The sequence below is a fragment of the Lolium rigidum genome, chromosome 4 (genome assembly GCF_022539505.1).
Source record: "Lolium rigidum isolate FL_2022 chromosome 4, APGP_CSIRO_Lrig_0.1, whole genome shotgun sequence".
NCBI classification, from domain to species: domain Eukaryota; kingdom Viridiplantae; phylum Streptophyta; class Magnoliopsida; order Poales; family Poaceae; genus Lolium; species Lolium rigidum.
This window is the reverse complement of record NC_061511.1, coordinates 117,898,363-117,969,005: the sequence shown is the minus strand read 5'-3', so window position 1 is coordinate 117,969,005 and position 70,643 is coordinate 117,898,363. Positions and strand designations below refer to the sequence as shown.

The following is a 70,643-nucleotide window of genomic DNA, read 5'->3' as shown; positions in this document are numbered from 1 at the left end:
ACTATTTGGGAACAAACATCTTTTTTGTGAGAATTTTGAGGCTTCTTCCGAATTATTGTGGTGGTGACACGTATCCATTTTGGATGGTTTGTTTTCTGGAGGGTTTACCTGTGTGCACTTCCATGCTGCGTAGCAATTTGGTCCAAGATGTTTTCTTTCCTGGTATTTTGGTGGCCGGGTGTCCTGGTGCGTCGTTTAGGTGGACATAGCAAAGATGGATGAAGCGGTGGTGGCTTCCTGTCATTAATACCAGACCTATCTTGGTCGGACCGCTTTGACTACATTTTCATGTGGCTTCTTCTCTATCTGTCCATCTCCCGCACCGTCTCGAAACAGATTCCCGTGGTGGCCGGCCTCCTTTTTCCTCCATCCACTGCTCCCGGCGGATACACCCGCGGATTTCTGCCGATTCTCGCGACAGCCATCGTTGTTCAGCCGGCCAGAGCAGCGGCCTCCCCCCTACCCGGCCATGGAGCTCGACGAGGGCGACATCACATGGGGCATGGAGCCCTGGTGGTTTCCTGCTCGGTTGACATGTGCGGATGCGCTCTGTCCGCTTCCAAAGCCTCTAAGCCGCGCGCCGTGGGAGGCCGCCGGTGGCCTCCAATGAATATCCCGGATTGGTCCAAGATCCTTGCGCGAAGTAGGGCGGGGTCAGCGCCGGTGAAGGGCGGCGGCTTTCGGAGGGCCACGAGGATGCGTACGTAGATCACGGCTAGGGTAGGTGGGTGCTCCCGCAGGAGCAGCTCATGTGCCGGGAGCGCCGCGACGTCCTTCTCCGTGCGCGAGGGTGCTGAGTCCTCCTTCTCACACCAGCGCTCCGCGGCGGCGCGGCGTCCTTCTCCGAACGAGCAGCAGAGCTACGGTGCCGTCCCTTATCCTCCCGGTTCCCTATCTTTCGTACCACCGCTTAGTTGACCCAGCGCCGCTTGCCGTTTCCTTGATGTGGAATACGGGGGATCCGGCGGGCGGCCGATGATGATGAACAGATGGAATTTTCTAGGTACGCTCCGTAAGGCTCGAGCCCACCCTCAGATTCTGCACAAAGAAAGACAAATCTATATGCTAGCGTTGTTTCCATGGATTGAAGCTTTTTTTTTATGTATGTTTTTATAACAGGAAGAAGAGGAGTCGACGGCATAGATCATACGCTGAACTCACCTCCTGCTCTGAACCGGTGAACTGCAACTGCAGAAGCATGAAAACGCAGGCCAGCAGCTAGCAGAGGTCGAAGAGTCCAATAAGCCACAAAGTGCAGATTCTGACTACGCATACGGCCAAGTCCCTTTAGCTCCAAAGAGGCCAAGAGTTGTTTGGTCAGTTGAACTGCATAGAAAATTCGTTGTTGTTGTCAACCATCTTGAAATTGACAGTAAGAACTAATCAGTACTTTCCTTGTGTCGTTATTTGCTTAGAGTAACTCATGGTACTCACTATGGTTTTCTGTTTATGCAGAAGCTATGCCAAAAAGAATACTTGAGCTCATGAATGTTGATAAATTCACTAGGGAAAATGTTGCAGGTCACCTACAGGCAAGGCACTTTATTTACTTTCTTGTAGTTATCAGTAGATCAGTACCTTGTCTGTCTCATTCTGCCAAATGTAAATCTCTGTACTGCAGCCAGCAGCTAGGTATTAAAGATGGTATATGATACTACCATATATTATGCTGACCAATTAATATTATTTAAGTTGTGCTGAAAGAAAGCACCGCTCCCACACTGATTAACCTGGAACAAATATACTTTTAATGTTGATATTAAAGCTGGAGTGTGAAAAACAAGGTCGTATTTTTTCACTGGAAAACCTGCAGTTTCTGGAACAAGTCCTGAAACAAGTAAATGAGTATTCAGGTAAGAGCTAGATAAAGGGCCTTTATGTGTAGCCTAGCACTTCTGTAGACCTCTTAACAAGATACAGCAAGCATAAGTATGGTAAATTAGCTCTATAATGTTTCTATATCTCGCTTTGGAACAAGCTAAAGGCTAGATGTGCAAACACAGTTAAGTACTCCTTATAACATGTTTCACAAGTTTGACCGTTTGCTTTGGTGTACAGGCATACATATAGGCTATATTTCCAACTGTTAAGTGTTGTGTCATCACAACAAGCTGCCATTGTTGCTACTTTGGGAGGCAGAGACCCCTTTCTGCGCATGGATGCATTTGAAGGGCTCCAGGGATATCAAGCTTTCACATCTCCTGCAGCTCTATCATCTTTCAGTGCACATGGGCTAAGTAGTCCTAGAAACAATCAGGTAGTGGTTGTGATACAGGGGATGCCTCCTTCCAGATCAATTCATACTGGAAGTGGCAGTTCCATAACAAATAATTCTGTTGGTGATGCAAATAAGTACCATCTTAGCTTACAAGGAAACCAGCATGGTAACCTCGCACAAGGTTTAGCCACATCGCTTGGGCAGGCCCAACTGCAACTGCAACAGAAGTGGATGAATGAAGCAACGGTGATCTGTCCGCCATCCTATGTGGGAATAGCCTGGTCAAAGGCATGCCTCACACGCTCTGAAGTGTCACAAGCAGTACATGCCTCAAGATCAAATGATACATTCTCAGCAAGGTTTGGTCCAACAAATGACCTCACGGTAGCAAGAGGTGGCAAAGTGGGAGCCAACTCTTTTGGTGGCACGATACTTTGTCGCCAGATACCGACCAAAAGTACTGGAGCTTTGGAAGTCGAAACAGCTTTAGACAGAAGGCGGATGAAAGTAGTGTAGACAGCCTACTTGGTCCAAACCTTGCATGGAATTCCTCTCAACTGATAAGCTAGCCATAAAGCTAATACACACATAATCTCTCTTTTAAGTGGCCAACGAGCAATTATGATTCTCGGGGGGGACTATGCCAAGAACTTTGATTCTGCTGACCTATGTAATGCATCCTCGCAAGATTCTATGAGGTAACTTACGATTATCTAGCTAAATCCTGCATTGCACATGAGTTCTCTTCAAGGTTATGAATTTTCGTGTGATTATTTGTAGTATTGGCAAACTAGGTGGGTTTCATGGGAATATATGTTGGTGCTGCAGCAGGTTCTGAATTTTTTAAGGTGAGCTGCAGGAATTGGATAGCTCTTGCAGGTCGTGCATTTCCTAGGTGCGGGTGCCTCCATCTCCATAATCTCACAGATATGATTAATCTTACATGGATTTTGGTGTATGGTCTTGGAAGAGTGAGATACAAAGTACTTCCGTTGCATTTTTCCCTCAGAAATGGTGAATATACTCAAATGATCACAAATTAACTTTATAATTTAGTTGGTAGTTTTTGAAAAAGCAACCTATATATGCACAAGGGCCTTCCAATCATCAATATAGAGTTTCTTCTAATCGCTTGGTTGTTCCGATCATATCGGTGGTGGAACTCCGATAAGATTTTAATTCCATGACTCACGAGGTGTCCTCTTCAGAAGTTATATGCAGAGTGCAACAAGTTTAGGCCCCACAACACCTGTAGTAGGTGTACCTGTAAATGTGGTCATATTTTTGGAAATTCGAGCATAGTTTCCTTAGCTAAGCTGAGATCAGCGTAGAGAACTCCCTAAGCTGAACAGTCTTTGTTTAATTCAACAATGAATACTGCATGCCTCTTATAGCAGCAGATATCACCCCAGCGGCGCGGCATGTAGGATTCCTTCTAGAGTTGAAGTGTGTTATTATGGGTTTCAGTTAATTAATGAGGGGATGGTTGCTAGGACGTAGCTAATTGGGTAGTAATATGTAAGTTGATCTAACCGCATATACAAAAGTTACTAATAGTAGAGATTCATTTAAGATAATTGAGGTAAAAATTGCTAGCATTGTCTATAATTTTCAGGTTTTGTCAAAGTTTGATACTGCCTTTTGTACCAGATAGCCCTGATATTTTGTAGCGACTGGGCTCCGAAATAGATATGCATATTTCCGCAAGATTATGTGCTGCTTGAGCAAGGCACGTCAAGATTTCTTTTTTTCTCGACCTTTGTATATTAGAAGAAGACCGTCAAGATGATGGGAAAGTTATAGCGTTGGTAGCAAGGCTACAGAAGAAGGAAAAAAAAAACAAAGAAACAAGAGAAGAACACAAGAGAGAACAAAACAAAATATGTACAAGGCTAACATTCTGTTAGCCTGCATTGTTCGAGATTTCTGATACTAACCTTTCTTTTTTATTTCTGCACTTCTATGTAATGGGTAATGCTTGCCTTCCTTTTTCTATCTGCAGTTTCATGGAATGTGTGATCTATTTCCTCTAAAGTTGTTTGGTGCTTCTCCCCTGCGTCTCCCTCCTACTATATGCAGATCAGAAAAAAAGAAGAAGCAATGGTACCTTCTTTGATCTTCTTGGTTCACATTTTGAAAGATAGATGGGCATTGGACATTGTGTCGCTCAATCGGGGCAATTTGGTTCTGTAAACATTGCAATGATCATGTTTCTCTTTGCATTCATATTCATTTAGATATATGTAGGTGTGTAGCAATAGCATCCCCTGAAATAGCTGTGCTGATGCACCTTCCTGGTTTATGAAAAATGGGTATTGTGTGATTAAGGTGAGCTGCTTCTACCTGCATACATCCTGCTACGTCGATGCAACCAAGTCATGTGTTCTTCAGAGAAGTGTGATTTTCCCACAAACAGATCAAAGAAGATCTTCTGGACACTGATCATTCAAGTGATTATATTTTTCTTAAGTGCTGCCTTTTTCCTAATTGCAGCTTGGGGTCTTCGTCTTTTCATAGAGGGTGTGTCTCTATTAACTAAAAACGGTAGTGCACCTGGTAATTCTTTCTTGACAAGCCTATCATGTCAATATTGTTTCTGATGCATTACTAACAATGCTTTTGTCTGCACAACAAACAAACCAATGGTTGTGTCTATATGTGACACTTTCAAGTTCAAACCTTTAGGTACCATTATAATTAGCATCGTGTTTATCATCGGAGAAAGTAGCACAAAGCTATGTTATTGGCTACTCTCAATGAGTCAGTGAGAGCCAAGATTATTTTCAAGTCACATTTTTGCACCACTTTTTGGAAAAAATTTCAAACTACATGAATTTCCCTATTCTCGCATTTTAACTTATTGCCATCCACTTAAATAAGTACACACACAAATGTTGTATTAAAAGAGATCAGTCCATGTTTCTATAGGAACTAAGAAGTGAAGATGCATGCAGCTGACTATTCTGTAAACATAAAAGGATCCAGCCCTCACATCCACACACAATGGTTGAGCACAAGTAACAGTGGACCTATTCGACATTTTGAATTATTGCCATGCATCCACTTAAAATAGCTATCCAGAGGTGTGTGTAGTTAGGAACTTAGAAGTGCAGATGCAGCTGACTAAGCTTAGCTCTCACAACCATACATGCATGGTTATTGGTTCTCCTCTTCTAGATATTTGGCAGCTCTTCTCACTAAGTTCATCCTTCAACGTGTCGTTGTATCTACCAAGGTTTTACCATTGCGTTCCTAATTTGTCTGTCGCAAGAACCTGCGTTTTAAATGATAGAGAATGAAAGCAATTACCTAGACTATACAAGAAATCTTATAAGCTAAAGAGCCATAGAGAGTGGGTTTTATAGTTTATTATTACTGCATATTCAGCTATGTGCAGGCATTGCCTTTAGGCACCAATATTTAGATCCTGCCACATCTATTTTCTATACATAAATGGAAATTTTTCCGCTAATGAAGATTTCGGTTTATACAAAGAGTTAGGAAAATAAAATGTAGTATATTATCCTTCAACTTGAATCAGCCTATGCTATGTTTATTAGTGGCATTGCCATACAATTAGCTAAAAAAAACTATTTTTTCTGCAGTATTGGTCGAGCAGAACAAGGGGGAGCAAGGCCGAGAATGCAGTATTGGTCGAGTAGTATCTCCTTAATCAATGACTAGAATTAGTGTCCGCTCCATCTTCCATGGATTGAGAGAGCTTGATGTTTTTGTGAACTATTCAGACTGAGATGAGTTATTTGATTTAAGCGCAAATATATATCTTAACTAAATATGCTCTTAGTTGTGGAGATTCTGCTATTACATTATTCAGCTTCAGTTAGTCTTGTTTCTTAGACTTATTTTGCTTCTTTGTGTAGGCTCGGTTAAGAAAGGCATGGGAATGGGTAGTGCTTTCCAATTTTATCATGTATGCTCGCGTAATTTTATCATGAGCATATGCTATATACCAACAACATTTTAAAGGTGATTTCATTGTGTTGTTGAGCATTTTAAATTTGTCATATCTTCTAGACTCTTTATGCCACACAAAAGAGCTTCGATGTTCTCTGTTTTCTACTATGTTTTTTTATTGACATAGTTCTTTGCTGTTTCTGTTCTGAGAAGGCTGCATCTGCATGACAATTTACATACATTTCTACTCCATCTAATTTTTCTTCATCTAATAATTGAATATAAGTTCTTAGATTATTTATGTTTTCTTGGTACTACATGTATTGTCTCCGCTGAAGGTCACTCTTCTTCAACCATTAGTATCAATACTACTATTCGAATACGTGCATCAATTTTTTTTTGTAGTTGAAAAGTTGGCATATGTTTGTCGCTTTTGAAGGCCATTCGCAACTTCTTCAATCATGGAGAGGACGACAAAGAAAACATACTGGCTTTACACAAGCAACACACAAGTTGTCGATATATCATCTGACGGGGAACACGAGAGTGGCTAAAGTAAGATTTGTGTATGCAGGTAGAACTTGGTATATCATGTATCGGCTAAGTCAGCAAATTTACTGTCCTATATGTTCCCGCTGCCGTCAATGTGTCATGTATCCAATTTCCTTATCGATTGCTTTGTACCCTGTTTAGCCAGCAAAATATTCATCAAGTGAAATCAATAAGACAATTTTCTCAAGAAAAAAAATCCACCAGACACAACATTTGCCACACACTATCTTTACATTTTCCTTCTACTATCCCACCTACACTACCAAAAATTACCACCAGTCGGCCACCATATGGCGCGGCGTGCCACCGTGCTGATTATTGCTAGTTAATTATTATGGGTAGGATGCATGCATGCATGGCCATTTTCTAGGGTTTTAAAGGATACTAGAGCTTTTCTAGGTTAATTTGCAACTATATGTATATTTGTTTTCTAGTTCTGGGCTGATCATTAAACTCAACATTGAGTTGTAGATTATGTGAAATTAGTACATGCCATAAAATATAGTAATTTTTTATGTACCCTACGAGGCAATACGTGTGGTGTACCCTTAATTATTAATTGGTAGACATGTACCGTTGGCATGTTTGAAGAAAATTTGAATTTGGAAGAAGTTTTTTAAGTAAAATTAACGCAAGCACAAAATCATGTGTAATGGTGAAATTTCTAGAACAAATTAATACAAACCTATTAATATGAGTTTGTTTGGCTTTCTGCCCACAAGTGAGTATTGTGCGCATGTACTTTGATGCAAAATCCCGCCATACAAAACTTTTTAGTTATCATATGACCTCAAGTTTGGAAGAGATCGTATTTTAAGCAACTTCACAAACAAGAGATTCTAACAATTATATGCATGCATGAAAGAATGATTTCCCTTTTTTATTACTGTACAAAAATGGCTAGATGTGTGTTATTTGTGAAGGAGGGCTACCAAATTTTAACAATTGCACATTATTGTCATAATTCCACCTTTTGGAAGCAGTAGGGTAGACATGCTTTCCGCTTGGTAGGATGTGTTAGTGCCATCAATTTTGTAGATATAGGTTCAAGGATTTGTTCATCTTAATCTGCAACTATATATGGATTTTTAAGCTTTTGCCTAGTAATTAAACTCATAATTGAAATAATGTAGGTTATTTAACTACATACATGCCATAAATTCGACAGGAAATACTTGGACGTGCCTTGCGAGGGTGGTAACAAACAAGAACACAATGACCAAACTTCAAATGCCAATCCACCCACCAAGCTATACGATTGGCATGTACAATCGATCGACTCCTTCTAATCAAATTTGAATACAATAGAAGAAGTTTAAAAAAAATTCAAAATGAGATCAACTTGTGCATTGAGTCATCCTTTGTTATTTATTTGCTTGTAAAAATAGAAACATAGGCATATGAATGTATTCGAAACACTTCACTTTTCAACGGGGAAGGGACCCGAAGGTCCCAGAAAAACAAAAAAAGTGATGAGGACATCCCTACCTCACTACTACCTCCGTCATTAGCAAATGAAGATGAACCTGCTGTGAAGCTCAAGTCCAATGAAGTTCGGATTGGACCAATTACAAGAGCTCGTGCGAAGCTACTTAAACAACAGGTGAACTTGTTCCTAAACGATACTTTGATTAATGAGAACTTTATACTGCCTAAGTCCTATTACTTATGTATCATCAGGTATCAAGAGGAGACAAGCATCGCACGAGGAGAGGAGCAGCTGGACATGAAGACGGACGTCAAGAGGGCCGTGAAGCTGGACATGGAGCTGGACATGAAGATATCTCATGGACGCGCGAGGGAGGAGCGGGAGGCATGCGCGAGAGGAGAAGAAGAAGTCCAGGCCGGTCCGAACCCGGTCGGACCGGCCTCCGGACCGGGCAGCCCGGTCCTCGGCCCGGTCGACCGGTCGACAACCGGCCGCCAACCGGAGGAAATTTATCGTACGGGGCGAAACCGGAAACTCCGCAGCTTCCCGGTTTCCGACCGGTTGACCGGACCACAGACCGGCCTGTCCGGTCCACGGCCCGGTCGACCGGATCCCGCGACCGGACCCGGTCCGAGTCCGTCTCGACCAGATCTATTCCGGGTCGGTTTTACTTGTATTTTTCGACCGGAACTCGTCCCGGACGCCTATATAAGTGCCTTGGACGACCCCCTAGCTGCTTTAGACCACGTTTAAGATAAACCCTAGTTCATAGTTGTTTGCTAAGCAAAACTATTGTTCCCCAACTCTCCAATTCGTTGCGATCTGGAGTTTTATGCTACTGAAAGTTTGTGTGATCTGCTCTTCCATTGGGGATTAGAAGATTGCAATTTACCGCTTCGTGGTCGGCGGCTACGTGCGCAAGTGTGTGGAGTTGCGAATATCTTGCGGGGTTGAGAGCTGTTGCATTGGCATCAGGAATCAATCGAGAGACTTCGTCGGCGTCATACAAGTTATCCTCCTCATCATCATCGATTTCATCCGCTGCTACCATCACGTGTTCATCACCACCCGTCGCTTACTGAGAAGATCGGGCAACCCCATATCATCTTGGTATCAGATTTCCAGTTTTCCTCGGTAAGCCATCCACAATCCACCCCATAGTTGAGTTGTGAGTGTTTTTCCTATCCAGAAAAAGCCATAAAAAGTTAGGGTTAGGGTTTGCCATAGCCTTAGATTGCACTAATTTCGAGTTTTAGTTGCTTTTCGTAGTTGTTTTTGCGTCTCTTTATCTTTCATCTAGTAGAATTGTTAGGGTTTGTGTTTACTCTATCATCTTGTGTTACTATATCTAGTGGTGTCAGCTTTGTTACTCCGAGTCCACATAGCGTACAGTGTGCTTGTTCCCAACCATAGACACAGCCTATCGATATACGTGACTAGGAACTTCCCCAGAAGAGACTAGTTTTACCGCTCGACAGGCTGCTCGTTAGGTTTTGGTGCTTTGCAATTTCTGTTGGCCGTGTTATCAAGGAGTTGTGTCAGAAAATCAAAAAAAAAAAGAGAAAATTGAAAAGAAGCAAAAAGAGCTACATAGCTGCGTGTGTTCTACAAAAAGAAAAATCCAAAAAGAAAAGTGTTGTGCTAGTTGAATCAAGTGAAGGCCTAAGTTTACTTTACTGCACCCGTAGTTGAGCAATCTTGTGCCTGTCTCGTTGAGCTTTGCTAGCGTCTCTCTAGTGCATTGCAACTTTTCCCACATATAGTTGCATTGCCCCATTATATCGCCTTGTGTGAGTATCATTGGTTGTCTACGGTCGGCGCTAGAGCTTGTTATTGGTGCAAATAGGTAGCCCACCTACAGCCCCACATATATCCCGCTTTGTCGTGTGATTGTTCTTATACCCTTGATATTCGCTTCGCTACATCCGTGCACTAGTCCGTCAATCCAAGTTGGTAAGCAAAACTAATTCACTTTGGAGCGGTAAGATTTACCTTTCTTATCAGTTTTGAGTGAGTTGTGAGAGTACCACCAAAGATTTTTGTTTAGTGCACTAACCTACTAATCATGTCTTCTTCTGAGTTTGACGTGATGCAGAAAAAGCCCGACGACTCACCAGTTACTTGGCGTGAATATGAGGGTCTTCGTGATCATTTGCAACGTGAAATCCGAGTTGCTAGTGATGTGTTGGACAAAGAAATGCAAGGCGTCCACTTGAAGGTTGATGAGGCGACTACAGCGGTTCACACCGTTCACACATCTGTGACGACTATGCAAGCATCTATACAAGCGTTGACAAACGCCGTTGCTGAGATACGTACTATGGTTCAGCAACAACCACAACAACCACTTGATGAAGATGGCAGTGTCAATGGTGACAATGCAGATGCTGCTGCTGCTCAAGGCATGGGACGTGGTGTTGGTCGTGGTCTTCCACGTGGCGTCAATCGCGGTTATGTTGAGCTTGGAGCCCGCCGTGTTCCTCAACAACAAGACGATGGTTTGGGTAAGCCCAAGTTCTCAATTCCCGCATTTGAAGGAGGTACCGATGTTGAAGAATATCTTACATGGGAGCTGAAAATTGAGAGACTATGGCGTTTACATCCCGATTATACCGAAGATAGGAAGATCAAACTTGCTTCCTCTGAATTTGATGGCTACGCATTGCGTTGGTGGGATACTTTTGTTCAAAATCGAGAGGAAGATGGTGAGCTGCCTATTATCACATGGCGTACTATGAAGGCGGCAATGAGAGCTCGTTTTGTGCCTACCAATTACTTGCGTTCCGTCTTTGACAAGTTGACCCAATTGAAACAAGGTGTGTTGACAGTTGATGCTTACTACATGGAGATGGAGATGCTTATGCAGCGTGCCCGTGTCCGAGAATCCCTTGAGATGACACTACAGCGATTTCTGAATGGTCTCAGATTTAACATCAAGGGTATTGTGCGTCATCACACTTATGCTACTATGAATGAGTTGCTACATCATGCAAGAGAAGCTGAGTCACAGCTTGGCTGAAGAACTGCAAATGAAGGGCCGTGCTACAGGCGCTGGGCGTTACACACCCCGCGCGCCGCCCTCCATGGCGCCATCTACGCGCCCTGCGGATGTTCCTTCTTCGTCTAGCAAGCCGGTCTCTAGTGTCACCAACACAAAGAAGCCCGCTCCTGCAACAAGTGGAACTAGTTCTAACATGTCGACAGCGCGCAACCGTGATATGGTTTGTCATACATGTGGTGGCAAGGGTCACTTCAAGAAGGATTGTCCTAATCGCAAAGTTATGATCATTAATGAGGACAATGAGTATGAAACTGGGAGATGATGTTGATCCAAATGCTCCGGATGAGGATGATTATGATAGCGATGGTTATGATGCTTTTCCTTCGAAGCTCAAACTATTGTTGTCTCGCAGCGTGTTCTTAATGTGCAGTCAAGTGCATCTACACAACGCTGTAATTTGTTCCAAACAAAGGCACTAGTTGGTCCTGATAAAGCTTGCAAGGTCATTATTGATGGCGGGAGTTATCGCAATCTAGCAAGCAAAGAGTTATGTGCCAAGCTGAAACTGAAGTATCTACCGCACCCGCATCCATATTATATTCAGTGGTTGAGCAATAATGGTGAGATGAAGGTGAGCCACATGGTGCGAGTTGATTTTGAGATTGGACCGTATAAGGATTCCATTGATTTTGATGTGGTTCCTATGACGGTTTGTCACTCCGTCGTTGGGCCGGCCATGGCTCTATGACCGTTCTGTGCAACACAATGGCCGCGCCAATACATATCACTTGGAGTTCAAGGGCAAGAAAATTAACTTACAGCCTATGTCACCACAGCAAATTGTCAATGAGTCTCGTCAGAAGATTGAAGTAAACTTGGAGGATGCACCCATGGATAGGCGAGAGAATTGTAATGCCGTGAGTGATATAACGAAAAGTGAGAGAGTGAATTCCTTAGTCTCATTAGCCACCAAACAAGACATGAGAGAATTTAGTGAGGATCCTACAGCCATGCCTCTTGTGCTCCTGTACAGGGGTACGGTTTTGGTTTCTAACGACATGACCCCTCTTCCTCTTGGTGTTTCTAATGTTTTGCGAGAATTCAGCGACGTGTTTCCGGAAGAGGTACCCGCAGGACTTCCACCATTGCGAGGTATTGAGCATCAAATTGACTTGATCCCCGGAGCATCGCTGCCCAATAGGGCGCCATATAGAACGAATCCCGAAGAAACGAAGGAGATACAGAAGCAAGTACAAGCGCTACTCGACAAAGGTTATATCCGCATAAGCCTTAGTCCTTGTGCTGTTCCTGTTATTCTTGTTCCTAAGAAAGATGGTACATGGCGTATGTGCGTAGATTGTAGAGCGATAAACAACATTACTATTCGATATCGTCATCCTATTCCTCATTTAGAGGATATGCTAGATGAATTGAGTGGTGCTGCTGTTTTCACTAAAATTGATTTGCGTAGTGGTTATCATCAAATTAGGATGAAAGAAGGGGATGAGTGGAAAACCGCCTTTAAAACAAAATTTGGTTTATATGAGTGGTTAGTAATGCCTTTTGGTTTAACTAATGCACCTAGCACTTTCATGAGACCGATGAACCATGTTTTGCGTGATTTTATTGGCAAGTTTGTGGTTGTGTATTTTGATGACATATTAATCTACAGCCGCAATGAATCTGATCATATTATACATATTCGACATGTTTTGCAAGTGTTGCGTGATAGTAAACTCTATGGTAATCTTGAGAAGTGCACATTTTGCAAAGATAAGGTCATATTTCTGGGTTATGTTGTCTCTAAACATGGAGTAGAAGTAGATGTGTCTAAAATTGAAGCTATTCAAAATTGGCCTACTCCCATGAATGTGAGTCAAGTTAGAAGTTTTCATGGTCTAGCTGGGTTTTATCGCCGTTTTGTGCCCAATTTTTCTACTATTGCTGCACCTTTGAATGAATTGACTAAAAAGGGTGTTGTCTTTGAGTGGGGCGTTGCCCAAGATCATGCTTTTGATGAACCGAAACGATTGTTAACTTCTCGCACCATTGCTTGCACTTCCCGATTTCAATAAGCAATTTGAGATTGAATGTGATGCTAGTGGTATTGGAATTGGTGGTGTGTTGATGCAAGAGGGTCGCCCAATTGCATATTTTTCTCGAGAAATTATCTGGTGCTAAGTTGAACTATCCTATATATGATAAAGAATTGTATGCTTTAATTAGAGTTCTTGAGGTTTGGCAACATTACTTGTGGCCAAAAGAATTTATCATACATTCCGATCATGAAGCTTTGAAATATCTCGAAAGCCCAATCTACTTTGCATAGGCGTCTTGCTAAGTGGGTTGAGTTTATTGAGTCTTTTCCGTACATTATTAAGCATAAGAAGGGAAAAGATAATATTGTTGCTGATGCTCTATCTAGGAAGACTATGCTATTAACCCATCTTGATGTTAAAATTCCTGGATTAGAGGTGTTATGTGATTTATATGCGATCGATCATGATTTTGCTTGAACCGTATCGCTTGTGTGTTATGGGTAAAGCATGGGAAAAATATCACATACACGATGGGTTTTTGTTTAGAGCTAACAAACTATGTGTTCCGGAATCGTCCGTGCGTTTGCTCTTATTGCAGGAATCTCATGCGTCGGAGGTTTGATGGGTCACTTTGGGCGTGAGAAGACGCTACTCATGCTCGCTGATCACTTTTACTGGCCAAAGATGAGGCGGGACGTGGACAGGTATGTGAAGAGGTGCATTACTTGCAACAAGTCCAAGTCCAAGCTGAAGCCTCACGGTTTGTATACTCCGTTACCGGCACCTACTACACCTTGGGAGGATATAAGTATGGATTTTGTGTTGGGTTTGCCGCGTACTAAGAGAGGCCATGATTCTATATTTGTGGTAGTGGACAGATTTTCTAAAATGTCACACTTTATTGCTTGCCACAAAAGCGACGATGCGTCGCATATTGCTAACCTGTTTTTCGGGGAGATCGTTCGACTACATGGAGTCCCGAAGACTATTGTTTCGATCGTGATGTGAAGTTCATGAGCTACTTCGGAAGACACTTTGGGGAAAGTCGGGGACAAAGCTACTATTCGAGTACTACTTGTCATCCCCAAACCGATGGTCAAACCGAGGTGGTGAATCGAACCTTGTCACAACTATTGAGATCCATGATCAAGAAGAACCTCGAAGGAGTGGGAAGAGTGTTTGCCGCATGTGGAGTTTGCTTACAACAGGGCGGTACATTCTACCACGGAGCTGTGTCCTTTTGAGGTGGTGTATGGTTTCAAACCCATTACTCCACTTGACTTGTTGCCTTTGCCCATACATGAGAGAGTTAATATGGAGGCATCCAAGAGGGCAGATTTTGTGCGTAAGATCCATGTGAAGACTAAAGAGTTGATCGAGAAGAAAGGCAAGAGCAATGCTGCAAGGATGAACAAGAAGCGCAAAGAGATGTTGTTCAAGCCCGGTGATATGGTCTGGGTACATTTTCGCAAGGATAGGTTCCCAAAGCTGCGGAAGTCTAAGTTGAAGCCTCGTGGTGCTGGTCCTTACAAAGTGCTTGCCAAGATCAATGATAATGCATACTCGATAGATCTTCCGGTTGATGAGTTTGGTGTCAGTAATTCTTTCAATGTTGCTGATTTGACACCATATGACGGAGAATACCTTGGAGCGTCGGGTTCGACGCCTTTTGAAGGGGGGAGATGATGAGGACATCCCTACCTCACTACTACCTCCGTCATTAGCAAATGAAGATGAACTTCGTCTGTGAAGCTCAAGTCCAATGAAGTTCGGATTGGACCAATTACAAGAGCTCGTGCGAAGCTACTTAAACAACGAGTGAACTTGTTCCTAAACGATACTTTGATTAATGAGAACTTTATACTCGCCTAAGTCCTATTACTTATGTATCATCGAGTATCAAGAGGAGACAAGCATCGCACGAGGAGAGGAGCAGCTGGACATGAAGACGGACGTCAAGAGGGCCGTGAAGCTGGACATGGAGCCGGACATGAAGATATCTCATGGACGCGCGAGGGAGGAGCGGGAGGCATGCGCGAGAGGAGAAGAAGAAGTCCAGGCCGGTCCAGAACCCGGTCAGACCGGCCTCCAGACCGGGCAGCCCGGTCCCTGGCCCGGTCGACCGGTCGACAACCGGCCGCCAACCGGAGGAAATTTATCGTACCGGGGCGAAACCGGAAACTTCGCAGTTTCCCGGTTTCCGACCGGTTGACCGGACCACAGACCGGCCCGTCCGGTCCACAGCCCGGTCGACCGGATCCCGCGACCGGACCGGTCCGAGTCCGTCTCGACCGCATCTATTCTGGGTCGGTTTTACTTGTATTTTTCGACCAGAACTCGTCCCGGACGCCTATATAAGTGCCTTGGACGACCCTCTAGCTGCTTTAGACCACGTTTAAGATAAACCCTAGTTCATAGTTGTTTGCTAAGCAAAACTATTGTTCCCCAACTCTCCAATTCGTTGCGATCTGGAGTTTTATGCTACTGAAAGTTTGTGTGATCTCGTTGTTCCATTGGGGATTAGAAGATTGCAATTTACCGCTTCGTGGTCGGCGGCTACGTGCGCAAGTGTGTGGAGTTGCGAATATCTTGCAGGGTTGAGAGTTGTTGCATTGGCATCAGGAATCAATCGAGAGACTTCGTCGGCGTCATACAAGTTATCCTCCTCATCATCATCGATTTCATCCGCTGCTACCATCACGTGTTCATCACCACCCGTCGCTTACTGAGAAGATCGGGCAACCCCATATCAAAAAGATTACAATAGTAGTACTCCTTTGAGAAGGCAGTAGAAGAAGGATCCTCGAAGAGCCAAATGCTTTTATTATCCACAGCTGTTCGGCTCTTTTCCTTCTCGTGTAAGCTATCGCGCAATGATTATACTAATGGTCGGATGGTAGTACAACCATTTTCGCAAACTTCTGCGCCCTTCGTCATGTCAGCATCGTATCCCAGTGTGCAAGCAATCTGCTCGAATGAAATACTCCTAAGTACGTACGGTATTCCCTCCAAAGACACACCACACGGTATTCCCTCCAAAGACGCACCGTCGCCCCGATCTCGCTCGAATGAAATACTCCAAAATACTTCGCGCCCTTCGTCATGTCGGCATCGTATCCTAGTGTGCAAGCGAGTCTCCTATGAAATGGAGACGATATTTTGTTGAAAAGTGTCGGTGCATGCTATATACCACACTAGTATGAGAGTTTTTACAGCATTATTCCGATTTCCACAGAATGCATTAAATTTGGACGCGATGCCACACTGACAAGAGTGGTTTAAACAAGGCCATTATTTTTATTATGTTATATTACTACAATACTCCAAGGTAGCACTAGTAGCCTTCGGTTGTACTCGCCGGTCGAGCTGCCTCATTCGACCGGACTTTATTCTTCTTCTCATATATATATACAAAATACTGTCTGCCGAGGTTCGATGACCGCACCGTCGCCCCTCTCCGCGCCGCCGTCTTGGGCCGCGCCACCATTCTCCCCGCCGAGTTCTCCCCCGTCCCCGATGCACCACCGTCAAGCACCACCGGACCGTTCTTCGCAGGTATGTACATCTCCAACCTCCGGCGAGTACAGAGGTTCATCGGTCATTGTGTTCGATATAACCTTAATTTGGGGATTGCAATGTGAGTAACTTACTGGGTTTTCTAGGAAATGAAAACGGCGTCGCTCGATGCCTACACTGCGTCGGCGGATACATGGAAAGCGGAGACGGATGCTCTGCATGCATCAGCGGAGACATGTAAAGCGGATGCGGATGCGGATGCGGAGGCAAAGGCGAAGGCGGTGGCTAGGACGGGCCCGGGCGCTGGCAAATGCTCGTATCGAAGCTGCATTTTGTTGGAAAGTCTTGGCGCGTGCTTCGAGAGTTTTGGCGGCGCAGCCGGGAGAACCGTCGGAGGCTTCGAAGCTGGCTGCTTTGAACGCGTCGAGAGCTTGGATGGTGACTTCATCTAAGGCGGCGCTTGTTGCATATGATCGTGACTCGTCAACCCCTTTGTAAGTTCTACCTTCCCCAACTGCAATGAGGTTAGATCCGGTGGATTGGGTTTTTTGCCCAAACCAGACGTGATGATGCATTGAGATGTTTTTGTATTTTTGATGATGCATTCTGCTTCTTTTGTAATTTGGGTGATTCATTATGCTTTTTAGGTAGTAATTTTTCTGATGCCCTCACCTCTTCAGGAATTTTTCATGGTTTTTTTTGTTTTTTTTTTGTCAACCTAGCTAATGCTCTCTGCTGTTTAGCCAAAAGTTGGATGATGCATTGTACTGTTTACATATATTTTACTCTGATGATGCATTTTGCTCTTTTAGCCTTTTAGGTAATTTTTCTGATTCGTTGAACAGTGTGGAAAATTTCGATGAAGAATTTTGCTGTCAACTTAGATGATGTATTGTGCTGTTTACATTTTATTACCTATATCAAAGCTAACCCCATCTGATGTTACCACAGCGTTTTGGGTCCCGTAGAGGTCTCTTTTTCCTCCAATCGTGTTGACACGTTAGCAATTATTATCGTATATGCGAGATTGCCTTCCGTTGGTCCGTCCTATTTTTGTGGTGTTTTTTTTTTTGCAAATTAAGGGCTTCATTGATTATGCAACCGGATTACAATTGCATTGTCCTCGTTTACAATATTTTGATTTGCTGATGCATTGTGCTCGTTCACATTATTTTGATTTTGTTGATGCATTGTCCCGTTTACATTATTTTGATTTTGCTTGGTGCATTATGCTCGTTTACACTATTTTGATTTTGCTCGATGCACCGTGCGGTTTAGGAAACTTTGATGATGAATTAGATGATGCATTTTGCTTGCTTAGTCAAATTAGATGTTGCATTTTGTTTAAAAAAATAGATGATGCAAGTGTGCTGTTTACATAATTTTGACGATGCATCGTGCGATTTGCATAATCCTACCAGCTTCAGTCGAAGGACACCCACAACAATCAACGATCCGCCCGGAGATGTAGTCTCTCGGATTCTTGTCGAGCTTCCTCCCCATCCAACCTCGCTTACTAGCTGCATCGAGCACCAAGAAAGCATGGAGGCAATGTATGGGAAGCAATTATTTCGTAAAGCTAATCGTGTCACACAACGGAGGAAACCCGTTGCTAGGGTTTTTCCCCAACAACTCCGAGGACAATCGATTCATCACAGAGCATGATCTTCACCCGGCCATCTTGAAGATGCCGGCAATCCCGTCCCAAGTGAACGGTCCCAAAATCTATGTCCCGGGATGCCGCGATGGTATGGTGCTACTCCGGGTATATATCGATCCGGGATCCAATTAGGCAAGTTCTCACAGCGATACCAGAACCACCATTGTGGCGCAATCACACAATTGAAAGCAGCGGCTCAATTCTCTGTTCGAGAAACAACTCTGAACCGTTTACACATTGTGGAAATTTCTCGGTTGTTTGGATAACAACTAAACGTTACGATGCACATGCTCATATCTACTCACCAGATTCAAAAGAATGGGAGTTTCTAGCTCGATCAACTCCGATGCTTTCATAGATTGACCGTAGACCGGCAACTCTCATAGGGGGTATTTTGTACTGGCCAACGAAGTCTAGATATATCATTGAGCTTGACCATGCAAAGAAGGCTCTGAAATATATTCGGTGCTCCTCATGAGACGCATGATATATTCATGCTTAACATTCACATCTTCAAGGGACATAATGGAGATGTTGCCCTTGTCTGTTATAAGAGACTTCACCCTACAAACATGGGCCGAGTACAAGATCATCAACGAGGCGATCACGAGTCATGGACATGTCATATAAATTTTGAATTGGATACTTTTTTTGGCCTTGACACATCATTTCCATACAATTGGAAACATGCAAGTAAGGTTACTCGCGTATTTGAGGACAAAAATGAGCTGGTTGTACGGGCAAAGGAGGGAGTATTCCAATTAGATATGAGCAATCGGCGGTGGAGAAAGTACAATTCTGCTAGACGTTGGTGCACTTTACATCCCTACTCAGTTAGATCGGGTTAGTCATTCATATGTAACCTTTGCATTTATTTACATATGACTTTTGCTGATCAATTTGTTCATTTCCGACAAGTAACCGACCTCGATCCAGAAGTGCAACATCAAGGACACGAAAAAGAACGCGACTGTCGAGAACCCATCTAATTCAAAGTTCAACATCCATAAGAGAAAAGGAAGTCGCATATGAAGGAGCAAGGCTTGTTTGGGCAAGAAGTGATAGCCCAGCTTTTGTTTGGTCCGATGTCTTTTAGTTTTCGTTCGGTGGAAATGTCGCTGCACCATTTGTTTGTACCGCAGCTCCATAGTGCTAGCCGCTAGTACGTTGGCGCTGTCCTACGTCTCGCTTGTTTTGGGGGCATAAATATGCCACGAAACCTTTGTTTTATGTGATCAAACGATCATCTCCGCATGTATATGTTCGGGTTCACGATGAAACCTTTTTTGTGATCTCGTACATATATTTGAGTCGATCCGTGTTTTGTTTTATGATGGGCAGGAGTATTTGTTTTACTACACCATTATTTATCCGAATTGTATTACTCACTCTATTCAAAAAGTTAGCGGCTCACCTTTTTCCTTCAAGATACGGATGTATCTACACACTAAAAACATATATAGATGAAACCATCTTCAGACAAATTTTAGTCACTTATGTATGGACGGGGGTAGTATTATTTATGTTGTGCTCCCAAACAAGCAGACATCGGACAGCTACTGTTTAAAGTTCATATGTGTAATCTTATTCCCTTTGGAAGTTAAGCATTAAACTCTACTAGTACAACCGTGGTGGTCTTGTGATGTAGTACTCTTTTGATGCATTTGTGATGTAGTAGTACAATACTTTTTTTTGAACTGGTATAGTACTATCTAAGAAGAGTACTCCCTCCGATTCACATTCATTTTACACGAAGAAATGGATCGGAGCGAGGGAGTAAATTAAACATGGCATCTCGTGCATGAAGCTTGACAGACCGATCAGGTTGGCTAGAATGGCAATACAATGCTCCTCATTAGGCAAATGCATGCCATGTACGATAGTATACATCCAGTAAAGAAGTCTATACTGACATAAAAAATACTACATTGGGGATGAGAGTCAATTGGGGAATCTACAATACATAAAATCTTGCTCGTAGCTGATTTTGGCTAAGAGGGTTTTACTCACATTACACGTGCCACTTTCCTTGTCTGCAAAACAAGTTCCAATAAAGGAAGAGGAAAGAAGAGGACATTGTGGGCGAGATTGAACACCTTTTTATGTGTTAAGCTGAGTCTTTGTTTAGGCGAGGATTTCGACTTAGGCCTAACAGACTCAAGCACACCCAGAAATAAATTTCCTTGCGCGCACCAATGTCAGCAAAAATAACAAAATTAGCACGCAAGATTAAGAACGAAGTGAATTTAAGTAACTTGGTTAGCTTTTCAAGCAATATATTCAGAGAAAGAGCACACATGTCCGGCTAGAAATAATCGTAAGAGAAGAACAATAAATCTAAGGCATCCCACTTCATATGCAGAAGGGACGCGACAGCGCATGGATTCATACCTTGAGTCGACTTTGGCTCGTAGAAGGGCGGTCGCGCCTCGAGGATGCCGGCGACGTCTCCACCTCGATCTCACATGTGACTGCTTCTCGGTGGGCGGTGCGCCACGCCATGTAGAAGATCTATCAAAAGAGGAGAGCCCGATGACGCTACCGACGCCTCAACCTTGATAGCACCGGCTTGTTGCTCCGCACCGAGATGCGCCACGTGCAAGATTTAGCGGATGCGCCAATTTTAGAGATATGTCATGATCGTTGTAACAAATTTCAACATGATGATGATTTGATCCTTCACTCGACCTTGAACATAAGTACTAGTACGGTCTCACAATTTTTTTATCATTATACTTTGCGAGATTTAGCGGATGCGCCAAATTCAGAGATAGATCATGATCATGGTAACACAATTTTCAATGTAATGATGATTTGATGTTGCACTAGACCTTGAATATAAGTACTAGTACGGTCTCACAATTTTGTATCATTATACTTTGCAAGTTTTAGCGGATGCGCCCATTTTCGAGAGGATCATGGTAACAAATTTTCAACGTGATGATGATTTGATGTTGCACTCGACCTTGAACAGAAGTACTACTACCGTCTTACAACTTCTTTATCATTATACTTTGCAAGATTTAGCAGATGCGCCAAATTCGAGAGATAGATCATGATCATGGTAACAAATTTTCAACGTGATGATGATTTGATGTTGCACTCGAACTTGAACCGAAGTACTAGTACAGTCTCACAATTTTTTTATCATTATACTTTGCGAGATTTAGCGGATGCGCCAAATTCAGAGATAGATCGTGATCATGGTAACACACTTTTCAATGTAATGATGATTTGATGTTGCACTCGACCTTGAACATAAGTACTAGTACGGTCTCACAATTTTGTATCATTATACTTTGCAAGTTTTAGCGGATGCGCCCATTTTCAGAGGTAGATCATGATCATGGTAACAAATTTTCAACGTGATGATGATTTGATGTTGCACTCGAACTTGAACGAAGTACTAGTATGGTCTCACAATTTTTATTATCATTATACTTTGAAAGATATAGCGGATGCGCCTATTTCGAAGATAGATCATGATCATGGTAACAAATTTTCAACGTGATGATGATTTGATGTTGCACTCGGCCTAGAATAGAAGTACTAGTACGGTCTCACAATTTTTTTATCATTATACTTTGCAAGATATAGCGGATACGCTAATTTCAGAGATAGATCATGACCATGGTAGTGACCAATATTCAAGGTGACGATGATTTGATTTTGCACTCGGCCTTGAACATAGGTACTAGTACGGTCTCACAATTTTTTATCATTATACTTGGACCTTAGCGAAATTCAAAATCTCATAGCGGCAAAACTTCCCGCCTACAAAATATAAAAATTTCACACACTTCCAAATTCCCATTCTACCCCTGTGGAGATGACAGACAAAGTCGGTTGGTGGGGGGGTTCGCCGTCATTTTTTGGATCACCACCTCCCTAGCCCGGAAACCCTCCCAAAAAAAATTCATTTCCCTCAGACCACCCACCGGAACTTCCCAAGTCCCTCTCTCCCACCTCCACGACCACCGCACCGGAACATCCCCGCCGGACTTCCTCGGCCTACCCGAGCCCTCGCGATCCTCGTCATCCGGCTGCCTGCCGGAGCCGCTTCATCGACGTCGTCATTAACCGGATCGGATCATCCCCGCTGAACCTCGAAACCATATGCTCATCTAGCAGTCTACCGCAATCGCTTCAGCTGCGGTATCGTCCACCCCACTGGAGCCGCTTCGCCGGATCCGTCGTCCACCGCATCGGATCTTGCTCACCGACATCGCTGTGCACGAACCGGATCTGCTTCACCGGCGCCGTGCATGATCTAAACTCTTCTACTTGTCGCTTTTCTATTGCTTGCCTGCAAGTTCTTGTTTAATCTTGGGGGAACCTGTTTGTGCTAACGACACGCCGTTACGTTTTTGCAGATGAGATGAGTAATCATGAAGTGTAATGGCCGTCTCTCCAACCCCAAGTAGCACATGTAGCGTACTTCATCACTGGATCTATCAACCCCAGGAAGATCTGCTGTGACTCCCACAGAGTGCTTCTCCTAATGTAAGTCCCTTGTTTTAGCGCCATGTTATGGGTTCGGATGCTTGTTTGTCACGAAGCTCTTTTAGTTCATTCCTAGCTATGACCGTAACACGTTGCTATTTTCTACTTCATTGCTAACTTTAAGCGATTGAACATTTTGGTTTGCATTCCCTGCTCTGTAGATGTAGCCATCATAACTTCTATCTTGCTCGGTCGTTGTTACAAAAATTATAGGTATTATAGTAACATCCTGCTATTATTTAGTTCATGGCCAATTTTAAGTAATTGCACATGTTGGTTCGCATTCCACTGCTCTATAGCTTTTGGCATCGTAACTTCTATATTTGGTTTACATTCCCCGCTCTGTAGATCTAGCCATCATAACTTTATCTTGCTCGGTCGTTGTTACAAAAATTATGGCCTGCTACTATGTTGTTTGTGCCAATTTTTTACTCCATGAACATGTTGGCTTGCATTCCTTGTACTACGGGTGATGCCATTGTTTTGTATCTAGTTCATTGTAAGCTAACAAAGTAAGGACTTAGTTTGGCATGCTATCACTACGCTATCTAGCTCTGTAGTACAAATAAACTTGTCATACTACTAGATAATAATTTTGCGTGCCATCTTGTTCTTCAAAAGCTGCATTATTGACTTGTTTCTCGACTTGGCATGACGCTCACATATGGAAAGTCTGAACATATTGGTTTGTATTCCCTCTTATACAAGTTCACGGAGTGATCCCACTATATTACGTATACTGGTCCATTCTAAGCTCCAGGCATTAACTATCCTCTATGTGTTGCTCATTACAAGTTTATATCCCGAAACATCTTGATTTGCATCCCCTTCACTATAAGTTCAGGAGTATTATTTAGTTCACGGCCAAAATTAAGTAATTGCACTTGGCACATGTTGGTTCACATTCCCTCCTCTTTAGCTTTTGCCATCGTAACTTCTATTTTTGGTTTACATTCCCTGCTCTGTAGATGTAGCCATCATAACTTCATCTTGCTCAGTCGTTGTTACAAAATTTATGGCCTGCTACTATGTTGTTCATGCCAATTTGTACTCCCTGAACATGTTGGTTTGCATGGGACTAGACAGTAGTAAGTCTGCTGTTTCATTCTAACATGCTCTGTTATATTGGCTATTGGTATGCGGCATGCACTCTTTGTTTGCTTATTGTGCGCATTACAATGATCTTGTTATAACGATGAAATGATGAGTTCCAAATTCTTTGGCAAACAATATTGCAGTGTCTTTGCGTTTCCATTGTTGCTGTCTTAACTTGTAATGTCTTTGTTTCAGATATAGGTGCTGCATGGACAACTTAAAAGATTGCCGGATCGCTTCATTGTATTGCTAGGTTTAATTACCATTCAATTTCTCCGGGTTCTCGTAATATTTTTTCAAAGCCTTGCGAGTTGATGTAATATTTAGTTAGTTTTTATAGTTCTTTCACGCATTTTTTCTTTGGTGCTTGTGGTAAGTGAGGCTATCCGACGCAAATCAATGCTTTGCGTAAATTTTCTCGATATCTAAATCACGAATTCCTATCCCTTAAACGGCCCAATTAAGCGAAATCACATACGTGCCGACGCAAAATCCTAAAGCGCCTTTTACGCCGGCATATAAACGACAACTAAACGGGCCGGCCCACTTACTTATTGGGCCAGCCCATTTGATTTACTCGTGGACCCCACACTCTAATTGGGCCAGCCCACTTGCTTTAAGGTGGACCCCGCCCACTACCGGGCCGGCCCACTACCTAGTTGGGCCAGCCCAATTGCTTTTGTGGTGGACCCCACATACTAAATGGGCCGGCCCTTTAAGACGAAAGTGGGACCCACCGAGTGTTTTTGGCCGGCCCACTATCTTGTTGGGCCGCCCACTTGCTATATAGTGGACCCCACATACTAAATGGGCCGGCCCTTTAAGACGAAAGTGGGACCTACCGGTGTTTTTGGCCCGCCCACTAGCGTGTTGGGCGGCCCACTGCTATATGGTGGACCCCACATACTAAATGGGCCGAGCCCTTTAGCGGAAAGTGGGACCCACTGTGTTTATGGCCCGACCCACTATCTTGTTGGGCCGGCCCACTTGCTATATGGTGGACCCCACATACTAAATGGGCCGGCCCTTTAACGGGAAAGTGGGACCCACCTGGTGCTTTTGGCCGACGCCCACCGGCTTGTTGGGCCGGCCCATTTGATCTAATGTGGACCCCACGTACTAAATGGGCCGGCCCGATAGCAGGAAAGTGGGACCCACATGCTAATTGGGCAGGCCCACTAACTTCTTGGGCCGGCCCGGTTAGCTTTAACGTGGACCCCACTTTGTAAATGGGCCGGCCCGATAACGGGAAAGTGGGTCCCACATGTCTTGTGGGCCGGCCCTTTTGCTCGTTGACCGGTCAAACGAGTGCATTCGGCCGGCCCACATGCTTAGTGGGCCGGCCCATTAAAGTTTTGACCAGATCAACCTTAGAGGTTAGGCCCGGCCCACGTAACTAATGGACCGGCCACGGCTATATAGTTGACCGGTCAAACTAAGTCGGTCGGCCCGGCCCGCAAACTTAATGGGCCGGCTCGCTTAAGACGTGGCAGGCCTCGTGTGGGCCTACCATCTACCACGGGGTTTCAGCCGGTTAACGTCGTTAACTGCCAATTAACGGCGTCTGCCACGTGTCAGTTTGCATGACGTCAGCAGTCAACGGGCTCCCGGAAACACTTGGGCAACGGTCCGATTTTCCGTGGCGGAAGGGCGCCCAAGCGCGACGGACCGAAAAAATCGTCGTAGGACTTTGCCTGACGCAGTTTCCACAACAAAACCCATATCGTCAGGTTAGGCCCATAGGCGACGAAAAATACCTCTTAGCGGACGATTTTGAGACGTTGTCTATCAGAACTTTTCTTGTAGTGAAGGCACCTATTGTCCTCTTCTAGTCCGACAATTCCATTGCACCGTATTCTTCCATGATGATGAGGATCGCACTATGACTTGGATGACTGGCAAGGAGAAGTACTCATGCACCTACACTCAGTTCTGTGAAGCCATGGGTTTTGGTGGTGGCCGTGCTCAAGGGTTCAAGATTCATTCTCGGCCTAAGCTCGTTAAAGGTGCCATCTCCTTTTGCTATCCCCCGAACCCTACAACTGGGCCTCCCACTATCTCTGGGATGTACTACTCTTATCTTGTCCTTGCCAAGATGTTCCGTGAGAGTCTCATCAGCAAGTCAGGCGACTCCAGTGAAGTCAGGAACTACCACCTGAATCTGACGTACTATTGCCATCCTGACAACATAAGGAAAATTGATGGCTGTGATCTCATTCACTGTGAACTGAAGCGTTCTGTTCTGGGCCGCATGACTCCCAACTATGCCCAGTACGTTCAGCGGCTCATCAACCACATATTACCTCCTCCCAACAACACACTCGATCAAAGGATCACAATGGAACCATTCAAGTTCCCCATTCAGGACACTCGTCCGGACGTCCCTGCCATGATGCCCTCTGAGCGCCGTTCCAAGGAACGACATGATCATGCAGCTAGCTCCGGCTACTCTCGGCGCCCCAAGCGCGGTGCCGCTCGCTTCTTGACCAGCTTGTGGCAAATGTGCAAGAACACCAATGATGTTGCACATCAAAGTCTTGCTTTGAACCGGGAGACACGGAGGCGACGGAATGAGTTCATGGCTGGAAGGAATGTCCCTGTTCCTCCTTCCTGGACCGGAGATGGAGCTCGTGGTTGCACCAGCTTGGGAGATACCTCCCATTGCCGATGAGATGTTCCGGAACTTCGACCTCTCCATGTATGCTCATGGTGGCCTTCCTCCTAGGACTTGCTAGTGCCCCTGCTGTCGATGATGATGATGAAGAGGATGAAGGTGCTTGAGGATGAGAATGATGATGGCGAGGGCTCATATTCCACCGGGCATGAGTCCTACTGATGGGAGCGCTAGCATCTAACCTCTTTTCTTCGCCTTTTTGGTGTTCCGATGCCAAAGGGGAGAAGAGAGTAGAGTCTAGGACCACGGGGTTCTTTGGTTGTCACAAGCCATGGGTGTTGCTTTATTTGATTCTTATATGGCTTGTGCTTATTTGCTTTGCTTTCTCAAGAACCATTTGCTACTTTGAATAATTCGTGTATGGACGACTATTTGTATGCTTAATCACTCTATTAGGATGATCATGCTTTATGCTTATATATCTTGATATACTTGTCCATACCATGCTTGTTTCCTAAAGATATTGGGGGAGCTTCTCATATTCCACAAATGGTGCACTTTGTATTCAAACGCAAATTCTCCAAGTGCACACATTATGGGGGAGCTGTCGTAATATCTTATATGGAATCAAGGTTTAGAGCTTATCATAATATCTATATGTGACTCTAGCTCGGTTTGTCATCGTATACCAAAAAGGGGAGATTGTAAGGGTATTTTACCCTTATCCATTATTTTGGTAACAATGACACCGTGCTAGAGTATTTGGCCTAATACATGTTTGTAAGGATAATCTCAGGTATTAGCCAAAGAGGCATAAATGATGTACCAAAGGAACAAGAAGGCTAAAGGAGACCCCCCCACTTCGACAACAATCAAAAAGGGGTCTACAGCAGGAATCCGGTCAGAGACCCGGTCGGACCGGACCGTGCGCCGGCTGGCTCCGGCCTGCCGCCCGGTCGACCGGCGCACGGCCGGGCGCTCCGGCGCCGACCGGCTCTCGCGCCGATGCCAACCGAGCGACCTCTTGGAAGACACGAAGTGCCCCCGGTCGGGGTCCGGTCACGCCGCCGGTTTGGACCGGCGGGTCCGGTCCCTGGCCGGTCGACCGGCTCGGACCGGCGCCCGGCGCCGACCGGGCTCTACGTGGCTCGCAACCGGATGGAGTACTGCGGGACATTTCGAGGGTCCGGTCGTGGTCTGGCCTGCCGCCCGGTTTGGACCGGCTGGTCTGGTCCCTGGTCCGGTCCGACCGGCCCCTGCGCCGGGCTCTCCGGTCTGTGGTCCGGTTGACCGGGAACCTCGGGAAAAAGCTGATGTGTCAAGTGAGCAACGGGCATATTTCAAGTGACACTATAAATAGCCCTTCTCCTGCCTCTGAAAAGTTAGGCACTACACTACAATCTGTTCTTGAGCTCTCTCTCTCTCTCTCATACTCCATTGCTAGAAACACCAAAAGCCTCAGATCTCCCTCCTCCTCCACCCAAACTCAAATCCCTTCGGGGAAACGATAGAGGAGGACCCGATCTACTGTTCTACCAAGCCAAATCTCATTCCCCCTTGTATTCATCAAGAAGCTTGCTCTGTAGGGTTCCTTGGAAACCCTAGGTGGGCAAGAGTGATCCGGAAGCATCACGAGTCGTGGATTTGCTCCGACAAGATTGTGAAGGTTTGGAGGCTACCTCAAAGTCTACCACAAGTGAGTGAGCTATTCCTTCGTGGGATAGGCTCCAGAGAATAGGGTGAGCCTTCGTGGCGTGGGGAATCCTTCGTGTGACCTCCACCCCTCCAAACGTGACGTACCTTCTTGCAAAGGAAGGGAGTACGGGAATACATCCTCGTCTCCGCGTGCTATCGGTTATCTCTAACCGAACTCCTTACTTGTGATTTAATTGCCTGTGAGATCCTTCGTGCTCGAGTTAGTTGTATCCTCATATAGGTTGTTTCACCTAGTTTCCATTAGGCTCACCTTTATATTCTGCAAAGCCTAATATTGCAAAGAAAGAATTAAAATCTATAGAAACCTATTCACCCCCCTTTAGGTTTACCATCTCTGAACTTTCAGACGCCCTTCCTACAGAAATCAATCAAAATGTATATTTTCTCAGATACTTCATATTATCTACTCCTACACAATTTAGATTACTGCACAGAGACACACACCTCCATATCACATCCAAGAAACCTCCTGCCAGTGTGCCATCCCTCGAAAGCCACAAATCTGCCAGCTACTTTGCAACATTTGCAGCGAGCAGCAGGTAATCCATCATCTGACCCACAATACTCCGAGTCATATATGGTATTCATTGCCTAAACATTGCATTTTCATTTCAATCAGTGCAAGATCCCCAGATTCCCCACATTCCCCGGACCAGAAGAGATGGTATGCCGAGAGATAACTCACATCATCGGAGGAATCCGAGCTCTGGTAGTCTGATGACTCTTCACCATCACCCCACGAGACCATCTCTCCACCGGCGGCGGCAAGCTCCAGGCGTTGGCGGCGGCGTGAACAGAGGAGGGGGACAGTGAGATGGGGAAAGAGTGAGCTGGGGGCAAAGAAAATCGGCCTAAACGGCTATTTATTTGCCGACACTGATGCCCTAACGCCGTCTCTCCTTCTCCGTCCAACTTTGCCGACGTGGACATGGCTTACCCGCTAAACTCGACCGATTAGTGCCGCGCGTCTCGAGCTGACCTCAAAGTTGGTAGTTAAGTGTCGCCAAGCCCAATCTAAAGGTATAAACGATGCCACCCATAGGGGGCCTCACAGCGATCCGAGCACGTGAGCCGTCGGATCTCTCCATCTGTGCATCTTAGCCGTTCGTTTTGGACCCTCCCCTCACTAGCTAACCCCATGCAACAGCCGATTGTTACCCGCGTCTGGTTGCATGTGAGCCCCACCTTTGCCGGACCCGCACGTCAGCTACCGTGGCTGGGATCTCTGTAGGTAAGCGTTGGCATCTGGCAGTGGATCTCAACCCCGCAGGGGTATTTTTGGTATTTCACCGCGGCTCTTATAAAAGCGAGCCCCAGGGTGAAAAAACCCTAGCCGTCGCCGACGCCCCTGCCCCTGCCCCCGCATCGCGCCCCCGCCCCGCACCTGCCCCGCCCCGCCTCGCGCCCCGCCACCGCCACCCACGAGGAGGCCAGCGGGGAGGGCGCGCATCGACCCCGCACCTGCCCCGCCCCGCCTCGCGCCCCGCCCCCGCCACCCATGAGGAGGCCAGCGGGGAGGTCGCGCATCGACGCAGTCGCTCGAAGGCGCGCGAGCAGCGGCGGTGGTTAGGGCCACGGCCACGAGCCGGATGCGGGCGTGCGGAGCCGCGCGACAAGCGACGGTGGCCGGGGCGGCGGCCACGAGTCGGGTGCAATGGCGCGGAGGTGCGCGAGCAGCGGCGTAGGAAGCAGCGTCGGCCGCATCGAGCCACCACCGCTCTATCTGGTCGAACAGGATGAAGAGGCGCGGTCGACGCGCTAGAACCAGCCCGTCTACAGAGTCATGGCCGCCGACGGCCGCTCCCCGCGCGACGGCAACCAACTCGAGATCCTCCGCTACTACAACCCTCCCCCAGGCCAGTTCTTCCTCCCGCCCCACGATTTCCAGCCGATCTGTTCAATCCCTTGTTGGATCCAGAGGGTAAAGACTATTTTCTTCAATTCCTTGTTGGATCCAGAGGGTTCTATTGTCATTGTGTTGTTTTCCTATCAGAATATAAAACCCCCTGTTGTTTTTCATCTTAGAACAAAGAATCATTGTGTTATTTACGATGGTGTTTCAATTATTCCTCAGGACCCGGATCCTTGTACTAAAATCTGCATCTTGCTCATTATAGTTCATATTGTTTGGCATGAGAAGTGGTGAGTACTTCTCATGCCATGGAGAACCTCAGAATATAGTCTTTGAATTATGTAGGCAGTGTAGATGATGTGTTTGAACTACTACGATGGTTTTTAAAAATGTATTTACTTCCATCTGTTCCATCTACTTGTGCCAATTGGGAACTCATGTACATATATTCTGGAATATGGGAACTAACTAAACAGCTGTTGCACTCTTGACAGGAGTTGGCAATGATTCACGAGAAGAAACCAATACTTCAGCATCCCCAAGCAAGTAAGCATCAATGTTGCTGTTGGTGATGATTAGATATGTATTCGAAGATAATTTAAGTATCTAATCATCATTCCTTACTAAAGAATAGGATAAAAATCAACCTCCTGACATTTTATAAGCTTTTCTTTTTATATTTTGGATGTACCACCACTTTGTACTCTGATAATTGCTGTTTGCAGGCTCGGTGGCATTGTCACAAAGATAGTTCAAATCATCTTAAATGGAAGAGAGCGATATTGATTTATCACTGCTACAACAAATGAACTATTACTTGAGTCTGATTATTCCTCAGGACCTTCACCTGGATCCTTGTACTAAAATCTGCATCTTGCTCATTATAGTTCATATTGTTTGGCATGAGAAGTGGTGAGTACTTCTCATGCCATGGAGAACCTCAGAATATAGTCTTTGAATTATGTAGGCAGTGTAGATGATGTGTTTGAACTTTAAAAATGTATTTACTTCCATCTGTTCCATCTACTTGTGCCAATTGGGAACTCATGTACATATATTCTGGAATATGGGAACTAACTAAACAGCTGTTGCACTCTTGACATGAGTTGGCAATGATTCACGAGAAGAAACCAATACTTCAGCATCCCCAAGCAAGTAAGCATCAATGTTGCTGTTGGCGATGATTAGATATGTATTCGAAGATAATTTAAGTATCTAATCATCATTCCTTACTAAAGAATAGGATAAAAATCAACCTCCTGACATTTTATAAGCTTTTCTTTTTATATTTTGGATGTACCACCACTTTGTACTCTGATAATTGCTGTTTGCAGGCTCGGTGGCGTTGTCACAAAGATAGTTCAAATCATCTTAAATGGAAGAGAGCGATATTGATTTATCACTGCTACAACAAATGAACTATTACTTGAGTCTCTTCTTGATGTAATTTTTCAGTTTTGGTTCTGCACGTTGCCGAATCAAAATTATTTTCCTCTATCGCTCCAAGTTTTTATCCCCCACTAACGTTAATGTTTTTATTTGCATGTCCTTCCTTGCCGAGGTTTTGGTGTGTTTAGGACTTGAACTGAACCACAAGCGAGCAGGCTGAAGAATATGTGCAGCTAAAAGGTATGCCCCTACTCATCTCCAATCACTTGTATCTGAGTAAGACGGACAATGGTCTTACGATATTATACATGTATGCTGCATCAGCTCCTTCGGAGAAAAGAAGAGCCGAGAGGAAGCTTTCCATCTTCAAAACATAGAAGTATTGCAGAACAATAGCAACATCAAGCAATTTTTCTATCCGCTCATCAAGAATTGGGAGCTAACTCTTTTTTTCCGATGTATGTGCGTTACAAAAACAGTAGGAGGAGAGGCGTGCATGGACCAATGCCAAGCGACCACATGCCTGAATCGTGGAGCTTCGTCTGTTAACCGACGGCAATGAGCATAGGCGCGAGGAGGTGGTCTCGAGGAGAAGCTGCTCGATGAGGTTGGTCTGTCGCGCGAGCTTGATTGCAAGATCCTCATCTCTGCATGAGTAAGGTACCTGTACAACATTCCTGAGTTATTTAGATTGAGTGTATAGGGCCATCTCCATTCCTTTGCAACATTACCGAAGGAAGCTCGACGTGTGATATGGTTTCTGTGATCTGTTTTTTTATCCATTGAACACAACATTGAGCAATACATAGGTGGGAAAGTATGTCGGCGCAAAATTGTTTTTTTAATTCTGGCACTCGTGTTCATCTAGGTTGAAATGTGCGTTACAAAAACAGTAGGAGGAGAGGCGTGCATGGACCAACGCCAAGCGACCACTGGCCTGAATTGTGGAGCTTCGTTTGTTAACCGACGGCAATGAGCATAGGCGCGAGGAGGTGGTCTCGAGGAGAAGCTGCTCGATGAGGTTGATCTGTCGCCGAGCTTGACTGCAAGATCCTGATCTTTATCTGTTGCATGAGTAAGGTACATGTATAACATTCCTGAGTTATTTAGATTGAGTTTATAGGGCCAAGTAATGTGTGATATGGTTTCTGTGATCTGTTTTTTATCCATTGAACACAACATTGAGGGGCCTAAATTACTGATTGAGTTTAAGGGGGTAAGAGATTATAAAATAGATGCTGCAAAATAGATTGCAGCTCAGTTACCATGCAAAATAAATCTAATCTTGCAACCACGTGTAATTTTTTTTATTAATGTATTGACAAGCTTCCACTAATTCAATTCTTTTTGAAACGGATTTACTAATTTGCTTTGTCCTCCTTTTCCTCTCAGATAACTAGATTGATTCATAAGTGAATGTGGGTCTCATTTAGCAAAGTAAGATTATATCATGTAGCAGTAGCACCAATGCCAGTGTCTTTTACTACATGAATAAATGAGAGACTCTTCTTCTAAGAAAATAAAAAAGGAAAATGATCCTTGTGTGTTCTTCAGTCCAAGACCATTTTCAGTATAGTTAGTGTTTTTTTTAACTTTTTCTACTGATATTTCCATGCCATAGTTGAGTACTTTATTTCTTGCTACATCGAAAATAGGAGCATGGTTACTATATGGCTGTTTATCTCAGTATTCACACTATCCGACACGATCCTGACACCATCTACCTTTCTCCACTGTTGCTACCTTCCCCTTTACTGAATGTGCCTTTCTGATGTGCTCTATGTCTCTTCTGCCAGGGGTTTAACTAAGCTGCAAATGGAACATCACAGGTCATCGATGTAGCTGAACTCACATGTAAAGCATGTACCCAAGATCTTATCTTCATCATGATTCATGTATACTCACTATTCCTGTTAAGATTTACTTTATACTCCATACTCTTATGCTTGGATAATTAAATATGATGTCTCCATTCTTTTCTCTTTATCATCTAGATTGCTGCAAATTTTTAAAAGATGCTTAGGCTTTGACATGCACTCTAATTTTTTCTCTCTTTATCCTCTGCTCTGTTGCAATTTCCGTACATCAGTCACAATACAGACTACTGGTCTTGGTTACATGCTTTACAAGTGAGATCAATCTTGCCAGATGGAAGGCACATGCCTTACTTCATGTCCTGAAATAACATTGGCTAAACACGCTTATCTTAGGTCTACGGTGTGCTATTGTATAAATTGTTTGTCTATGAAGACCACTGATTTGGATAGTATTTAGATGAGCCACCGAGTACTTTTATTTCTTCTTGATGTATGGAGGATAAATCTGCTATACCAGACTATATATACACCATTCATTTCACTCGGAACTCAATGCTACATTTGGGGATTCTTTACACTGCATACGTTTAGGGATAGTTTAAATCATTTAACTGAATCTGTAAAAAAGGGATCAAACACCGACGGTAGATAAATTGCTCCCATTATTTTTTATAATGCTAGACTACAGTTTGGTGTTATCTTTCAGCACCAACAATTTATTTTCTTCTAACAATATACTTGATCTGTAAGTATGAAAGGTTCAACATTAGTGTGCTTATAATATTGATTACACATTTCGGCTTTTAACCATATCTTGGTTTATTATGAGTGCATTAGGATATTCTTTGCATCCACAGAACCCTGGTAGGCACACCTACCTAAAATGAGTATGGTGATCAACTAATCATACTTCTTGCTTGTTCAGGACGTTTTTTTATGAATAGTTCTATGCAGTTTGCACAAGTTCATGAGGGTAATTACCAGTTTCCATGCATTTTGCTTACAGGAAATCTATTGAGACTCAAGATTGAAGACAAGGGCAAGATTTTTCTGAAGGCAAAGATGTTTCTTTATTCTGATACATGAATGGATACTTATTTTTGCAAATCAGTAATAGGCGTTAGAAGCTCCGTAGATTCCCTAAGTTAAAGGAAGGTTAGTTCATTGTTCTGCATTTCTGGTGTTCATCTCCCTTCCATTCTTGACCACTTTACCCAAAAGTAGGATGGATGCTTATGGTGGCAGGGAGGCAGCCATCAGCGAAGAGGGTGCTACCCCAACGAGTGTTCTCGCGTCGCTTGTCCAAATTGCAGCAACGCGAGGGGCATGTGTCCTTTTACATCTGTTGTCTTACTGAAGATTGTTGCCTGAGAGCTTACTTCTACGCGTTTCTGCTGCAGTGCCTATATAGATAATGATTGTGGGTTCTTCCTTGCTTTTGTCGCTCTCAGTAGAATCAATAAATGTTAGTTGCTATAATATATTTTCCTCGGTTATATATAAATGTTTGTTTTTATTTATAATTTATTGTGGTTTGCTACGATTTTATAAAATCTAAAAATATTTCTTATCATTTTATCATCTACACATGAGTCACGGAGATTTATGGTGGCGCATTATTCATCTCTGGCTCATCAAGGTCAAGGAAGATGTTGGCGAGTGGCGCATTGTCTTACCTCCGACACCTCTTCTCCCCTGGTTACCGGATTTTTAAATGAGGTAAGTCACGTTTCTTGCCTTTGTAGGTTCATGCAAAGTTAAGTACTTCTTCTCCTAGAAGAATTTGTATACATAAGAAAGATAGAAAGCATATCTGAAAGTCAAGTATGACTAATTGTCGGTACTGTCTATCTTCTTAGCCTGAAAAAATAACTCTTTCTGCTTGATTTCTCTAATCCCCCATTTATTCTTGCACAGAAGAAGAATTTTTGTCAGATCAGGCTCATTGACTACACCATCATCTCTGTTTAATCACACTATATATTATACATCACCTGGGTTGTTTTGCTTGGTTCGACTCAGGGTTCATGGACCAGTTAATCCAAATCATGCGAACCTGCCTCAGGGTTCATGTCCATGCGCTAAGTAAATTGTTTTAGCACGCTGCACGTTGTAGTTAGAGACTCTTATCCATAGGCTTTACAATAATTATTACTTTTTTGTTGTCCAAGCGCCTATCTAAGAGTGTAGCATTGTACATACCCTAAGCATTGAGTATCTTAACAACTTTTGTGATACCCACAATCTGCAGGTTGGAGGGGGGCTGTGCATTATAATTGCCATATGGGCAAACATAAAGGTTGTAGATTTTCCTCTACTTCTTCTTTAGAGGTGACTAACTTGCCTTTGCTTCATCTTTGTATTATTGTTCGCATATGAATTTAATTTGGAGATGCCTCCTTTTCTCATTTTATCATCTTTGTTCAGGTAAAGGTTGTTTATCCTTTGTTCCCATCTCATCGGAACTAATTCATTTTAGAGATAATGGTGCTTCCTTTTAATTTGGTTTTGGATTTATCGTTCCAGTTATGTGTACGTTTTCCTTCATACTGAAAACTACATGATCTCATGTTGCTTCTTTAAGCATGGTTATTCTTTGGATATACTGCCCTAAGAAAATGTACTTTCTATTGATGAACGCGTGAGGAAACCACATGGCTGTCCTGAAAGGATCAAATAAATGAAGATGATGATGATATATCATTATTTCTCTTTTGGTGCGCATTCTCCGTAAAAAAATCTTGGAGAATCATCCATTTATGTTAATATCTTAATAGTTATGTTAGATCATATATTCTATTTAGTTCAAAACTGTGCACATGTCTTTCGAATTGAAGTTTATAATGTGCACCCAGACTATTGGCTTTTTGTATGAGTATCGATAAAAGTTAATGTACTGAATATATTAACTACGTGAGGTGTGTCCTATAGTAAGGTGCCTTATTTGCAGTTTAAAAATCCCATATCATGTGGTGTCAAGTGTATTTAGCTGAATCATTCTCGGCCCAATGCATATTGTTCTCTTTGTCATCTGTCATATTGTTCTTTTATTTATGTTTTACAGGTAATTTTGTAATTCCAAATTAAATGTGTGTGCTTTTTCTTTGCCAGGGACGGTGAACCAGAAGTTGTGTGTATATGGCATACTGCAGTTCTTGTGATTTGCAGATCACAAAAGGAGGATCTATTTTACTTGGACTAAACTGCAATTGGCACCAATTGCTAATTATTAATCCTCTTTGATAAATCTTATGTATGAACCTGGAGGGAGAGCGGTCTTAATATGAGCAACATCCAGTGAGTCGTGTTAATGTCCTACCAGAAAAAAAGATCAATCAATATCTTAATATCGTAGAGTTTTTCGGTTTATTATTAAGTGTATTACAGAATGATCATCATTATGTTTTTGTAAGCATACAAAAATTATTATTATTTTCCTACTAATACACGAGCTTCATGGGTCGTGCGTCAAGGCGCACATCTAAATCTAGTGCTGATAGTTTCAAAACATCATCACCTGTAATGCGGTAGTTCTGCATCATTTACTCCAGGAGAAGCCCCGACCACCCCATAGCCTTCCCCGGCGGCGACCATCGCATCCCCAGGCCCAGCGGAGGATCTCCTCGGTGGCACGCCTCCATCCCTACCGAATTGCGCTCCCGGAGGCATGGAACGAAGGCGCCCGTCCGGCCGCCCGAAACCCTAGCCCGAGCAGCCTCCCCGACCGCCCCCTGTGTGTTCTTGCTGCTAGCTGGGATGGACCCTCGCTCAACCTGGGTAATTTTCTGTGACCTGTATAAATTCTTGTGTTTGTGTATGAGCACAGGACCTACGATTTGTTGTGAGGAGGTCCTAATTTTTTTTCTTTGTTCCATGTGTTTCTGTCTAGTGTAGGATTGAACCCAAAAAAAGCATGTCAATTAGAGATTCTTGTCAATGCCTACTTCACAGTTGTAGATGGTAGGAAAATGCACAATAAAGGAAGGACTGTTAGCTGGGTTGTTGACTCTGAAGAATATGCACTCACTGATCTGGTATATTTATATTACAGCCTAGTTCTGGTATATTTATGCTGATACGTTGGCCTATATTGTGCTATCATATCATGTTTAGCTGTTGTTGTAAATGATATATTGATATATTCTCATATATCCTGCTGAAATGTTTCAGTTCATTTGTTGAATACATGGGAGATGCTGTCAGATGTTTTCATGATGAAAGGGTACCATGGTCATCACTAACGGAGACTTCACAGAGTTGGTAAGAATCAAAAGGATTGCAACCTTTCGGTGGTACAAACCTAAACAAAAAGATTTTGATGGTATAAACCTAAAGAGGGGATCTTTTAATGGCACAAACCCAATTTTCACAGAGTTCGGTCCCGCTTCTCTCACAGGAAGCTTCTATTTGTTCCTTCTTCATTGGATGATATACAGAGGTATGTCTTGTGCCTTCCCACTTTTTTCTCTTCCTCCAGCGATTAGATCAATTTTTCATCTAGTTCTCTTCTTGAAACTACTTCTTAATAGTTGGATGACTACAGGTTAATGGAACATCTGCTAATGCTAGACAAAGACTCGAGCTTACCAAAAAACTATGTTACGGAGTACAATTCAAGGCTTACTGTATCCTTTCTATCATTGTAACCTTTCACCATATATGCTTGCAAGGCCTATTGGTCACCTTTTTAAAGTTTGTTCTTGTCTTGCTTGGTAATACTGAACTAGTAACATCACATGATCATGTTAGAAATAAAAAATCTGATCTCTTTAGAGTAAAGTCTATATTTGATATATGACCTTGCTAAAAGAAGTAAAGAACTAAACAAGACATGATGGGGTCTGTGGAGTTGTTACTTAAACTGAACAGAACTGTATATGCTAATGGTATTATTCCAAGTTGCCATACGGCATATTTCTGTTGTTCCTTTACGGCAAAAAAAATTGTGTTAAACTTCTGTTATCCTATATGGCATAGAGCATTTTCGGAAATAAGAAATTTAAAGGAATTCTCGGCTCTCTCACGGATGCGGATGCAACAACCAGCAACATCCTGAGATTTCTGTAGGTTTTTTCAGCAGTTTCCTTGGTCCTCCTCTTCCCAGTTTCAAGATTTTGGTTATTAGCTAAATGTGGAGAAATTGTTCAGTTTCAGAGTGGTGTCATATATGGACATGGAATCTGGACTTCTGTCAATGGAATGCTTTACACATGCTCTTTCCTGCATGCAGAGGCAACCCAAGCTGGACAGTTTGCAAGGTCTGCTTTGTTACCTAGCCCTAGCTTTCTGTAGTTAGACCAGCACTAGTCCTAATGATAAAAGTTATATAAATACAACTCCAAAGGCAGCTCTTTACTAAGTATCATTCAAGCAGCACACTTTTTCTCGAACACACATCTAAATGCATGTCATTTTAAGAGAAGAGCGTCAAGATGGCGAGAAGTCCAACTGACAACAAAACAGACCAGGAAAGAAGCTAGCTCCAAAGAGAAACAAACAGCTAGAAAGCTAAGAACAAACTATGAACAGAGAAACCATGTTTCCCTTGCTACCCCAGCAAACGAAATATCAACAAACATGTTGACGCTCTGAGCTCGCTCTCATTTTTTGTCATTTTGTATTCAGTATATCACATTGCAATAGCATCACGTCCACCTCACTACATTTTGATGGCAGATTTGTCCATTTTGGAACTGTACATACTTGTATGCATGAATAGACTAGAAGATAAGGAGCAAAATTCGTACAACTTCAACTCTATAATGAAAGGTATAATTTGTTCTTCTCCCTTTACAATCAGCCCTAGACTAAAAACATACTGATGGTTGATGAACTGGTTTTCTGTCAGAATACAGATCTATACAGGATGCCTACAAAACTTCTGACAAGTATGCAAGCGCTGTTTGCTTCAGGGTAAGTATGAGCATTATCAAGAATTATTCATACTTAACTGTATTCACTGTCCAAAAAATTCACATGTTTTATTGCTGCAGGCTTTTGAACATCTCTTGGACCGCGAGTTGATTACCTTTGCAGACTCCAAAGGGAGAAATGTGGCTCTTGAATATCGGCCTGTCAAACTTCTGATATCTTCTCGTGAGCTTGCACAGTCCCTCGAGTTAAACACTACATGCCCTGTGAGTCACTGTCCACATGATTCGACCGCAACACTTTTCCTGTATTTTGTCTGGTACCCTTTATTCTCTTTAGAGTGAATTCCACTTTTTACCCTGCAGTTGTGCATTTGTGACACTAATTACCCCGCCGTGTAAAAATTTATGTAGATTGCCCATTTTAAAAGCTTTGGACCCTTGTTCTTTTGTGTGTGTACATTGGGCAAGGTATTAGGTGATACTCGGGGTACGAAAATATCAAGATGATAGTGATGAATGAAACATATGGATTAAGAAAGTTTGGACATAATCGTCCATTAAGCTCTCTGATATTTACATATTTTGTCGCTTCACATCGACGTATCATGCCTATCCTATCTGACATTAACAAGCAAGATGCTAAATTGGGGCTAAACCATGTTTAAAGTGTTCGAAATGGGATAATTTGGTAGAAGTTCCACTAAATGGGGTAATATGTGTCACAAATGCACAACTGCAGGGTAAAAAGTGGAATTCACTCTTCTCTTTATCCTCAATATGAAGAGATTAATGGTTGTTATAGTTTGTGGATGACGGTGTTTCTACATTTTCTTTTGCTTTTTAGGCTGTACTGCAGAAGCTACTTGACCGTGAAAGATACATGTAGAAGTAATTATGTGTTTGCTGATGTTGTAGTACAGTTTCAATGTTGCTGCTGTGCTTGTTTCACCAGAGCAAATTTGTTGTCCAGGTGTTTATAGACTGCATACCGGAACATGACATCTCTTGTTTGGTGTGTGATGTTTTGTCTTTCTGCTATGAGAGGCTAATGTCAGCTCTGATGTCTTGTTTTATCCGTTGTGGTCATTGGGTCATTGGGTTTTTATTTTATGAAAGGAGCTGACATTGGCTCGTAATCCTTATCAAGTAATTTCTCATCTCTTTGAATCAGATCAACAAGTTTCTCACCCCTATCACGTGGACTATAAATCCTGTCGACCATGGTCTAGAAAATATTCTCTTGTCAAGCTATAGAGATAATCAGAAAACACAACATGAAACTAGGCATTCTACCTTTACAGTTTCCTTGTTATGATAAATTTTTGTATATTGACAAAATCAGATCCTTCACGAAAAGCAAAATGCCAAAAACTCGAGGTTGTTTTGGTAGTTTGAACCGTTAGGGTGCCACAACCTCGCGCACTCCTTCGTTGCATCCTCCGGCGACCGCTCGATTCGTGGACACAACCGAGCAAGCAGATCAGCGGGGATATGGCGTCGGCCGGCGGCAGGATCACCGACGAAGTGCCTATCTTCCACGTGGAGAATCTCACAAGCAACGTCAAAGCCATCACAGGTTCCTCCCTTTCGTTTCTCCCTACCAGAATTTGGGATTCGATCTGCTCTAGTCAGCCGGGCCAATGGGCCATGTCCGTATCTTTTCAAAATTTGCTGAGGATTTGTCCGACCTGGTAGGTTGAGCAAAGGGTCAAGATAGTACAATACTTTTTTCTCTGCAAATCCGCAAGTTTAGATTTTGTGTAGCATCGAGGAAAAAGTATTTAAAAACACAAGTGTAAGAGAGATACTTATAGCCTCGACATCAAAAGGTACACACACAGCCACAGCGAAGCAAGTGGAGCATTAATTTTTTTGAAAACTTACTGTTAATTGATGTGTTTGATTGATGAATCCTGAAATCTTTGAAGAGCACTAAGCCCCCTAGAATTGAAGAGCCCTCCTTGCTCCAAGCCTCCAACCGATTGCCCTTGGTTTGGGCCTGCCTGTGAAGGCATTAACGGTGGCCATGACGATTCAATCCACAACCTGACACGCCCAGGTCGATGGCACTACCTCTATGACTTGGAAAATTTCGCCGGAGCCAATAGTAGGACGTCTCAACTGTAAACCATGGAACATAGTCGCATGGACGTAATGCAGGATGCGCTTAATACGTATCAAGCGTGTAAGCTTTGGTACCTTGAGAAAACAAGTAGAGAGATAGGGTTTGGAGGGTAAACGCACAGCTCCCTCTAGGGCCAGCGGTACATAGGGGTATTGCATCAGAGGTTTATACAAAACACCCAAACTGTATATGCTACAGTTACCACATTATATTATTTGACGCGGGTTTTCTACCAGGGGTTGAGTTTGATGCATTCCATGGCTACAAATATTTGTACTTGCCATTATTATTTGTACAATCTTGCAGAATGAATGATGGACTGCTGCCTGAAAGTATCTCCTAGCTATAGGCTAGAAAGACTGCGAATTAAGAAGATGCATAGTTTGTGAGATTACTACAATTGGTGATGTTTCCCATATTTGAGTTGTACCCGTCCTTAAAATGTCTTGAGTTGGTGCTTATCATAGTAATCTGTTCATACAAGTGTATTTGTACTTCTTCTAAATGCAGTTAACAAATTCTATTGATGTAGCCTGTAGGTACTCTTGAATATATTAACAAGCCGATGTCCGGTAGAACAAGGGGTGTGCTTGGATGCTCTAGTACCGTTGATGTTAAATTCTCCTTTGAATCACATTGTATGATTCACTCTTTACCTGAATATGTTACGATGTCTCAGATCTTTGTATATATAAGTCAACATATTTATACTTGCATATATAAGCCAACATTTTTATACCAGGGGCGGAGCCAGGATAACATTTTAGAGGGGGCAACGATGTGCTAAATGGGGCAAAAATATTTCAAGGAGACAAGTATACCCAAGCATACCCAAGGAGACAAGTATACATGTGTATTGGCTCCGTACCCTTCTTTTATCGTTTTATGGTTTCAACGTGGTGCTCACGGCACGTTGTTCTCATGTAACTTGAACAAATTAATTACTAACACAAGGGGGACTTAAAGTTAGAGCTGCTCGTTGCAACGGGAAACGTTTCAACCAAACTAATGAGAGTGTATTGTCAGTTAAGAAAATATTTCATTTATCTGGTTGTTCAATCTCGGGATCCTGATGAGGAATATTCAATCGCCCATGGAACGCTGAATCGGGCGCACGTCGTCTCCATGAAGCAGGATTTGAACCAGAGCTCGAAGCAACTATGGGAGGAGGAACTAGGTGGTTCGGATGGCCATCAGGTGGGTACAACACGAATCGAAGGAGGTGCGCCATGGACATCGGCAATGGCTGCTGCAGGGGGCGCCACCTACCCTGTCGCGCGTGCTCCGCCGCGGGAAACTATTTCTATCGGGTTTTTTTGCTACACTCGAAAGGATTGTTGCTCCCTTGCAGCAACAGCGTGAAAGAGAGGGACGGAGGACCTGATCTGATGGTCTAGGACGATTCAATCGTATGGCTGAGGGCCTGGGGTTTCCGTAATCTAATCTCCCGTGGAACGCTCACCATCTTCCATAAATAAACACCTTTGTTACATCTAGCTGATTTTCAATTTGGTACCATTTAGGTTTTTCAGTCTCTTTGTCCCAAATTCGTGGACCCCTTACGCGATGAGAAATTGGAAATCTAGAAGGTTCTGAATTGAAAATCAGCTATTATATGCAGATTAGACACTCCCAGATAGGTCCCTACTCCCTGATAGCATACGTCAGCAGTTCGCTAAGGGCATGTATAATAGGACTAGGACATTTGCCCGTGCCGTTGCCACGGGATAATAAGAAAAAGACATTAATCGCATAAAAAAGACATTGATCAGAACAGATGATCGAAACTAAAAAGAGCGAGACCGAACCCGAAAAGACCGAGACCAAAATGACCGATAAAGAAATTGGGTAGAAAAAGACATTGGTGGACAAAAGAACCGAAGACCGAAACCGAAAAGACCGTGACCGAACCTGAAAAGACTGAGACCGAAATGACCAATAAAGAAATTGGTTTCAAAATTTTATAGACCGAATTTAGTTTGGTCAATTCGGTCCTTTCTTCCAAGTAACCTAATAGACTGAATTTTACGTGAGGCTATCCCGATCTTTACAATTATGTGATGTGCGTGAGATGTGATATTATTGAATGTTGATCAAACTTCTCTAGGATTGTTATATTTTTGTTTAGATTGTTCAACATTTATTCCCGCCAATTGATAATAATATATGCAATTAAAAACATCAAAAATACATCTAAAATGTTGCTAACTTCTTACTAAATAATATCTAATATTTATGTTGACAACATTGACTATGATGTTCGGTCATGACCGAACCCGAACCCGAATTATTGGGTACCCGGATTTGTCGGGTAGTAAAACAAGCAAGTATATTTCGGTCTTCATTTTTTTTATGACCGAACAATGACCGAACTCAAAATAGACCGAAATACGAAAACCGAATTGTCGATCATGACCGAATGCCCACCCCTAAGGGATAAGGAGGCGATGTTGTGTAGTAGATGAACAGATTCCTTCCTACTTTTGCATATGTTTTGGGGTATTTGAAATAATGAAAACATACGTCTAAATTTTGAAAAACAATTGTGAGTACCCACTGCAAGTTTTTTTTTGGAACAAACACATGGCCTTTATGATTCATCGTACAAAAATGTATGTGTGTTGCTACGGGTCTAAATCCTGAGCCTGACTTGTTCTTCCTACCCTTCACGCCCATTCAACAACGGGTCTAAATCCCAAGCCTGACTTCGCATATTGTAATATTGTCTCTAAACTCTTTGAAAATGTCTTATTCATGTATTTAAAACTAATAGTAATAAATATTCTAATCCACTGCAAAGATAAATCTAATGAAAAGGCTTTAATGAAGTACAAGAAGAATTTCATGTTGACACCTATTATCAAACAGAGGCAGGCATATTGTATGGCACAAAAATAGCAAACACTAGTAATGAAACTATATATTACCTCTATTTCGAAATGTATTCCTTCTTAGGAATCCATCTACCTAAAAGGTTTACATTTCAAAACGGAGGTAGTATAGTGCTTACTGATGTAGTATGATGCTCTTGAATTAAAAAATAAATAAGTTGGCAATCATCACCGCACCGACAGCTCGCTCCCAACCTCCCGGCAGCACCAGAGGCCGCGCCGGCAGCCACCACAGCTCTCCCCCAACCTCCTGGCAGCACCGGAGGCCACACCAGCAGTTCATCCCCAATATCCCGGCTGCATAGGTCGATAAGGAGAGCTCTAGCAACTCATCCCCAACCACCCAGGCTATGCATCGCCTTTCTGATCAACGACATCACCTTTTTACCGCCTCCTAGCGAGCCGTGATCTCCAGCAAGCACCACCACGGCGACTTATATCTCCAATAGCAGTAAAATGACCTAGCTTCCCTAGCAGCAACTCAAAATCGTCAGCAAGAATTGCACAATCATTCTTTGACTTCAACTCTGCACACCTTGAAGCCAAACCATCAACACCTTGGCACCAGGATTCATTGTTGGATCAGGGCAACGGAATCAAACCCTTTTGGGCAAGACAACATAAATCAAGTAAAAAAATTAGAATGGTAGAACTGGCTAGGAATCGAAGATTTTCAGATCATTGAATGCATACCTTGTCAACCTTAATACCAAGCATGATATTCTGGTCCTTCAAGTAGTCAACAAATGTCTTGCCATCTGTAGTTCACTGGTAAAGAATCTCCTCATCAATTGCTAGGATCCCACACCCAGAGGAAGCAACCGTTTTCTGCAAGTGGTGAAGATTTAGATTTGCAGTCATAGACCCAAAAAAAGGCATGGTTCATTTTCACGACGACATAGTATCACCCATTGGCAGATGAACAGAAACAGAAACATTTGCCCAAATGCATGTTAGAGTTTGAGAATTTACCATATACTGGACAGTATGCAGAAGTCTTAGTACGATGGACAAGTCAAGAATTACAAAATAAAGTTTCAGTGTTGCACTAAATAACTTCAGCATAAGTTCAATAATAAAGGTTTCGAAATTCCTTTCCTACGGTACAAAACCTCTTCAAGCATAATGAATTGCAGGCCTTACTATTTTCAGAGATGCGACAGTGCTAACAGTGATACTGTAGTAGTTTTAGACCTTGTTATTTTCAGATAGCAACAACAATACTCCATTTACTTTCAATACAGTAGACCTTGATTTTATTCTACCACCAAATATATATCTCAGGTTGTAAAAGTGCAGGCTGAACTACTAAAAATGCAGGGAGTACTAAAAAATGGCTACAGTAAAAAACAAGTATATAACTGAACCTGCTTCAGAAATTGTGGAAGCATGGCTCATAGTTACTGCTCAAGCAGTTTCCTTCCACTTGATTCAATGGCTACACCATTGGAAGCTGCATCCCAAAGCAAATCAGTCAATGAATTCTTGAAACGAGGACTAAATATTATTGAGTTAAATAAGTGCAGAGAACAAACACAGAGTAAAAGTAATTGCAGGCTGGCATAACTGAATAATGAAAATCAACCATGACAAGACAAGTAGACAACAAAAATGTTACTCCATTCCGAAAAAAGATTTTTCTGTCATGAGAACACATTTGCAGTTTAATCTTCAGGTCCAATGGTATTTCACAATCTAATAGAGAAATTTTTATGAAAAATGAGAATGGGTTCAGAGAACAACAGTAACAACACTCGTTAGCAGTTAAGTAGTGTAACTTTATTCCACAAAAGAGGGATGCCCTAGCTTTATTGCTGGTTCGAATAGCGATTAGCTTGAATAAATATGCATGGTTTCTTTTGCTAAACAGGTGTAGTACTGGACATAATCAGTAAAAGGTGGAGTTGAAATTGCTGATACATACGTCGACAAGAAGAACTCTTTTTCTTGAGCTTCTCGTGCTACTCCTGGTCCTCCGCCGCGTAACTCCAATCCAATGAAGCAGTCAGCAGGACGCGTCAATCATAACATACCACACAAAGGGAAAAGAGGGAGGGAATTTTGGGAAGCAGCATAGCACTAAGGATGGAATCGGAACCGTACCAGATCGACCACCTTGAAGACAGCCTTGTCGTACTTGTCCTTGGCCTCCTCCGACAGCGCTGCGATAGCAACGAGCTTAGGTTTGTTCCGCGCAACAGATGAGCGAGCAAGCAGAGCAGGCGGCGAGAGGGTGAGAAGAGTACCTTGGCGAATACCTTGGCGGTGCCGATCTGCGTGCCGAAGAAGTGCGCGACCCATTGGAGGCTGTTTTTGTAGTCCCCGCCGGCCACAACCATGATTGGAGCTCGTCCCTAACGTTGGATCGATATCGAGCCCTTACGCAGCAGATCCGGCCACCGGAGGAGCAAAAGATGCCATTTTGATCTCAACCTCCATGCGCAGACGAAGCGGCAGATTTGTTGGCCAGCACAGACGACGCAAGCAGGCGAGTTAGCGCTGTCATGTGGCATGCGAGGGAGAGGGCGCCATCGTCACGAGAAAGAGGGCGCCGTCGTGAGGGAGGGAGAGGGCGTTGTCGCCGTCGCGAAGGAGGAGTTGGTGCAGCAGGTGGAGTGCGTGGAGTCGGTGGGTCGTGCGTGGAGGGAGGGGCAGAAACGGAAACACATGAAATTTCGTAGCCTCTAAAAAATTGACCAATCACACTGTAGCGAGATTTGTGGAGGGGCAAAAATTACTAATCAAGGAATTGCTGATTTTGTGGAGGGGCACAAATCATGTTGCATGTAATACGTCCCGGCTGATTGATTGCTTTCCTTTATATGTCCGTTCCACCGGGCTGATTCCTTCTATTTCCCGTCTGATTGGGGCTGATTGATTTCTGGATTACATGCAACGTGATTGATTTCTGGTTGACTTTCCCTGTTTTGATGGACGGACGGACGACCAAAAAGTTGGAACGGACGAAAGTGGGAAGAATAGGGATTACGTTTAGTCTTTTTAAGTAGTAGAGATTACATCAGCCTTCCCTTACGGTCACCACGTCGGATTTTTTGCTTAATTAGAGAAGAGAGAATAAAATAAGATAACGTTGTCTTCTCTTAGCTAAGGGATGATCTCTTAGATAATAAGAGAAGACTATTTTCTCCATTATACCATATGTCTTCTCTTATCAACCCAATTTCCTATATTTAATTCTCATTAATTGCTAGAGATGACACAAGAGATAATACATTGTTCTAGATAACGTGGACGGCTAAAAGAACACTCGCTTTCTCTACCATTGTACATGATCTAACCTGAAATTCTTGGTAAATTACAGATAATAAGGGCTCTGATCAGCTAACATGTCGAGATGGAAAGTCCACTCATACATGGAAATGAAATACGAGTAACGTAGTAGTATTTGCCTTGTTTCCGTGGCGGTTACACACCTTGGTTTCAGGACTACTCGTTGAACCGACCTAACCCGAGGCGGGCGCTATATATACGCCCGGCCGCCCACTCGCCGATTTCATCCAAGAACCAGAGGGGAGAAGAAATCCCTAGCTACGCACATCAAGATCCAATCCTTCCGCTGCTCCATGGCCGACGCTAGCGACGCCGACGTGTGCGCCATCTGCCTCGGCGGCATGGTTCGCGGCCAGGCCGGCTTCACGGCGGAGTGCTCCCACGCCTTCCACCTCAACTGCATCTCCGCCAGCGTCGCGCACGGCAACCACGACTGCCCGCTCTGCAAGGCGCCCTGGACCGTCCTGCCGGCCGTGAACGCCCCACGGGCGCCTCCGCCGCCATCGCCCCAACAGGTTCCCCCACCGTCGTCGTCATCCAGGCAAGTGCGCGGCCGCACGTACGAAGATGACGATCCGGTGCAGGAGATCGTTCAGGCGGATGCCGAAGCCGGCACCAACGGAGGAGCGATGGTCCTCAAGGCGCACTGCGAGTGCCCGGCCGTGGCGAGGGCTCGTCCCGCGACAACTTCGCGGTGCTCGTGCACGTGAAGGCGCCATCGGCGGCCGCCACCGAGGCCGCGCGCGCGCCGCTCGACCTCGTGACGGTGCTCGACGTCAGCGGCAGCATGATCGGTTCTAAGCTGGCGCTTCTGAAGCAGGCAATGGGGTTCGTCATCGACAACCTCGGATCCGCTGACCGCCTCTCCGTTGTCACGTTCAACCACGACGCGAGGCGCCTGTTCCGTCTCGTGCGCACATCTGACGCGGGGAAGGCCGAGGCGAGGCGAGCCGTGGAGTCCCTCTTCGCGAACGGGGGCACGGACATCGGCAAAGGCCTCCGAGTGGCCGCCCAGGTGCTCGACCAGCGCCGGTACAAGAACGCCGTCACCAGCATCATGCTCCTCTCCGACGGGCAGGACTCGAACACGTACTACGGGATGAGACATGGTAGAAACGCTGCTAACTACATCAACCTTGTGCCATCTTCGCTAACCTACAGCGGCGCCGGCAACCGGCCTCCGGCGGTCCACACGTTTGGCTTCGGCTCCGACCACGACGCTGCGGCGATGCACACAATCGCGGAGATGACGGCCGGGACGTTTTCCTTCATCGAGAACGAGGCTGTCCTCCAGGACTCGTTCGCGCAGTGCCTCGGCGGGCTCCTCACGGTCGCCGTCCAGGAGGCGCGCATCGCGATGACGTGCCTGCATCCGGGCGTGCGCGTCCGGGAGGTCAAGTCCGGACGCTACGACAACCGCGTGGACGCCGGTGGCCGTGCGGCCTCGGTGGATGTGGGCGAGCTCTACGCCGACGAGGAGAGGCGCTTTCTGGTACTCCTGGACGTACCTGCTGCAGGAGCCGATGATGGCGTGACCGGCCTTATCAAGCTGAGCTGCAATTACCGAGATGCCGCTACGGGGCAGGCGGTCGACGTCACTGGAGACGATGCCGTGGTCCAGAGACCCGTTGAGGTGACCGACGAGGAGCCGTCCGTGGAGGTCGAGCGTGAGCGGCTGCGCGTGGCTGCAACTGAAGACATGGCAGCGGCACGGGACGCGGCTGATCGCAACGAACATGCCGAGGGCGCAGGGATACTGCGACGCCGGCTTGAGGCCGTCGAGCGTTCGGCGGTACGGCTGTCCGGCCGCAGTACGTTCACGGCCCTGGAGGGCGAGCTGCGTGACCTTATCGCTCGCGTGGAAGACCGAGATGAGTACGAGACGGTAGGACGCGCATGCTTCCTGTCCGGGATGAGCTCGCACAGGCAGCAGCGCGCCGGCGGCATGCAGCTGCTGAGCCAGAGCGTACCGCTTAGTTTAGAGTTAGACAATAGTGATAATGATGAGGACGACGACGATGAATGTGAAGAAGCTGAAGAAGAAGACGGAGAAGGATTAGACTGTTTGCGCTCACGGACTGTGGAGTACAAACGGCCTATCAAGCAGAGCAAACGGTCGGCCCGGGCCTACGCGACTCCGGCAATGGCTGCGATGGTGAAGAGGTCGCGTGATCAGCGTAGGAAGACGGCTGCGGCGCCACCGCAGCAGCAGCAGCAGAAGAAGAGGCATGTCGAAGGGCAGCAGCCAGGAGACCAGAGTGAGCCACGGAAACGTCACAGAAAACATTAGATACTACTCCCTACTCTGTGGGAGTTTATCTTAGATATTACTCCGTTTTTTTTTTTTTTGCGAATCCTTAGATATTAGTACTCCGTAGTTTGTAGAAGATCGTCTTGAGCTTGTTAGCCTACAGAGTTAGTTCGTATTTGTGTTCTAAGCAGTTAAAATAAGGTATAGTTTGTGTTATTGCTCTGAATTGGAATCAGAATCGAGATTTGCACGGATAATTTCACTCTGAAGTTCCTTTTACTATTGAGTGGTTTGATCGGATGACCAGCCCAATGCAGTTAGCTATCAGCCTATCACTATGAAATCACTGGCTGATATTTCGTATTTGTGGAACGCATCAGTTTAAATAATGTTTAGTTTGTGTTATTACTCTGAATTGGAATCAGAATCAGAGTCGAGGTTTGCACGGATAAATTCACTCTGAAGTTACTTTTACTATTTGAAGTCGGATGATCAGCCCAACGCAGTTAGTTATCACTATGAAATCACTGGCTGCAGCTGAAAGTATCCATCTCCCATTGCATTTCTCCCCTACTTTGACTCTCCTCACGGCCTCACTCTCACACTAGTACCACTCCCCGAGGAAACAAATCGAAGCCAAGAGTTTCTCTCGGGGATTAGCAGACCCGTTCAGCCCCAAACAGCAGGGTCTCTCTGCTGTGCCCGCGAGGACTGAGAATTTTCTCTTAAATTTTATAAAAATATTCAAAATCTTGGCAGAAGCGGATTTGGTGGTTCAAGAAGCAGGAAAGAGGTCCTAATTATCGCTATGATCCATGTGTAGTTCCGAGAGGTCTAAAATGTTTCGATCGAATGGTAATTATTTTGATGTCTACCTAAATCACTGAAATTCAATGAATTTCAACGAAAGCACACTGAAAGTGATTTCCATGGCAAGCATACACACACAAAAGGGGCCCTTTATGACCACATGCCATTCCATCTGGCTTATTCCTTTTTTGAGTCATACTCACTTATTTCATTAGTTCAGTTTGCACATTATTCCATCTTGCAGGTTGATACCTTGCAGTTTCAGTGATAGCAAAGTTGGATGAAAAACTTGAAAAAAAAAATTCAGATCAAAATTAAAAACTAAAGTTTTGATTTGATTGATGCGTTTCTTTACCTGTTACTGGAAATAGTTCTCTGGTCACTTGTAGTGACCAACCTGTCGTTGCGGTATTTTCGTCATGAACTGTCTATAATCTACTTCAAGTGTTCTAGTGCCATTCCATCTGATTCCGATTATCTACTTGTGTGTTTTTTAAACTGGAGTTCTACACAGTGGAACAGGGACTGAAATATCGAAAAATGGCTTCACGGTATTTTTTTTCTAGATTAACAGGGGTTGAACCCCCCCCCCCGTTCCATTGCATTAAAGCATAAAAGCAATGCAAACCGATCCATTGGTTAGATTCAAAAATCATGTTATTTCAAAAAAGCCAAATTCCCCACAGGACAGCAGTAGAAGTACCATAGAATTGTTTAAATCTTTTGTTGCTAAGCCAAACGCTCTTACAGACTCGAAGTCATGAATATCTCTACCAAACATCACTCTTACTTCTCCCCGGATATGTTTAGCTACAACACATTCAAAAAATAAATGTTGCACTGACTCTAATTTATTGCAGAAAACAAAATGTAGAGTTTATTTTTTTAGGAACACGCGAGAAAACGTGCATTTTTCTTTTATAGATAGGAGAAGAACCAAATAAAAATATCCACTCTTACAACTCCCCAGACACAGATCACTAGAAATAAAAGGGAACATACCCACAAGCTTCCACCTGTCCGCCTCTTCAATGATGGCATCTAACAAAAACATTTCCGTCCTTGACTTGTTCTTGAAGATCCAATTATTTCTCTCAATCCAAATAGATCGAAGCACCAGGGGGAAAAAGGACCGCGCTTGAGGGTGGATTTTGGAGGGCCATGTGTTGAGCACACTCGACCACCAAACAAGGAGCACATCCACGACAGATGGGGCAAGAGAGGACCGAGCTAGACTTCACAAGACCTCAAACCAAATGCTCCTCGAAAAAGGACATTGCAGAAGAAGATGCTCAATTGTCTCGGAGTGTTGAAGACAAAAGGTGCAAGAGTCGTCATTAGATAGGCCATGGTGAAATCTTCTGTCGCCCGTCCAACAACGGTTCCACACCACTTTCCACGCAAATAACTTGAATTTCACAGTAGCCTTGCATTTCCATATTGGGTCATGTAAAGTCCAAAGAGTGTGTCCTTCTCTAAGTTATCTCTTGTCATGATTTTGTTTTGCGAAAAAAAGTTAAAGGAACACTGAATCGTAGGTGGTATCTTAAGCTTCCACATAGCTGGTATGAAGACAGGTTTAATACCTCCATAAGATGCAGAATACACCTCAGTTGGAGTGCACTGCCAGATCTAGGAGTGAAAACTGGTAGTGGATAGTCCATATTATTCGACATTCGTATTCGAGAAATCAAAAAGTGAAGTGGTAATATCCGAATATGGACGTATGTGGAAATGGATATGGTAAATATCTGGATCCATTTTAGAAAACAAATACAAATGTGGTATTGCATTTTGAAGAAAATGTGGATATGAAATGGGATGTATTAATATCCGAATAAGATTATGTTAGATAATTTCAGTAATTTGACCCCAATATGCCAATTAACTAAACTAGAGAAACTAACAAATCGATCATATGTTGACACGAGTTTATTATTTCCTCATATTCGTATCCGCCTCCGAACTGAGAAAACATCTAACCTATATTCCTATTAGATTAACATCTGCTCCGAATTCGTATTCATTAGCATCCGTATCCGCATCGTATTCGTTGTGAAAATATGAAAACAGATATAGAAAGGACACTATCCGATCCACATCCAATTTGTCTCCACCTCTTGCCAGATCAGATCATCTCTCTTTTCCTATCTCTACTAGTTTGATCAAGCCACTGCAACAACTTTTTTTGTTGAGGCAACCCACTGTGTATTTTTTATTTTATTTTTTATATATAATAAAAGTATGTACATATAGTAAGTTGCTTGAGAGGAGCAATTGGCTGAGGCCATAAGCCCAAAGGAAAAAAATCAGGCCAATATTTCTTGAAGGCAAAGAAAAGTTGGTGTAAAGAAAGATAAAAGTAAATAACCAGCCAGGGGAACAAATAAGGAGAAGTTGGGAATCAATAGTATACATGTATACCCGCGCTAACTCCACATTATCATCATAAAAAGAGTCTCATAGTGGTCATGAGTATAGTGCAAGTAATTAGGGAAATGCATTCCGGGTCATAGGTGTGCATATGAACCTATTATGTGAAAATACAATTCAAAATGTAAAAAAATATGAAATAAATTTTCCCATGTATATCTAGACATTTTATGTTGGCACACAAATTTTAGGAAAAATAACATTTTTTTCTGTCACATGTAAAAAAGACAAATTTTGATGCTTCAACATTACTATTCGCTGAACATTTTTTTTGTCTTTTTTATACAAACAACGCAAAATGTTCGTTTTCTGCGCAAGCTTGTGTGAGAACATAGAATGTCCAATGTACACGTGAAATTTTATTTCCAATTTTTTTGATATTTTTGAGATGTAATATTTATGCATTTTCAATAGTAGGTTCATATGTACCTATGAGCCAAAACACCACCTCCAAGTAATTATACTTCTTCAATTTTAAATTATATTTTTTTGGATATTTTAAGGTGGACTACATAAAGATCTGAAATGAGTGAATAGACACAATGAAATACGTTTAGATACATATATTATGTGGAAAGGAGAGGTCTACAAACATTAGTCCAACAATATTCATTTGCAAAAGAGAAAAAATATTAAACCTGCATTCCAACATAACATAAAGTAAAACATGTATATGCATATGCCGAATGAAAAATTCAAACTATGTTGCCCCTGAACAAGCTTTCAGATTCTAACAATCTAACCAGCACACTACTAGGAATTGTCTTACCGCCGGTGCACAAGATTGACTACCGCCGGCGCATTTCTGTTCTCCGGCGATCACCGGCGCGATCACCTCGCCGGTGGTATCATCCTACCGGCGGCACTTTAATAACCGCGAGGGGTAAACCAGTTTATCATCGGCGCCTCGCCCATTTCGCCGGCAGTAACACATACAGGAGAAAAAAAATGCAGAAAACTAAAATACAGATCTGAAGCAAAACTGAACCCAACAAAAGAATACTCCATACATTCAAACTGAATAGAGATTATACGAAGAACAATTTAACACTGAAATTCTCCAACACTTGACACTAATGGAGTTTGCACATACCACTAAAATACGTACCACTGATACGTCTCCGACGTATCGATAATTTCTTATGTTCCATGCCATATTATTGATGATACCTACATGTTTTATGCACAATTTATGTCATATTCATGCATTTTCTGGAACTAACCTATTAACAAGATGCCGAAGTGCCGATTGCTTGTTTTATCGCTGTTTTTGGTTTCAGAAATCCTAGTAACGAAATATTCTCGGAATTGGACGAAATCAAGTCCCAGGGGCCTATTTTGCCACGAACCTTCCAGAAGACCGAAGAGCATACGAAGTGGGGCCACGAGGTGGCCAGAACATAGGGCCGCGCGACCAAGGAGGGGCCCGCGCCGCCCTATGGTGTGGGCCCCTCGTCAGCCCTCCGACTCTGCCCTTCCGCCTACTTAAAGCCTCTGTCGCGAAACCCCTGAGGCGAAAAACCACGATACGGAAAACCTTCCAGAGACGCCGCCGCCGCCGATCCCATCTCGGGGGATTCTGGAGATCTCCTCCGGCACCTCCGCCGGAGAGGGGATTCATCTCCGGAGGACTCTACACCGCCATGGTCGCCTCCGGAGTGATGAGTGAGTAGTTCACCCCTGGACTATGGGTCCATAGCAGTAGCTAGATGGTTGTCTTCTCCTCATTGTGCTTCATTGTTGGATCTTGTGAGCTGCCTAACATGATCAAGATCATCTATCTGTAATACTCTATGTTGTGTTTGTCGGGATCCGATGGATAGAGAATACCATGTTATGTTAATTATCAAGTTATTGCATATGTGTTGTTTATGATCTTGCATGCTCTCCGTTATTAGTAGAGGCTCTGGCCAAGTTGATGCTAGTAACTCCAAGAGGGAGTATTTATGCTCGATAGTGGGTTCATGCCTGCATTGACACCTGGGACAGTGATAGAAAGTTCTAAGGTTGTGTTGTGTTGTTGCCACTAGGGATAAAACATTGATGCTATGTCCGAGGACGTAGTTATTGATTACATTACGCACCATACTTAATACAATTGTCTGTTGCTTTGCAACTTAATACTGGAAGGGGTTCGGACGATAACCTGAAGGTGGACTTTTTAGGCATAGATGCAGTTGGATGGCGGTCTATGTACTTTGTCGTAATGCCCAATTAAATCTCACTATACTTATCATGACATGTATGTGCATTGTTATGCCCTCTCTATTTGTCAATTGCCCGAATGTAATTTGTTCACCCAACATGCTTTTATCTTATGGGAGAGACACCTCTAGCGAACTCGTGGACCCCGGTCCATTCTTTAATACTTGAAATACAAATCTGCTGCAATACTTGTTTCTACCTGTTTTCTCTCGCAAAACAATCATCTTCCACACAATACGGTTAATCCTTTGTTACAGCAAGCCGGTGAGATTGACAACCTCACTTGTTTCGTTGGGGCAAAGTACTTTGGTTGTGTTGTGCAGGTTCCACGTTGGCGCCGGGATCTCCGGTGTTGCGCCGCACTACATCCCGCCGCCATCAACCTTCAACGTGCTTCTTGGCTCCTCCTGGTTCGATAAACCTTGGTTTCTTTCGAGGGAAAACTTGCTGCTGTGCGCATCATACCTTCCTCTTGGGGTTGCCCAACGAACGTGTGAAATACACGCCATCAAGCTCTTTTTCCGGCGCCGTTGCCGTGGAGATCAAGACACGCTGCAAGGGGAGTCTCCACTTCTCAATCTCTTTACTTTGTTTTTGTCTTGCTTTATTTTATTTACTACTTTGTTTGCTGCACTTATATCAAAACACAAAAAAATTAGTTACTAGTTTTACTTTATTTACTGTCTTGTTTGCTATATCGAAAACACAAAAAAATTAGTTTACTTGCATTTACTTTATCTAGTTTGCTTTATTTACTACTGCTAAAATGGCCACCCCTGAAAATACTAAGTTGTGTGACTTCACTAGCACAAATAATAATGATTTCTTATGCACACCTATTGCTCCACCTGCTACTACAAGCAGAATTCTTTGAAATTAAACCTGCTTTACTTAATCTTGTTATGCGAGAGCAATTTTCCAGTGTCGGTTCCGATGATGCTCGCTGCCCATCTCAATAATTTTGTTGAACTATGTGAAATGCAAAAGTATAAAGATGTAGATGGTGATATTATAAAATTAAAATTGTTTCCTTTCTCATTAAGAGGAAGAGCTAAAGATTGGTTGCTATCTCTCGCCTAAGAATAGTATTGATTCATGGACTAAATGCAAGGATGCTTTTATTGGTAGATATTATCCCCCTGCTAAAATTATATCTTTGAGGAGTAGCATAATGAATTTTAAACAATTGGATAATGAACATGTTGCTCAAGCTTGGGAAAGAATGAAATCTTTGGTTAAAAATTGCCCAACCCATGGACTCGACTACTTGGATGATCATCCAAACCTTCTATGCGAGGACTAAATTTTTCTTCGCAGAATTTATTGGATTCAGTTGCTGGAGGTACCTTTATGTCCATCACTCTTGGTGAAGCAACAAAGCTTCTTGATAATATGATGATTAATTACTCTGAATGGCACACGGAAAGAGCTCCACAAGGTAAGAAGGTAAATTCGTTGAAGAATCCTCTTCCTTGAATGATAAGGTTGATGCTATTATGTCTATGCTTGCGAATGATAGGACTAATGTTGATCCTAATAATGTTCCATTAGCTTCATTGGTTGCCCAAGAAGAACATGTTGATGTAAACTTCATTAAAAATAATAATTTCAACAACAATGCTTATCTGAACAATTCTAGTAATAACTATAGGCCATATCCTTATAATAATGGTAACGATTATGCTAATTCTTATGGGAATTCTTACAACAATAATAGGAATACACCCCTGGACTTGAAGCTATGCTTAAAGAATTTATTAGTACACAAACTGCCTTTAACAAATCATGTTGAGGAAAAGCTCAATAAAATTGATATTCTTGCTTCTAGAGTTGATAGTCTTGCCTCCGATGTTGATCTTTTGAAATCGAAAGTTATGCCTAATAGTGATATTGAAAATAAAATTGTTACTACAGCAAATGCCATCCAAGTTAGAATTAATGAGAATATAAGATTAATGGCTGAACTCGCGTGCTAGGTGGGATAGAGAAGAAAATGAAAAACTAGCTAAAGAGAAAAATGTAGCTAAAGTTTGGACTATTACCACTACTAGCAATGCTAATGATTCACATGTTGCTGCACCTCCTACTATCAATGATAAAATAATTGGTGTTGGCAATGCTTCTACTCCTAGTGCAAAGCGCGCAAAATTACCTGAAACTGCTAAAACTGCTGAAACTGCTTGTGATAAAACTGCTGAAATTTTTTCCAACCTTGGGGATGATAATCCCATTGCTTTAAATTGTAATGATTTAGATTTTGATGATTGCCACATCTCTGAAGTTATAAAGTTCTTGCAAAAACTTGCTAAGAGTCCCAATGCTAGCGCTGTAAACTTGGCTTTCACAAAACATATTACAAATGCTCTCATAAAAGCTAGAGAAGAGAAACTAAAACTTGAAACTTCTATTCCTAGAAAGCTAGAAGATGGTTGGGAGCCCATCATTAAAATGAGAGTCAAAGATTTTGATTGTAATGCTTTATGTGATCTTGGTGCAAGTATTTCAGTTATGCCTAAAAAAGTCTATGATATGCTTGACTTGCCACCATTGAAAAACCGTTATCTGGATGTTAATCTCGCTGATAATGCTAAAAAGAAACCTTTGGGGAGAGTTGATAATGTTCATATTATGGTTAACAATAACCTTGTCCCCGTTGATTTTGTTGTCTTGGATATTGAATGCAATGCATCTTGCCCCATTATATTGGGAAGACCTTTTCTTCGAACCGTTGGTGCTACTATTGATATGAAGGAAGGTAATATTAAATATCAATTTCCTCTCAAGAAAGGTATGGAACACTTCCCTAGAAAGAGAATGAAGTTACCTTATGATTCTATTATTAGAACAAATTATGATGTTGATGCCTCATCTTTTGATGTTACTTGATTTACACTTTCTGCGCCTAGCTGAAAGGCGTTAAAGAAAAGCGCTTATGGGAGACAACCCATGTTTTTACTACAGTATTTTTGTTTTATATTTGAGTCTTGGAAGTTGTTTACTACTGTAGCAACCTCTCCTTATCTTAGTTTTGAGTTTTGTTGTGCCAAGCAAAGTCTTTGATAGTAAAGTAAGTACTAGATTTGGATTACTGCGTAGTTCCAGATTTCTTTGCTGTCACGAATCTGGGTCTACCTCCCTGTAGTTAGATCATAAAATTAATCCAATTTACGTGCATGATCCTCAGATATGTACGCAATTTTCATTCAATTTGAGCATTTTCATTTGAGCAAGTCTGGTGGCCTAATAAAATCCATCTTTACGGACTGTTCTGTTTTGACAGATTCTGCCTTTTATTTCGCATTGCCTCTTTTGCTATGTTGGATGAATTTCTTTGATCCATTAATGTCCAGTAGCTTTATGCAATGTCTAGAAGTGTTAAGAATGATTGTGTCACCTCTCAAACATGTGAATTTTTATTGTGCACTAACCCTCTAATGAGTTGTTTCGAGTTTGGTGTGGAGGAAGTTTTCAAGGATCAAGAGAGGAGTATGATGCAATATGATCAAGGAGAGTGAAAGCTCTAAGCTTGGGGATGCCCCGGTGGTTCACCCTGCATATTCTAAGAAGACTCAAGCGTCTAAGCTTGGGGATGCCCAAGGCATCCCCTTCTTGATCGACAACATTATCGGGTTCCTCACCTCGAAACTATATTTTTATTCCGTCACATCTTATGCACTTTGCTTGGAGCGTCGGTTTGTTTTTGTTTTTTGTTTTGTTTGAATAAAATGGATCCTAGCATTCACTTTATGGGAGAGAGACACGCTCCGCTGTAGCATATGGACAAGTATGTCCTTAGGCTCTACTCATAGTATTCATGGCGAAGTTTCTTCTTCGTTAAATTGTTATATGGTTGGAATTGGAAAATACTACATGTACTAACTCTAAAAATGTCTTGGATAATTTGATACTTGGCAATTGTTGTGCTCATGTTTAAGCTCTTGCATCATATACTTTGCACCCATTAATAAGAAACACTTAGAGCTTGCTAATTTGGTTTGCATATTTGGTTTCTCTAGAGTCTAGATAATATCTAGTATTGAGTTTTGAACAACAAGGAAGACGGTGTAGAGTCTTATAATGTTTACAATATGTCTTTTATGTGAGTTTTGCTGTACCGTTCATCCTTGTGTTTGTTTCAAATAACCTTGCTAGCCTAAGCCTTGTATCGAGAGCGAATACTTCTCATGCATCCAAAATACTTGAGCCAACCACTATGTCATTTGTGTCCACCATACCTACCTACTACATGGTATTTATCCGCCATTCCAAAGTAAATTGCTTGAGTGCTACCTTTAAAATTCCATCATTCACCTTTACAATATATAGCTCATGGGACAAATAGCTTAAAAACTATTGTGGTATTGAATATGTACTTATGCACTTTATCTCTTATTAAGTTGCTTGTTGTGCGATAACCATGTTTTTTGGGGACGCCATCAACTATTCTTTGTTGAATATCATGTGAGTTGCTATGCATGTCCGTCTTGTACGAAGTAAGAGAGATCTACCACCTTAATGGTTGGAGCATGCATATTGTTAGAGAAGAACATTGGGCCGCTAACTAAAGCCATGATTCATGGTGGAAGTTTCAGTTTTGGACATATATCCTCAATCTCATATGAGAATAATAATTGTTGCCACATGCTTATGCATTAAAGAGGATTCCATTATCACGTTGTCCATGTTGTCCCGGTATGGATGTCTAAGTTGAGAATAATCAAAAGCGAGAAATCCGAAATGCGAGCTTTCTCCTTAAACCTTTGTACAGGCGGCATGGAGGTACCCCATTGTGACACTTGGTTAAAACATGTGCATTGCAAAGATCCGGTAGTCCAAGCTAATTAGGACAAGGTGCGGGCACTATTAGTATACTATGCATGAGGCTTGCAACTTGTAAGATATAATTTACATAACTCATATGCTTTATTACTACCGTTGACAAAATTGTTTCATGTTTTCAAAATAAAAGCTCTAGCACAAATATAGCAATCGATGCTTTCCTCTTTGAAGGACCATTCTTTTACTTTTATGTTGAGTCAGTTCACCTATCTCTTTCCACCTCAAGAAGCAAACACTTGTGTGAACTGTGCATTGATTTCTACATACTTGCATATTGTACTTGTTATATTACTCTATGTTGACAATTATCCATGAGATATACATGTTACAAGTTGAAAGCAACCGCTGAAACTTAATCTTCCTTTGTGTTGCTTCAACACCTTTACTTTGATTTATTGCTTTATGAGTTAACTCTTATGCAAGACTTATTAATGCTTGTCTTGAAGTACTATTCATGAAAAGTCTTTGCTTTATGATTCATTTGTTTACTCATGTCATTACCATTGTTTTGATCGCTGCATTCACTACATATGTTTACAAATAGTATGATCAAGGTTATGATGGCATGTCACTTCAGAAATTATCTTTGTTATCGTTTTGCCTCCTCGGGACGAGCAGAACTAAGCTTGGGGATGCTTGATACGTCTCCGACGTATCGATAATTTCTTATGTTCCATGCCATATTATTGATGATACCTACATGTTTTATGCACACTTTATGTCATATTCGTGCATTTTCGGAACTAACCTATTAACAAGATGCCGAAGTGCCGATTCTGTCGTTTCTGCTGTTTTTGGTTTCAGAAATCCTAGTAACGAAATATTCTCGGAATTGGACGAAATCAAGTCCCGGGGGCCTATTTTGCCACGAACCTTCCGGAAGACCGAAGAGCATACGAAGTGGGGCCACGAGGTGGCCACCATAGGGCCGCGCGGCCAAGGGGGGGCCGCGCCGCCCTATGGTGTGGGCCCCTCGTCAGCCCTCCGACTCTGCCCTTCCGCCTACTTAAAGCCTCCGTCGCGAAACCCCTGAGGCGAAAAACCACGATACGGAAAACCTTCCAGAGACGCCGCCGCCGCCGATCCCATCTCGGGGGATTACGGAGATCTCCTCCGGCACCTGCCGGAGAGGGGATTCATCTCCCGGAGGACTCTACACCGCCATGGTCGCCTCCGGAGTGATGAGTGAGTAGTTCACCCTGGACTATGGGTCCATAGCAGTAGCTAGATGGTTGTCTTCTCCTCATTGTGCTTCATTGTTGGATCTTGTGAGCTGCCTAACATGATCAAGATCATCTATCCGTAATACTCTATGTTGTGTTTGTCGGGATCCGATGGATAGAGAATACCATGTTATGTTAATTATCAAGTTATTGCATATGTGTTGTTTATGATCTTGCATGCTCTCCGTTATTAGTAGAGGCTCTGGCCAAGTTGATGCTAGTAACTCCAAGAGGGAGTATTTATGCTCGATAGTGGGTTCATGCCCGCATTGACACCTGGGACGAGTGACAGAAAGTTCTAAGGTTGTGTTGTCTCTGTTGCCACTAGGGATAAAACATTGATGCTATGTCCGAGGACGTAGTTATTGATTACATTACGCACCATACTTAATGCAATTGTCTGTTGCTTTGCAACTTAATACTGGAAGGGGTTCGGACGATAACTTCGAAGGTGGACTTTTTAGGCATAGATGCAGTTGGATGGCGGTCTATGTACTTTGTCGTAATGCCCAATTAAATCTCACTATACTTATCATGACATGTATGTGCATTGTTATGCCCTCTCTATTTGTCAATTGCCCGACTGTAATTTGTTCACCCAACATGCTTTTATCTTATGGGAGAGACACCTCTAGTGAGCTGTGGACCCGGTCCATTCTTTAATACTTGAAATACAAATCTGCTTGCAATACTTGTTTCTACTCGTTTTCTCCGCAAACAATCATCTTCCACACAATACGGTTAATCATTTGTTACGGCAAGCCGGTGAGATTGACAACCTCACTTGTTTCGTTGGGGCAAAGTACTTTGGTTGTGTTGTGCGGGTTCCACGTTGGCGCCGGGATCTCGGTGTTGCGCCGCACTACATCCCGCCGCCATCAACCTTCAACGTGCTTCTTGGCTCCTCCTGGTTCGATAAACCTTGGTTTCTTTCTGAGGGAAAACTTGCTGCTGTGCGCATCATACCTTCCTCTTGGGGTTGCCCAACGAACGTGTGAAATACACGCCATCAACCACCGAGAACTATCATTGAATAATGGTTCTCTGTGCTTCACAATTAGGCCATTTCACTTGCACAGTTTGGCATAAAAAAAAACATAGTTAACCTCCAAAATACTCACAAAATACTAAAGTTAGCCCCAAAATCCTAACTAACCAAGTTCTAGATACTAGAATAGATTTCCATCATATATAAAGACTATCATCACAAGTGGGATCTGGGGCTAAAATGACAATGTGTTATTCATGCACCACATTTTCTTATTTCTTGTTGACATCATTCTTCTTTTGTTTTTGCCAATGAAAAATAAAATAATTAGTGTAGGATGAATGATAACATCATATAGGAATTTCTAGATTGCACCATATATTTGATCCTTTTGTTGTTGATGTGGCTTATGTTGACTTCCGCTTTCTCTTTCACAACTTTGCAATCCAATTTTTGGTTCTCTTCATATATATTTTTTGGATTAAATATCCCTCTGTTGTGCAGCATTTAGAAAGTAAGTTGCTTGTTACATATTCGGGTCAACATTTTCTTGTTCGTTGCTTGGTTCATTCGTAGCACTAGTAGATGCATTGAGTTTACAATCTAGCTTTGGACCAACGGAATCAAATGCATTTTGTAACAACAAACAACATTCTTTGGAGTCGTCATTTTTTTTTCTAAAGTGAGAAATTTGTCAGATAGGAATAAAACCTTGTTCAGCTGATCCGTGGTTGATGTGTGGGGATTTCAATGAAGCCTTGTTCCAGTTTGAGCATCTTTCTGCTAGAAAGAGAAGTGAGAGTCAGATGGAGGCCTTCCGAGACACCTTGGATCACTGCAATCTCCATGATCTGGGTTTCTATGGAACGCCATGGACATACAACAATAAACAACGTGGGAACAAGAATGTTCGTGTGAGGCTTGATCGGGCTGTTTCCTGCCCGGCATGGACTTCTCTGTTCCCTCGGGCTTTTGTGAGACATTTGACGTCTTCCCCATCGGATCATTGCCCACTGTTGCTAGATCTTGGCAACGAGGGCAAAAAGAAAACTAGAGCTAAGAAGAGAAGCCTTAGGTATGAGGCGATGTGGGAGAGAGAGAGTTCGTTGGGCCAACAAATTGAAGAAGCTTGGACCAACCAGCTCCCAAGCATCTCGACCCGAGTGACATTCACAAAAGCTCAGTGCTACCATGGCTTGCTTAGGTAGCCGGAGCGGTCAGTGTTCGGCTCGGTCAACATAGAGATCAAGTCGCTGAAAACAAGATCGGAGGACCCGCAGAAAAGTGATTTCATAGGAAACCGAGGAGGATATCAAGACAATCTCGAGCCGTCTAGATGAAATCCTTCTTAGGGAGGAAATCATGTGGAAGCAACGTTCAAGAATTAACTGGTTGAGGGAGGGTGACCGGAACACCAGGTATTTCCACCGAAAAGCTTCAGGAAGATCCAAAAAGAACAAAATATCAAGGTTGAAGAGGGCTGATGGTTCCTTTGCGATTGACGAAGAAGAGATTCTCTCCAAAACCCACCTCTTCTTTAATGAACTCTACACAGAAGATCCCCAAGTGAATCCTGGTGCCTTGCTACAGTTGGTTGAGCCTTCTGTCTCCGATCAAATCAACCAACAATTGACTGCTGATTTCACGGATGAAGAAATAGGCGATGCCTTATTCCAAATTGGGCCTCTCAAGGCTCCCGGTCCGGATGGGCTGCCGGCTAGATTCTTCCAAAGGAATTGGGCACTTCTTCGAGAAGAAACTTGTAAAGCAATTAAAAGTTCTTCTCGGATGGCATTCTTCCCGAGGAGATTAACATGACAAAGATAGTTCTTATTCCCAAATCGAAGATGCTTCAGACCTAAAGGACTACCGACCTATATCGCTTTGCAATGTGGTATACAAGATCATTTCCAAGTGTCTTGTAAACAGGTTAAGACCGTACCTACAGAACCTCATCGGCGAGACTCAAAGTGCTTTCATACACTGCGGACTAATCTCGGACAATGCCATGATTGCTTTTGAGGGCTTCCATGCCATCCAAAGAAACAAGAAACCGGATGAATGCTACGTGCTTACAAACTTGACTTGTCTAAGGCATACGATAGGGTCGATTGGTCTTTCCTCGAAGGTCCGCTAATGAAAAGTGGCTTCAATGATAAATGGGTCGGTTGGATCATGGCTTGCGTTACAACGGTCAAATTCTGTGTCCGAGTCAATGGCAACCTAACTAAGGAGATTTCCCCATCAAGGGGGTTGAGGCAAGGGATCCCCTCTCCCCATATCTCTTCCTCTTTGTGGCGGATCGCTTGTCGAAATCTATCCAACGGGCTGTCTGCGACCAAGGGCTGAAAGAGCTCAAAATGCGTAGAAGCTCACCCGAGCATCTCCCATCTACTCTTTCTTGATGACTCGCATCCTTTTCTTTGAGGCTAATGGCAACCAGGCTGGTATCATCAAATCTGCCATTACCAAGTTTGAGAAGGGTTCAGGCCAACTCCTTAGTGTCAACAAGTGTTCCATCATGTTTGGTGATAGTTGCCAACAACAAAAGCAAGATGACGTTAGAAGAATTCTAGAAATAGAACAGGTTGATTTTGAAGACAAATATTTGGGCCTCCCAACTCCTGAAGGACGGATGAAAAAAGGAAGATTCCAGTCCTATAAGGATAGGCTTGGCAAAAGAGTAAACAACTGGGCTGAAAAATACTCGTCAATGGGAGCAAAGGAAGCTTTAATTAAATCAGTCGCTCAAGCTATACCTAACCATGTGATGGGTGTCTTCAAACTTCCGGCGGGATTCCATGATGACTACACCCGCATAATCCGAAACTTTTGGTGGGGAGAGGATGAAAAAAAGAGAAAGGTCCATTGGGAAGCCTGGGACGTGCTCACCAGACCAAAAAACTTTGGTGGAGTTGGATTTAGGGACCTAAAACTCCTAAATCAAGCAATGCTTGCTAGGCGATGTTGGAGGATCATCACTAACCCCAACAGCCTATGCGCCGAGCTTACGAAGTCCATCTACTATCCAAGAGGAAACATCCTTGATACTGTGTTTCGTCAGGATGCCTCTCCCTCATGGCGTGGCATCGAGTATGGACTGGAATTGTTAAAAGAGGGGCTTATCTCGAGAATCGGTAACGGAGAAAACACCAACATTTGGCGCAACAACTGGCTGCCGAGAGACTACAATCTTAAGCCCGAGTAGGGAAAACAAAGACTAGAATCCGCGAGGTGAATCAGTTGCTTCTCCATAACTCTAACAAGCTGGAACGAACCTCTTGTTAGAAAGATTTTCTACCACGAGGATGCCTGTCTCATCCTCAACGTAAAGCTTCACGATCGGCCTTGCCAGGACTTCCTAGCTTGGCATTATGAGCGGAATGGAAAGTTCTCTGTGAAAAGCGCTTATAAACTCGCTTATAACCTTAATAATGGTGTTAGGTGGCAAGCAGGGAGCAGCCATGCTACGGACAATTCCAGGAATATTTGGAAGCTTATTTGGACGACCCATGTTCCAACCAAGGTCAGGATTTTCGGGTGGAGAACGGCGCGTGATAACCTCGCCACCAACAAGAATAAATTCAGGAGGACTTTGGAAACGCAAGGTACATGTACGATCTGTGGAATGTGTGACGAATCTAGCTTCCATGCTACGGTTTCTTGCACCAAAGCTAGAGCCTTAAGGGAGAAGATGAGAGAACATTGGAACTTGCCGCCGGAATTCGGGTTTCGGCAAGCTGGTGAGAACTGGTCGTTAGTATTATCGGGAAGTTGTAGCACAAAGCAAAGAGCTCGGGTGCTCCTCCCGCTTTGGAGAGCTTGGCACCTTCGTTGTGACGTTATCCACAAAAATGGGAAGGAAACTATCATGAACTCGGTATCCTTCCTATTAAACTACGGAGCCATGCTTACGGATCGCACTCCGGCCGCAATGCATGATAAAGGTAAAGCTGCTATTTGTTTATCCGATCGGACTAATCATTCCGGTTCTTGCTCTTCCTCAACAAACGAGAGCGGAAGATCTACACCCTATTCCTGTGACCATGCCTTCCGAAGACAAGCGCAGACTGATCTATGTTGATGCGGCCCACAAGCCGGCTGGCCGGAGATTCAGCCGTTGGTGTTGTGGTACGCGACCAATATGGCGCCATCATCGCTGCCGTATGCAAGACGATTGATCCATGCCAGGACGCGGAGGAAGCTGAAGCTAGAGCGATCCTCGCCGGCTCGCGGCTGGGAACCGATATTGGCCTCCAACGGCCATTGTTGTTGTCCGGCTGCGCCCCTGCTGTTAGTGCCTCAAGGAACCGGGGTCCTAACCTATCGAAGCTCCGGAGTGTTTACATGCAGATTTCTTCTACTGCTTTGCGGTTGCACGGGTGTGTCGTGCAATATACTAGGAGTAAGTTTAATTCGGGTGCCCACAATTTAGCTCAGCTAGCTATTCGGTCTAGAACCTGTAACCTTTGGCTGGCTCCGGTCCCGGCTGTTATCTCTGATCTAGTCGGGGACAATTCTGTAAACCGTGAAGGTGAGTAATATACGAGCTTTCCCCCTCAAAAAAAAAAAAGATTCTTGTATCGAAGCATAACTTCTAGTTTAGGATTTCCACCATATTTTTTTTTTGCTTGCATGTCTAATGTACCTTTTCGGGTTAAGTTGATATATGCCACTACAATTATTGCGTGTTACTTTCAGCCTTCAACTTTTCAGAAAATGAAAATTGCAATTGAATTTCTCAAATCTGCAATAATTGTAGTGGCATCTAATTAATTATTTTTTGTGCTTATCTGGTCCATCTCTTTTACAACTAGTGCGTTGGCATTGGCTTTGTATTTATTAAATGTAAAACTTTTAAACCATATACATACAATATTCCTTTCTTATTGAAGATCATACATGAAATTGTTTGGGTCAAAGGATCATGCATCACTATATGCTCAAAAGTTTCATCCAATCTCCCAATAAAAACTGCATACATGTTTCATGTGACGGAAGGGGTATTTGTTATTTCCGTCCATGCACATGTAACTATGGATCTTTCGTACTAAAAAAATAAAATAAAATTACCGGATTGTACAGTGCGCACCTTCCCGGCGGCAGCGCTTCTCTCTCCTCCGGCGTGGCGCTGCGGGAGCCGCAGAGCTGAGCAGGAGAACGCCCGCGAAAATGTTTTCGCTGGCCGCCCTCCATGGAACCTGAACGAATCTGAATGGGTGCTGAATTCTGATTCTTTCGTTCAGTTCTAGCCAAGTAGCTGTGGACCGTTGGATGTGTATTGGACGCTGGATGGAAGGGGCCAGGCTTGCAAGTACGAGTACTACCTGAATCCTAGTCCCATTTTTCCATCCACACCCCACATCATTGTTCTTTCGCGATAGGACTCGCTGTTCCCCTCTCTCCGTGGCGCTCGGAGCAGCCAACCACAGAGCCCCGCGGCAGGCCGGCGGCCGGCAGACCGCGCCGGCGAAAGGACAACCCCTCTTGCCCCGGTACTCCTCCTCTCCTGGTTCGTGCTTGTCTCGTTAATTTTCGTTAAAATCTAGTTTTGGTAAGCTCGTTCTAGTTTCTGATGTTGGTGATCTCGCTTCTCGGGCATAGCCTGCGCTTTCGATCGGCAACCGCAACGAGGCGCCTCTCGCTTGGTTCTTGTTCTGTGTTCTCCTGTGCTACGCTCACCGACTGTTTGACCAACTGTGTTATTGCTGCTGCTTGCCTGCTCTACTGCCGGCTCTTATTATTATTATTATGCACACCAACTATTTGGTAAGAGGTGTTATGTGGCTGCGTCTACTCTATATACTATGCGAACTAACTGTTTGATGAAATGCTCACCCGGCCAACCTATCCTGTTGTAAGTATGAGCCTTGGAACATACTGTATTTCCTTGCACACAAGTACTCCCTCCGTTAGGGATATCCCTAGATCATCAATTTGACCAACATAACAAAAAAAATTACAGCACAAAAATTAAATAAGAAAGTAGAACATGTGAACTTTCTGATGATATATGTTTTATAATATATACCTTGTATCAGTACGTTCATCACATTTACGACCTAGGGATACGCGCCGGCCTTATAATCCCTAACGGAGGGAGTAGAGACAACTTCATCACCAATTGGGAGGAGGTTACCAAATTCAACCTGATACACCCATCCAAACACCAGAACTGTGTATGTTCTTGCAAATGGTGGTCTATGCCATCCAAAGCATGGATGAACAAATGGTTTTATTTATAATTTCCAGTTCAGGTTTAGAAGCGAACGGTAGGATCTGTTCAGTGTTTTGTAATTTAATATATGTAGTTATTTATAGATATGAAACCCATTTTTAAATGCATTGCTGGACTCACTTCACAGTTTACGACCATTGATGTGGTGTGTGCCTGAATTGTTTGGCTATATGACAGGTTGGTCTTCCCGAATAATCTGTCTCTTGCTACATTAAGCTCTTCTGCTCTTGGAAATGGCAGCACCAAAGCCCATTTCCAGGCTTATTTCTCACGTCATTCTTGATCTGGATGGCACCCTCTTGAATACAGGTGACTGGTAGTTGCAAAGTTTTCCTGTATTCAGAGTTGATCTTTCCAAGTTAAAACTCTGAAGTCTCATCTTTGCGTACCTTTTTTGTACCATTTGGCAGATTGCGTCGTAAGCCAAGTGCTGAAACCATTTCTTGTAAAAAATGGGAAAAAGTGGGACAGTAAGAAAGCTCACAAATTTATTGGGAAGACACCTTCTGAAGCTGCAGCAGTTGTTTTAGAAGATTACGGACTCCCTTACTCCACCGAAGAGTTCCTTTCTTTGATAAATCCAATGTTCAGCGAGCAGTAATGTCACTGGAACCCCTTTGTACTTCTCGATGTTTTGCAAAATGCATATTTTAACCATGCAACTACAGTGGGACATTTATTCCATTTTGGCTGCATTTGGCCATTTGCTTGATAAAGTAGATTGGTTAGTTAATTGTTTATTGTGCAAGTATCTGTTTATTACCAATGTTCTTTCTCCCTGTACTTTCTTTTGAGTTATACCCTTGGTAGCCTACTTTTGAAAAAAAAATCTCTCAAATGCTGCTACTAGAAATCTTAAATCATGCCGTGCTGAGGTGTGTCTATGTTCTTGTGTTTGCATCTGCATATGCACTTGTTATGCATTAACATCGGCATGCTTGGCTGTACTAGACTGAATAATTCATGGAAACGATAATAATACAATGTTATATAAGTTGTGGCTTTAATATATCTCCGTGTTTTACTAGTACATGCGTATTATGCTACTTTCATGCTCCTCTACAAGCAAGCATCTGGTACTACCATTATGAGGTTTCAATGCAAAAAAAAAAGGAATTTCACATTTATGTCTAGTATGCTTTAAAATTGCGCGGCAAATCACAGCCGAAGGAATTCTGAAAATGAGTAGCACAATTACGTGTAGTAGCTCTTAATTAAGCCTTTTCGATGCAATTTAAACAACGAAGTGAAATCTGGGTATAGTGCAGAAAGTACTTCAGTAGAAAAGAAAAAAATCCTCATTCTAATTGTAATGAAGCATGTTTAAAGCTCTTTATGACGATTTTCTTAGTCACTTTTGGTAAGGTTGTTATTGGTATTGGGCATGATGACAGAAGCAGTAAAATTTTCTCATGATGTAATGTGTGTAAATAGTCCTGAAAAAAATCTCAATGTATTTTTCGCTTGCTATCACATTCCTTCAGATTAATGAGTAGAATATGTAATTTCATATCGCAGATGGGGCAATATAAAAGCTCTTCCTGGAGCTAATCGGTTAATAAAACATTTGAAGAGTAACAGGGTACCAACTGCTGTAGCTTCCAACTCTTCAAGATCAAACATTGATTCCAAAATTTCCTGCCATCAAGGTACCCTTTTCTGGTTTCCCCTTCTTCAGAGAAATCTGAAATCTTCATGTTCTTCTTTGTATTTAGTGAAATGGTATATCAAGTAAATAACTCTTATGATGTATAGGATGGAAAGAGTATTTCTCCGCAATTGTTGGTGCAGATGAAGTAGAGAAAGGAAAGCCATCACCAGACATGTAAGAGAATGTGCTATATAATGTTTTCATTGCTGATACCCTATGGATTTGTCATATTTATCTCATTTAGTTGCTCCTGTTCTGCTCAAGATTTTTGGAAGCTGCAAAAAGAATGAACGCTGACCCTTCGAACTGCCTAGTAATTGAGGATTCCTTGTAAGTTTAGCCTTGGCTAACTTTCGGTTATTTATGTTAATGTTCTGTGCATGGAATGGTTACCTATTTACAATATGTCACACTCTGCAATATAGACATTTTTTGGTGGAGCACTTTTTGATTGGCATGGAAATTTGGTTTTCATTTCTGAAAGCTACATGTGTGGCTGCGTGCAATGA

General features: G+C 43.2%; 2 protein-coding genes and 1 pseudogene across 3 annotated transcripts in view; all 3 read left to right on the top strand.

Annotated features, from left to right (window-relative positions):
- The first annotated feature begins 30,041 nt into the window (after window positions 1-30,041).
- Window positions 30,042-40,161, top strand: LOC124647445 (origin of replication complex subunit 4-like). Its single transcript, XM_047187391.1, has 10 exons — window positions 30,042-30,179; window positions 36,868-37,093; window positions 37,211-37,350; window positions 37,846-37,941; window positions 38,294-38,379; window positions 38,465-38,574; window positions 38,993-39,085; window positions 39,165-39,229; window positions 39,310-39,453; window positions 40,034-40,161. The coding sequence occupies exons 1-10, from the start codon at window positions 30,042-30,044 to the stop codon at window positions 40,073-40,075; spliced, it is 1,140 nt and encodes a 379-aa protein (XP_047043347.1). The 3' UTR covers window positions 40,076-40,161.
- A 7,628-nt stretch (window positions 40,162-47,789) lies between these two features.
- On the top strand, window positions 47,790-49,786 carry LOC124647444 (annotated as a pseudogene).
- Window positions 49,787-67,618: 17,832 nt separating this feature from the next.
- LOC124705346 (bifunctional riboflavin kinase/FMN phosphatase-like) overlaps window positions 67,619-70,643 on the top strand; it is a 5,174-nt gene continuing 2,149 nt past the window's right edge. Inside the window, exons 1-6 of one of the 2 annotated variants that reach the window (XM_047237080.1) lie at window positions 67,619-67,740; window positions 68,661-68,792; window positions 68,894-69,080; window positions 70,002-70,132; window positions 70,239-70,308; window positions 70,399-70,464. In XM_047237080.1, the coding sequence (XP_047093036.1) occupies window positions 68,717-68,792; window positions 68,894-69,080; window positions 70,002-70,132; window positions 70,239-70,308; window positions 70,399-70,464 (530 nt within the window). In that variant the 5' untranslated portion in view covers window positions 67,619-67,740; window positions 68,661-68,716. Of the gene's footprint in view, window positions 67,741-67,886; window positions 68,015-68,660; window positions 68,793-68,893; window positions 69,081-70,001; window positions 70,133-70,238; window positions 70,309-70,398; window positions 70,465-70,643 lie in introns of those variants that run through there. The other variant, XM_047237081.1, reaches the window with a different exon arrangement.

Bases quoted from the DNA above. Each gene is read 5' to 3' on its own strand.
- LOC124647445 (XM_047187391.1), top strand. From the start codon at position 30,042: ATGGCCGCCGACGGCCGCTCCCCGCGCGACGGCAACCAACTCGAGATC. The intron at 37,094-37,210 runs GTAATTTTCTGT...TGTCTAGTGTAG, and splicing joins TGGACCCTCGCTCAACCTGG to GATTGAACCCAAAAAAAGCA. The intron at 39,454-40,033 runs GTGAGTCACTGT...TTTGCTTTTTAG, and splicing joins AGTTAAACACTACATGCCCT to GCTGTACTGCAGAAGCTACT.